Below are 72,089 nucleotides of genomic sequence, written 5' to 3'. Positions count from 1 at the left end.
TTCTAACAGTGGTATAAGGTAAAGTGATGCAAACGAATATGGTATGTATAATATTTTATCTGCTCATATTCATTCATGTTAAACTGCAGTTCTCTCTTTTATAGAGCATTCGTTCCCCAGTGTCCATCAATATTAATGTCTACGACAGTAGAAATCATTCAATGCTATTCTTCGTGATCATGTCGCCTGAGCCGACAACACATTTCTATCTATATATCTCTCTCTCTCTCCTTTTTACTTGTTTGCCTTCGAGAATAGTACTACTTGAAGTGTTTACTGTGCGCTTACACCATGAAGACCGTACAAAGTACAAACCCCTTTAGCTAAAGGAGACTATTATAGATGAGAGTGTGTGTACACTGCACGTGACAATGACAAAAACCGGTGCGCTAGTCCCATAGAGGAGTTTGAAGGAATTTACAAGAACAAGGATTTAGCTGGAGTCGAATTTTACGCTTTTACATTGAGCTAGTTGTCCAGTGACTGCCAACAGTCACAAGAGCGTTTATCGATATCATAATCGTGTAAACGAAATGCAAGAGTGACCTTTAGAATCTCATCGTTAGGCAGTCAGAGTCTCTGTTATTATTGTCCCCGCTTTAGCCGATGGTAAAACACTGGTGCCCCAGGACTGGTGCAAACGCGCAATTTGACTTCGATTGGTAGAAACGCACCTGATATATTGTATTGAAGAAGCTGGTTCCGGGGTTTTATCTATGAAGCACGTGTTGATCGTTAAAAACTAAGGACAGAACTCTAGCATGGCTTCATCATGGAGTGCCGGCCAGAAGGCCGCAGCCATCGCAGCCGTGTCCATCCCATCCGCATATGCCTGGCTTCGATGGAAGTACCCGACCTTATTGTCTGACGTGGAACAAATGCGCCGCATTATGAAGTTCTTTAAAACGCTTGAAAGCCTTGAAAAGGAGAGAATTTCCGTCCCTGAATTCTTCGAGAAGTATGCGAAGGAAACTCCCAACCATCCCTGCATCCTGTACCAAGAGGAATCATACAGCTATGCCGACGTGTCCCGCAAGGCAAGCATGACGGCGCGTTGGATCAGCGGTTCGGACCCCAGCTTGAAGAAAGGTGACGCGGTGTGCGTCCTGCTACACAACGGGCCGACGTTTTTGTGGACGTGGTTGGGACTGTTGAAGCTGGGTGTCATTTCGAGCCTGATGAACTACAACCTCCGTGGAGCTACACTTCTGCACTGCATACGAACGAGCGAAGCCAAGAAACTCATCTTCGGTTCAGGTTTGCTGTTTTGAAAGTAACGCGGGTAGCTCAGTCAAGTGATAATACTTGGGGCCAGTACCCATATCATAACGTTCCCCTTTCCAACAAAGTATGTCCAAATGTTACGAAAAACACTGCATCTTCACCAGGGCTGTTTAACTATAAATCATCAGCTTTGATCATTTTCGTTTGTTGGTTCGTTTGTCTTTGCTATAACTAGCACCAATTACTATAACTTGGTACTGCTATAAGTTTCACAGGAATCACATCTAGTAAAGCCTAGAGAGCATTGTGAGATGCCGAAGTTGCCGAAACATTAAACACAGACATGACACAGAGGAAAGCCAGTGTGTAAATGTTCAAACACACACTTCAGACGTGGTAGTTTCTTGTTACGTATAGCATCAATCCCCCGCTACCCCCCCCCCCCAATCATCCACGAAGACGGACTTGCTATTCACACTCCTGCGTTTTTATTGATTTGATTTTTAGATATGTCTTTAACTTGAACTTACAGAAAGAAGTTCAGGGAGTGACGAACGTGAACAGCTACCACAGAGGTTTCATTCTATAGTCTCCGGCTACAGGAAACTCCTCTGTCGCATTGTTGATTCGAAAAGTGCACAAATGTACAAGTGTACTGTACATGACTATTGTGTAGACACAAAAGCACATCCACACTCACACAGACTGAGATCATATTGATTCTCTGTCCCGTCGTAATATTTCCATACTCCGATTTGTGTCGACCACAGAGTTCCTTTCCGCCGTGTGCGACATCTTACCCGATCTCCGCGAGCTGGGCATCGACCTCTGGATGGTCAACGACACGGGCATAGAGGACCTGTCGCCGCCAAACGATGTGGTAACCATGGATATCGTCAAGGTATCCGACGATCCTTACCCTTCGGTCCGTATTGAAAGTCTCACGGACGTGGCTTCGTACATCTTTACATCTGGAACAACAGGTAAGAGGAGGAAATCAAGCATAAGAGGAGTTTGTCGTTAGGAGCTCCTTCTGTTCCTTAAGTGAAAGCTGTAAGTAAAAGATGAAACGACGCACCCATGCAAATCGTGGGAAATGTTCCTTAAGTACATGCTACCAAGGATTGAAGGTATTGATATCCGGTTAATAAGTTGAAAAGCTTTGTCGGTATTAATCGAAGTTTGCATGACAAGCTATTTTGCGACATCGTCACCCGTCAATCCCGTTTAGGAAATGTCAGCATGGCATTAAATGAGACACTCGGCGTTATCTTTGCAATATCACCTACGTCAAATTTTGTCAATAGCTGTGAGGTAAGACATGTTTCCGTTGTCTGTACGGTATTTTTTTTTAACAAATAGATGATTGAATCACTCATTCATTCATTGGTAACCGGAAGTTTCGCTGTTGCAATAGTAAATGTTATCATCCATTGACATCACCATGGATACAGAAGCAATTTCTTTAAAGAATCCATTCAAATACAAAAGTAAACGAAGAAAACAGTATGCATCAAAATGTCAGTGCTGAGCGCAAAGTCAGAGCGGAGTTTGATGACCACCATATACTGTGCTTGACATTTGAGTCAGTAATGACAGTAAAAAAAAAATGGTTTGACCAAGGTGCGAACGAGTTGGATGTCTCTATACACTTTCCTGTAACTGAAGGAATATAGAACGGAGGTCGAGACTGTTTCGCAAAAGACGCTCACGAAGATTTGAAGTGCAGTACAACTGACAGGACGCTGGATTATATCTAACAACCAAACCTGAATTTAGACATGTTGGTGTTGTTTCAATTTGAATCTCATATCCTCTAAGCTGTAGACACTTCGTTCATGCTAGGCTTAATTCAACGGCAACCTTGCTGCTGCACATGCTTTCATACAGCACATATCAAGTTTTTCAACATCATGTTTACCTAATAGTACTACTAACTACAGTTCACCAAATTCTTAATTAAGTAATGAAATGATGTATCCATTAATTTTTGTATTCAGTTATCTGTTATCATTAGTATTGTAATAAATGTAATTCAATTTCATGTTTATTGTTACCATTATTTTCATCATCATCATCATCATCATTATATTGGCGTTGAATCCCAACGTCACACAATAATCGATTATCATAATGTTATTAAACCTACTGAGTTAACAAATCATGTGTTTGATTCAACCCCTCCCTCTCAATACCAGGGATGCCAAAACCGGCAGTCATACCTCACTCGAAACTTGTGGGTGGGGGAGTCTTTTACCATTTGTACAGCCAGCTTTCAGCCGAGGATGTGTACTACATTTCACTACCATTGTATCACTCCGCTGCGCTCCTCATCGCTGTATGTGGCAGCTGGATAAAAGGTAACTTAATTTTCATGTCAACCTTTATTGAAAAAAAAAAAAAAACAGAAAATTGTATTTTCTCCTCCATCAGGCAGTCCATACTTTGCAGTATTACAGTGATGTCTTTTTGAAGGAAGAACCATTATGTCCAAAAACAGTCTATGTACAAACATTCATAGTGAAGATTTCGTATTTAACGAGTTGTCAACGTCTTTACAGTTCGAGTTGTTAAAGTCTTTACAGTTCATCGCATCTAAGCTACTCGTGTACTTTCCTTATCTAACGATGTAGGATGTAGGATCTACTAAATGTATTGGAAATGTTATAACATGGAGCTACAAGTGTAACTCCATGGTTATAATTGTGATCCAAAGGGTTAACGAAGATCGTCACCTATCATGAGGAGCGTTTTATACCTTCTGCTCCAAACAAAGTTTTTCATGCAATTTATAGTTTTGATCATAATTCCTCCCTCCTTTATCAAATGCACGATTCAGGTTCCACAATAGCTGTATCCCGGAAGTTTTCTGCCAGCCGATTCTGGGACGACATACGGAAGTACAGGGTTACTATCTTCCAGTACATCGGCGAAATATGCCGCTACCTGCTGGCTCAACCAGAGGTACGTTTCATATACGATAGCGGTAGATTTCCGCCTTACATTTCTAAAGACAACCCTGTTGAAATTATTCTATCATTGTACAGCGAGTTGTCGAAATTGTATAGGTTAGCAGAAAATGGGAAAGATGTCGAAGAAAATCAAAAGAACAGATCAAGACAGATCCAAAGAACACGGGTTCGATTTCCGGGTGTAACTGAGTAATGCTGTGTGAAATCATACCGTCCCCTCTAGATAAGAGGCAAAACACTCTGTTCCTCGGATAGGACATAAAGTGTAGGTCCCGTTTGTGAGAGAGTCACAGTTCATTCACGAGAAAAGATCCCACTTCTTTAATTCATCCTAAACATGGTAAAGAGCAGAGTGCCATAACCCGGTAAAGTGGTCTCTCATGGTACCATCAAAGATACTCAAACACATGAGAGGGGTGCATAACTTGGTGAAGTACAAACACGACAAAGTAGTTCCCCTCACATCCAGCTGGACCCCATGGAAGAATAGCTAAAGTGCAGATGAATATGGGCTATTCAGCCATCTTCTCAGATGGAAATGAAACAAACAAACAAACAAATTAATGAAATGAAAATGAAATGAACAAAATAATGGAAGTGGAAGAGAAGACTAATACCACTGTAGGTGGAAGAATGGAGTTGAATTAGATTTTGCGAAGACGAAAAGCCTAGGAAAAAACTCGGGAATGACAAAAAAACTCGGGAATGATAAACAATCACACGTTATCATGTGACAAGTAAATAATCGAGAACTACGTTATGTAAACTATTTTGAAAAGAATGCGTTAATATTGTTCAACCCGCAGAAAGACAACGACGGGAAGTATGAGAGACCGTTACGAGCAGCCGTCGGGAATGGTCTCCGCGTTGAGATCTGGAAAGAGTTTCAGACGAGATTTAACATCGGCCAGATTTTTGAGTTCTACGGAGCTACGGAAGCCGTATTCTCTTTCGTCAACTTCGACGGACGTTTTGGCACCGTCGGAAAATATTCATGGATAATGAGGGTAAATCCTTGCACGGAATTGAACAGACGGATAATCATAAGAATTCTAATTTTGGGGAAACATTTCTTATGAACGAAACTACTTAATTGGAAAATTGGATATTGAAAGTTCATTTTATCATTGTTCTTTAAAAAGATTTCGAGATTGCATTGTCATTGTCATGTCAGGTATACGGCAGTCACTGTTTAAACGATTACGTTGAAGTCTGAAACTGATATTGCAATAGCATTCACAAAAAAAAAAAAAACCCACACAGTTTGATAATGCGTATATACGGGTCTTCTAAAGTCTTCCAACATGTTGATGCCACAAGGAAAATATCAAATATACCATAGCAAAATCATTCTGGTGCTGAGGCAAATTTGAAGTTTAAAGAAAGAAAATCCGACTGGTACTGAAATGTTCTCCTTTTACTGACACACACACAAAAAATATGATGAGTTGATATAGGCCTAAGTATAAATTTAAATGCTAAAGCCTCGGAGAACTAGTGAGACACGATTGTACTTTGCAGAAAATCTAATTATTAGCTTTGATGATAATTGATAATTGCAAATAAGGGACTCAATTTCAATAAACTTTAAAAAGTAACTAAGGTTGCTATTCGTTTTGTTTCATTTACTGGTATTTATACTATTTACACAGTACTGTTACTTTGATAACACTGCTCTCCTGCAATTCTCATAGCACAACGATATCCATCGAGGTTTTCTGAAATAACCATATAAATCAGATTAAATGATCCGTTTGTCCTCCTGCATGTAGGCCTACGTTATCTTGACTTCGGATCAAATAAATAATCAATTCATCTCGACAGAAAGTGTGTTTGGTATACTAGTGTTTGCTTATTACCTCTTCTAAGTGAAAGATTGTTCTTTTTCATGTTTTTCTATTCTTATATTTTATTTGACAATGTTATGTATTAGATAACGTCGACGTGATAACATGTTGCCTTCCGTAGTAATGACCCTCTGCACTGACACATGTGTTTTTATATTAACTATAGAGATACTTCGACAACATTGAAATCGTTGAGTATGACTTTGCCAGCGGGGAACCAAAGCGAGACAAACATGGAATGTGTATTCGTGTACCCACAGGTATGTCCTAATCCACGTAGCATCTTAACAAGGCATTGAGGCCAAGCGTTCGTTTAAACAACCCAAGGATGGGCTGGTTTAAAGACAGACAAGACGACCCTTCTCATTCGTTCGTTTCTTTATACAATGCTCAGCCTTAAATCTAATAGGTCAATGCTACAAGACACTGGAGGAGAGAGCTTCCTTTTTTGTGTGTATCAAAAGACCCCTAAATATGAATAGACAGTTGATTGAGATCATAATAACAGACTAAAGAGGAAAACTATAACCAGTCTGAAGGTACTAAATTGCCTATGTCGCATACTAATTCCAAACGGAAACAACCAATTCTTGATCTTGCTGCCAATCGGGAATGATACCCAAGTGTGGATTGAGTGAATGCAGCCATCTATAATAGAACGCATCAGTTCGAGGGAAATCAAGCAATCCGTTCGAAAGTTATGAATATATCACGTTTTGTGGATGTGGATGAGAAAACGACAAAAAGTTCGTGACGTCACCGTGGGAGAACGATCAGAAGAAAATTTAAAGTGAATTAAACGTATTTTCATCTTTCTAGCATAATGAAAGAGCACTTGACTTATCACTTTCAGAAGGCAGAGGGAATTATTATTTCCCTTAACATTTTTTTTTTTTTTTGTCAGTGACTTTAACTTAAGTTGGGACAAATGTACTTTTCATAAAATAATGAAACTGGGAGGAACTATCCACATAATTTCTTTATCCTTGTCCGGCAATGACGTCACGAACTGTTGTAGCAGGGATGGCGGCTCGAAAGTTTTAAAGATTCATAACTTTTGAATTAATCATCAGTTTTTCTGATGTGTGCTACTAATGTTGCTGCATTCATTCGACCCACATGTCATTATTATTGTGTATATCATTCCCCTTTACCTGAAGAAAAAAAAATATTGTATTATACGTAGTAGTTTGAACTGCAGTAGAGAAGATTTTAGTCTAAACTCCTTCCTTCCGCCCTATTCGAACAAAACTGTCAGATGAGAACTATTTCGTGGCGGAAGCCACGAAGAGGGACCTTGTGTCAAACGGAAAACAGATACAATCCGTTTGAGAACTTAGTCGCTCTGATAACCGACCTGTTCAGATTCCGAGCAGGAATTTAAAGACAAGCCGCCATAATCCAAAGAAGCGCATTGTTAACTTTCCCGTCCGCATTCATTGGAATAAAACTTCTCTATACAATAATTTATTAAGTCTATGTACTAATGGATCGTGGTCCCCCCAATTATTTTACATAACGAATAAAGGGGAGCCTGGACTGCTGCTCATGAAGATGCTTGGCAAGATACAGTTCGCCGGCTACAAGGGAAAGCGTGAGATGTCCGAGAAAAAGATCATAAGGAACGTAAAGGTGCCAGATGACATGTATTTCAACTCTGGTGACGTCATGCGAATCGACAGTGAAGGTTACGTCTACTTCCTCGACAGAGTAGGAGACACTTTCAGGTGAGAAAATATAAGGAGCTTAGATTTTCGCGACGCAGACGTTCAGAGGAAAAAAAAAGAAAAAAAAACTTTTGCGCCTGCGCAAAATCGCTTATCAAAATCGATCTTACGAGTATATCTCGCTTCGTCCGAGTTTTTATTACATTTTCGGGGCTATTTTTGCGTCCGCTCAATTCACGACGCAGAGAGCTATTTGTTGCACTGATCAAATTATGGGGCGCCATTTTACTTTTTATAGGTTGCGTCCTTGCATATTAAATATGCAGCTTCTTCACGACGCAGGGAGATAGGAGAACAGCCAACGCAATCGTCGTCTTAACGTCCGCTTCGCGAATCTAAAGCTCCCTAATGGAATGGACGGAACCCTCTCTTTAGCTACGGGTGGTAGTTACTGGGTAAGGGTATTGGACCCTGCGTTATAACATAATGTGGGTGTGAATGAATGAGACTTAACTGGTATTCTGGGCGAGTTGTCACAGCGTTATCCTTTACATTAACACCAGTACTCAATTAATGTGTTACAAGCTCAAGGGATAATGTCTGTGTGGTGTCTCCATTCTTTTGGTACACGCAGATCGTTGTCCCTCTTTAGTCGGTCTGCGTGTTGGCCTTGAATATCCTCCATCCAGTATACCTACCACAAAGAAAACTTGAAGACTTGAAGATTGAAGATATTAATGCGCGCTGGTCATGTTGACTCTTCTCTGTTCCTTCAAAATATGTTTGTTCATTTTTCTATGGACACTTTCTTAATATGACTTGTGCTTTCGGTCAGTATCATTATGTACTTTGTAGAAAAGGTATCGTCTACGCACCGTGTGTCAAATTTTGATTTAAGCTGCTGTCCGATTTTACTCCTCGAAGCAGACACACTTGTAAATGCCATTAATCACTGAATGGTGAAAGGGGAATTCGGCATCGTTAAAGTTTATCTGATGAAATTGTAAAATTTCATAAGGTTAACCGTAAAAGTTTGATCAAAATCGAATAGAACTTTAAGAAGTTTTGAAATGGGAAAATTTTGCTCTTTTCACAAAACTCTTCTTAAACAGTCAATATAAATATGCAATTGAATAAGCTGATGATGTCATCGCCTCAAAACTTGTCATTTAATTTGTACACAACATCTTGAAATTTCCAGTTTTTGTTTGTTTGTTTGTTTATTTGTTTGTTGTTTTAGTTCAAGCGCAATTATTCTCCAGTCTCAAATCGTAATTATATGTGACTGATCATTATTCTAATATTCAGGAAGGTGTAACATTAAGTTTTACACTTTTGTTGCAGATCGATTGAAAACTGTGAGGTGATCACATCGTCAACTCGCCTGTTTGCATATTCATAATTATCAACTATTCGAAAATTGTTTTGCAGATATTGATAAAGCTTCACAATTTAAAAAAACAAAACAAAACAAAACAAAACAAAACAAAAAAGATCCATAATCTAACCTTTTATCCGATATTGATAACATTTTCTCTGTTGTGCTTACAAAACTTAATTCTTTCTTTTCCAACTATCTTCAGCTGGTCAGGAATCATCCTTTGATTAAATATCTCAACCTTCAAGTTCTTCTTCCTTTTTTTTCATAACTGATCCCTGCTGTAATGTCGAATGGCACGTTTATTGTTTAAAAAAATCATTTTCCATTGTGTTTCTGTCTTTATGTCCTAGATGGAAGGGAGAAAACGTGTCCACCTTTGAGGTGTCGCACGTCCTCAGTTGTTTTCCTGACATTGAGGAAGCTAACGTGTATGGCGTACATGTGCCAGGTATGTAAGATGGAAATAGGTATACAATCAACACACGAATCAACACCACGTTGAATCCACAAACTTGCGATGAACATGATGAAGGTACGAGTTTATTACGCTTTAAAGGGGATGGCTAATAACTGATCAGTGGGAATCAGTGGACATGCTGGGGGATGATTGTTCCAATCCTTGTGGGATTCATTTAAGAGTACATTATATATCTATTGTTGTGTGAAAATTATTTGCTTCAGAATGGTCTCATATTCAAGTAATGTGCAGTTTAATCGCCCCGTCACTGTACAGGCATGCTAACCTGGAAACATTAAACTGCACATTACTTTGAATATGAGACCATTCTGAAGCAAATAATTTTCACACAACAATAGATACATAATGTACTCTTAAATGAATCCCACAAGGATTGGAACAATCACCCCCAACATTCCCACTGAATCCCACTGATCAGTTACCAGCCATCCCATTTAAGTAGGGAGGCATGTTTGAAGTGGTTGGTTGAGCGTTGGAAATAATCTTTAGTGTCTCGAGCGCCGTAAGTGAGGTTTGGAGCTTGAACTTGCAATTGCATGAACATGCACACTATCATAACTCAAACCGAGAACACTCTTTCATTGCATGAGAAGATTGACGAGGGCATACAACGCATTACCGAGCCAGCATAATGGGAACCTATTTTGTTTTTGAAGACCATTTTTTTTTTAAAAATCCCTTCTTCATGTTTGTGACTAATGGGTACCTGACATCATGACGTGTAATTATCGTAGGGGGCAGTATGTAATGTCTGATATATGGTCTGCTGCAAAAACGAATCTGTCGTACTTTCGATATCTGCTTGTACAACAGGACACGATGGCAGAGCCGGTATGGCGGCGATTGTCGTTCGAGAGGGCGCCACCATGGACTACCGGGATCTCTATCATCACGTGACTTCCTCGTTGCCGACCTACGCGCAGCCCAAGTTCCTGCGCATGGTGGGCGCGACGGATCTGACGTCCACATTCAAACACAAGAAGACGGATCTGGTCAAGCGAGGATTCAACCCCGACTTCGAAGAGGTATTCATCGTCGAACCTTCCCAGGAGACCTACGTGCCCATCACACAGCGACACATTCAGGCACTGACCAGTGGCCAGTCAAAACTGTGAAGCGCGCCAGCTACACGTGTATAACAGGGACACTGAAAAGTTGCCGATTTCATAATAATACTGAAATGTACTTGAAATTCTCCTGACCTCTTTTGCTATTTCAGATAGATATGTTATCATTATCAAAAACTGTAATATTGTAATATAGCATTATGTTTTGTGTGGAAAATTGCTGCTACTTTGGGTATAATTAATGCCTATACGTCAATGATGGAATCCACTGAATACATCAACCCGAGCAAGTTGATGTAATTGCACAACTTGTTCAAGTTCAAATAGGGTCTTGTTATCCAACAACGAACCCGGATTTTTGCTCCGTTGCTTTGGCCCTAGCTGACAGGAATAGCATAATTATTATTCCCCGTGAAACTCATTCTCCGCTTGACACAAGTGAACAATGGAAAGCTATAACAGTTTCTACTCCACAAAAGAGTTTCTTAAGCTTAACTTTCTATATCCTCCTTGGATACGCATTTTGTGCTCAAATTTACATTTGCTTTTACTACACATGAACACGTTTATATATGTTTATATGTATATGTTTATATAAATATGCTTCGCCAGAGGACTGTTACCATTTTGGATTGATCCTCTTGTTAATCGAAAGTCCAAAATAATACAATGTTTGGTTTATACCTTTGCAGGCCCGTAGCCAGGATTTTTCAAGGGGGGGTGCGGTCACTAAAAAAACGGACCTTCGGTACCAATACCAATGATGACACACACACACACACACACATACACACACACACAATTATATATATATATATATTCTTTGGACGACCGAACTACAAAAGTTGTATAAGAATTTGCGCGCGAAGCGCGCCGCAAATTGTGAATTTTGACTGTTTTAATGACGTTTTAAAGTCTCGAGGAAATTTGTATTTTTGTATGTTGCATGCAATCGCGTTACGGTATTTCATCTAGGAAATAGTAAAAACTCATTTTGCCAGGAAGTTGCAAAGTTTAATTGTGTTCGAGACTCTGCGCGCGTAGCGCGCCGCAAAATTGAGAATTTAGTGATTTTCCTGGTGTTGTTTTAACTTTTATTTTTTCTATTGTATACCCGCGTTAGCAGGCCTGAAGCCTGGTATGCGAGTTTGTCAAAAACGAAAATAAATAAGAAAATTTTTAAAACAAAATGAATTGTAAATGTGAACCATTTATATTTTGCCTCCTTGTGGTAGGATATTTCCAGCATTTCCGAACTTTCAAATAATCATTTTAGATTTAATAATATTAAAGGTATAGTAGATCCGATTCTCAAACATCTCCAACATCAGTCAAATGTCATATTAACCATCATGCTAAGAAGGTTTTCTTTGTGAAATTTGGAGGTCAGTGAAATTCAAAAATTAAACATCCGTTAGCCATTGGAAGAAGTTGAGTGCAAATTCAGACCTCAGGCTTAGTGCTCAGATGTTTTCCTATTTGATTTGATCTGTCTTACTGTGCACACTAAGATACATACTGGAATTGTTATTTCTTATTTATTAAATTATAGTAGCATATTTGGTTACTAGCTGTCTCTAGGCATTTTCGAATTTGGGCTGCAAAGAGATCCACTAGATAAGTAAATAATGATGAAATAAACAAACAAAAAAGAATGAGTTTCTTTTGTAATACTATCTGACAAACTTTTTACTTTACCATTTTACTTCATAGCTCAGCACTTTCCATTCTCTCTCATACCCTCTAACCCATTACATTTAAATGAAATACAACTAAAATGAGTTTGCGTGCCTGCATAATACTCTTTGGAAATTATAAGTGAAAATGTTCTTAGGTTTTGGCTCACTTTAAAATGAGAACCAATAGAACTGTCACAACATGAGAAAATGTATAAGTAATAATCAACACTACATTTCCGAATTTGGCCTGCAAAGAAATCCGCTACCTGTAAGTTAGAAAAGAGATTAGTAAATAATGATAAAATAAACAACAAAAAAGAATGAGTTTCTACCGCCGTATCCAGAACAGAGCCTGAAACAGTGCAGGCTCAAGAAATCGTTTGTACTATATAATACGTCTTGAAGTACTGTGTGATATTGTTGACTCAGACTTCTACAAAGCTGTAAGTGAGAATTGTAATCCAATCCGACTCATTACCTGAGATATTTATGAAAATATAGCAATAAAGAATGTAAATTAAATAACGATGCGTCACAATGCAGTCTAACGCTCTCACAATGCTATCATACATAGGGTTTTTCAAGGACTGTTTTTACTCCGGAGCTCTTGCAATATTCAGGCTTTTGTAATACTATCTGACAAACTTTTTACTTTACCATTTTACTTCATAGCTCAGCACTTTCCATTCTCTCTCATACCCTCTTACCCATTACATTTAAATGAAATACAACTAAAATGAGTTTGCGTGCCTGCATAATACTCTTTGGAAATTATAAGTGAGAATGTTCTTAGGTTTTGGCTCACTTTAAAATGAGAACCAATAGAACTGTCACAACATGAGAAAATGTATAAGTAATAATCAACACTACATTTCCGAATTTGGCCTGCAAAGAAATCCGCTACCTGTAAGTTAGAAAAGAGATTAGTAAATAATGATAAAATAAACAACAAAAAAGAATGAGTTTCTACCGCCGTATCCAGAACAGAGCCTGAAACGGTGCAGGCTCAAGAAATCGTTTGTACAAATACGTCTTGAAGTACTGTGTGAATTGTGATACTGTTGACTCAGACTTCTACAAAGCTGTAAGTGAGAATTTTAACCCGATCCGGCTCATTACCTGTGTTTTTTATGAAAAATATGAATAAAGAATGTAAATTATAAATAACGACGCGTCACAATGCAGTCTAACGCTCTCACAATGTTATCATACATAGGGTTTTTCCCTGACTGTTTTTATTCCGGAGCTCTTGCAATATTCAGGCTTTTGTAATACTATCCGACAAACTTTTTACTTAACCATTTTATTTCATAGCTCAGCATTCTCTCTCATACCCTCTTACCCATTACATTTAAATGAAATACAACTAAATTGAGTTTGTGTGCCTCCATAATACTCTTTGGAAATTATAAGTGAGAATGTTCTTAGGTTTTGGCTCACTTCAAAATGAGAACCAATCGAACTGTCACAACATGAGAAAATGTATAACTAATAATTTGTTGGAACCGTAAGCAAATGCCAGCTGAAGGCGAGTAGGCAAGTGTGTTTAAAAGCATTAGATTATGCACGGAGATCGTGCAGTTACTTGATAGATGATCTTTTCTCGAATATTGGTACTCAAAGGACTAGAAAAAGCAGCTATTATAATTCGTTAGGCATGCATAATGGCCCAATGAGTGTTACAAGAGAACTGGAGTAAGACAGGTCTTTCATTTTGTTTTGTCTCTCCTGATCGTTCGTAAGAAATGCTAATTCATGACCACCTTTTCACAATTTGATTGGAGCATGCATTCATAATGGAAAATAGTTGACATAATAATCTATCCCCAGGCATTATCATGCCAACATGTACTTATATATACATGTACTATATCTTTGTGCGACGTAGATATAAAATGTCTCAGGTTTTCGATTATAGTAATTTCGAGGAAATTTCTTTAATTTTTATCATATATGTAAACTTGAGGCTATTAGATTTTCATCCACTTACCTCTGTTCCTGTGAAAAAAAATGCAAGTGTCAACCTCAATGTCATCCACGAATCGCACGTACTCGGGCGGCCAGTGGAAAAAAAAAAACACACCGGTCACACGCGCCAAGGGCCATGTAGTCAGGTCGCTTAGTGAAATCACCGTTACACGGCGGATAAAAGCACCAAATTTGGAGAGATGACCCCTCAGGGCCTACTCATTGATATTTGAGTAGGAGCCCTCTGCAAAATTTTCATTTTCATGGTATAAATGCTGAATTTCATTTTGCAGAAAATTTCGCGGGAATGAAACTTTCGTAAATTTCGAGAGGAGCTAATATCGCAAAATCAAAATGCGCGAGATTCTAAACAATGCATTTGATGCCAGTGGCAATTTGCGGAAGTTTCATGCTGCGAAAAAGACCGTCGGCTCCAAGTCACGAACATTTCATGTCAGGAAAATAACACCTTTTTTATGTATCTGAGAGAGTAAAGTAACGAAAACGAGGTTCACATTTGTGGTACTTTTTTCATTTTCATGGAACTGGAAAACATGAACCCTATCTTGAATTCCATGATCAACAAAGCATTTGAAACATGGAGGTTGGTGAATTAATTACCGATTTATGAAGAGAAAATGCTGTTGAGTTGTCACATTGTAGTGTAGGTCCCTATTCCCAGTTTAGTTACTTTATAAAAGGGGCTTAGAACGTTTTCTAATGGTAAGGGGAGGGGGAGATCACTGACCCTTGAACACTCCCGTCAACGGTCGGCAGCCCCTTCGATCCTTCCCTCCCTCCCCCCCCCCCCCTAAAAAAGAAAAAAAAAAAACATTAGAAAACGATCTGCAGCCCCTTTAATATCGGGTCTATGCTTTATGTACATAACTCTGAACTGGCAAATGTACATTACACTGTGACACCTCGACAGCATTATTCTCTTCATAAATCGGTAATTAATCAACCACCTCTATGTTTCAGATGCTTTGTTGATCATGGAATTCAAGATTGGGTTCATGTTTTCCAGCTCCATTAAAAATGAAAAAATTACCACAAATGTGAACCTCGTTTTCGTTACTTTACTCTCTCAGATACATAAATGCGGTGTTATTTTCCCGACATGAAATGTTCGTGACTTGGAGCCGACGGTCTTTTTCGCAGCATGAAACTTCCGCAAATTGCCACTGGTATCAAATGCATTGTTTAGAATCGCGCGCATTTTGATTTTGCGATATCAGCCCCTCGCGAAATTTGCGAAAGTTTCATTTCCGCGAAATTTTCTGCAAAATGAAATTCAGCATTTATACCATGAAAATAAAAATTTTGCAGAGGGCTCCTACTCAAATGTCAATGAGTAGGTCCTGAGGAGTCATCTCTCCAAATTTGGTGCTTTTATCCGCCGTGTAACGGTAATCTCAAAATTTGACGTTAAGCGACCTGACTAATGGCATGCAGTGCCAATATAATAATAGCTCGCACATATTGATACATAACATTTGTGTTTGTGTGCATGGGGACGATCCGATGGTTCATACAACAAAAGGGTTTCGTACAATTATTTTTAACATTGTTAAACGTACTCTTCCACATTTACGTAGCATATAATGTGTCCTTATATTTATTTGGATTGTTATCTTGAGAATTGCTAAAAACAGTTATTATGAAAAAGTGGACCTTTCAGAATTTGGGGGGGGGGGGGGTGCGTACGCACCCGACGCACCCCCCCTGGCTACGGGCCTGCCTTTGGGAGGTTTGATTAGCAGGCACTCGGCAGTGATGAGTGAGCTTGTATTCTCAATCATAATTATTAGTCCTATGCTGGTCACAATGTTATTCTACTTCACTAGAACACATATATATAAATTTGTATTCTACTAATGCATACTTAGTACTATTTGTTGGTACAATGTATCATATTACAGAATGTCAAAAGGAGTACACAGCAAGGCATTCATAATGCCGTAAAATTATCATTTTATTGGTAAATTTCACACAATGTAAATTGCTCGTTCGTTGATTACTTTTGTCAAAGTGCGTATATTCAGCTACATTCCTGCATAGATAATTTCATTACAAAATTCATGATAAGCATGAACATAGATTATGGACATACTTAGTATATGTCTTGTGGCTCTGCATATTTCATTGTTTCAATATGAAGTGAAATTTAAACACGATATTCGCATCGGTTGTTATACTATGCCAAGAAATAGTTGCTGATTATGATAAGAAGTTCAAACGAGATACTTGTTGCATGCTAGTTAATTAGGATGCTTGTGTTTTGTTTTTGTTTTTATTGCTGATTTAGAGTTCTCACAACACGTGGGGAAAGTCATGTGATCTGGAGAAAAACATGTGGAGAAAATCTATGTGGAGATAAACCATAATGCTGGGAGAATTAGAGAGCGTATGCAAGGAATAGAGGCGATTTCAACTCAAAAAAAAAAAAAAAAAAAAAAATTACCCCAAGCTCGTATCATCACTTCAGATCAGTGTTAGGGTGCGTTCGAGCGCTCTCCTAAAGCGAACTGTACCGTACCGTACCCGCGCCAGAGGAGCGCTCGAACGCTCCTAAAGTGTACCGTAACGTAAAGTGGACCACTTCCCGATGTGCTCCAAAAGCGTACCAAAAGCGTACCAAAAGTTCGTTGTCAAAGCAGGCGCGTATCATGCGCATACGTACCACAATGCAAATACATCATTCTCTTTGTTCGGGACAGGTGTAAGTAGTTCAAGCGCCAGGTGCATGACATTCTTGCTACAAAAATGTGTGACCTTTTCTAAAAACAACTCGTGAGGTACGCTTTCTCTACAGAGCGCTCGAACGGTTCAAATCTGTATGATGCAGGTACAAAAAACTCTACATATCCCTCCGCATACATTTCATTATTTGTACTAGGAAATGGGATAGACTCTCGAAGTATTTTAAAGTGTTATTTCATCAGGCGATGAAGCAATACAATTTGTATCTGAAATGATTATCTGTATCTCATTATACTTAAGCTAGAGCCTTCAATTCAGGCAGATTAGCTGCATGCTAAGCTCGAAGTTCCTAATATTTGCACTCAGTGGTAAAAGATAAATCGAAAAATGGTTGATACTAAAAAAATGCCTACACCTGCAGAAATCACAACGAGCATTACCCCTTGTTATCATATTCTGTGTAACTGAAATAGAATTATATAGATATTTGCCGGGTTTCGATGATCATAATTTTAGTCCCAGCTCTTGTTATGATATATATTATGTTCCAACGCTTGTACTCTGCGATACTTTATTCTATATACTGCTTCACTTGTATATACTGCATCTGACAAGGTTTGGTCTGTTTGCACAGAGAATGAAAACATCCTTCTCCAAAGGAGTACAAAGAGTCGCAAATTTGCTGATTAAAGGGAATAAACAAATACAGTTCTATTCCCGCTGTTTCTTCGACGATTTCTCTTGAATATTAACCCTTTTCCCCTTTTCGACATCATTGTGTTTCGCTGATTTATTTGACATTTTGCTATTTTGTGAGGCACGGGAATGAATTTTATTGTTTGTGATTTTCCTGTATGAGTTATCTTTTATTTTTAAGGGGCCTTTTTAGGTCTTCTTTAATAATGTGTTTTATTTTGTTATTATTTTGCGCTTCTAACCTGTTAAAACTTTATTGTTTCTGTTATATTTCTATCGCTCAATTCCTTACGTACCAAGGGACACTTCTGTAGTGAATTTATTGTATTTGAAATATGTGATAGATAAATGCATACAGCAGAGTTAGATGTCTCCAAAGGGCATGTTTGCACTATGGCACTCTGTTCCTTTTGCTATCCGAGCGTCGATTTATGGGGAGCGTCGATTTATGGGGAGGTGTCGAGGTGTTCCGTATGTTGATATAATCATATACATGGATATAAAGTACACTTTAAACGGTGGGACGTGGCGAAGATAGATACTTTGACTGCATGACTACTCACTTTAGGAGTTTGTGTGCACGGCAGTTTGATTTCCCGCACATGATCATGGCACTCTGAAGGGCACTCTGCCGAAATCTTCTTCCTACCGGAAAACGTCCTAATCATAGACATTGTGCCTTTACAGGTATAACCAACCACACACAGTCACGTCAATCTGACAAAACAGTAATACAGCTTGCACAATCTTCACGATCTGTAGTGTACATGCTAAAAATCCTATTACACTATCAGCCCCGTATTAACCATTACGAAATAAATCAAATCAAATCAAATCAAATCGGGCAGACGTGTAGACTTTGCCACTTCACACATCTGGTCATTCTCTACTTATTGTATAATATTGTCTAATAATTGGTGGTCATGAAGATATCACTGACTTAACCTTTATGACGTATTGTGACATCATTCTGTAATTCTGGTCCCCGGCTGCGTTACAAGCCTAGTGAACGTTACGCTTTTAATTCAATTCAATTCAATCCAGTTTGTCCTTCATTTCCATCCAACAAAAGTTGAAACAAAATACAAAGCATACATTACACAAATCATTGCTTTATATTAAAAAAAGAAACACATAATTCAAGGATCATATCTCATCTATCATATATAAATACATGTACATGTATATCATAATATGCAATTACCTGGAATAAGATATATAGAATTGCACACTTTGCGAGGTTGACAAAAAAAAAAGTAAATAGGTTTCATCCACTATTTTGAACTCTTAATCGACACTAAAATACAATTGGCAAATAACAATGTTTATTTGTCAGCCAGGCTACTTGCAGGTTATACATCTTGTGCTAACTTAGATTTATTTTCATTAAAAAATAACGAATTTAACCCAACAAAACAAACAAAATGGACTGTAGCTCACATCGACATTGTACTTTGAACTTTTGAGTGTTTGTCTGGTGAGTCGAGCAAAGGGGAAATAACTTTTTTTTTTGGCTCTTTTTTTTTATTATTATCCGGTGAGTTTCGAAACCAACGGGTCATACAATATACTGCATGCGTTTGGGTGAGTGTGTGTGTGTGTGTGTGTGTGTGTGTGTGTGTGTGTGCGTGTGTATTCAGCGGTGTCCTCTGTCTTTTAGCGATTCGACAAAGAGTTCCGCAGAAAAATCCCAAAACATACGGTACTGGATGTTCTGGGATAAAGCAAAGCGACAAGAGAATCGTACAATAGACCCGCAACATGTCTGCTGCATGGAATTCCACACAGGGGGCGGCAGCCATTGCAGCCGTGTCCATTCCAGCGGGATACGCCTGGTTTCGCTGGAAGTACCCTACCCTAATTGGCGACCTGCAACAATTGGGCAGCATTCTCTTCCTTTATAGGAGTATTGTCGAGATGGAGCGATCCCGGACTTCCATGGCAGACATCTTCGAAAAGACTGCCCAGGAACGTCCCAATCATCCATGCATCCTGTTCGAGGAAGATTCGTACAGCTATGCCGACGTGTCCCGCAAGGCAAGCATGACGGCGCGGTGGATCAGCGGTTCGGACCCCAGCTTGAAGAAAGGTGACGCGGTGTGCGTCCTGCTACACAACGGGCCGACGTTTTTGTGGACGTGGTTGGGACTGTTGAAACTGGGCGTCATTTCGAGCCTGATAAATTACAACCTCCGTGGAGCTACACTTCTGCACTGCATACGAACGAGTGAAGCCAAGAAACTCATCTTTGGTTCAGGTTTGCTGTTTAGATGATGCCCTATAGTATATCTCGACTTTTTTGACTGCAAAATTTGCCAAATATACCACCCAAAGTGTGCACCATATTACTGAATTTAATTTCTAAAAATGCCAAGCCCCCTCCAAAACCTTTCCCCTACATGCTACTATAGGCTCACGTGCGCGTCCCCCCTCCCCCCCCCCAAAAAAAAACACAAACAAACCACCACACATTATTTTTACTCCCCCCCCCCCCGAAAAAGAACAATTCCTGTGAAAGGCCATGCTCCATCCCAAACTCTATACCTCTACTTTTTAGAACGATCCTCCATTTCCAATTCCCCTCCCCCCCCCAAAAAAAAAAATCAATCAAAATCCAAATTAATTAATTGATGTCCGTATTAAAGGAAACCAACACCCTAATGTAAATGTGCATCGAGTGAAAGTAGCAATATTATCAAAATAACCAAGTGATGAAAGTTTGAGGAAAATCAGACAATTGATTCAAAACCTATGAATTTATAAGGTTTCGGTACTGTCATTCTCTGGATGGGGAGACTACTATACTTTATGACGTCATTATGGACAACGTTAAGAAAATACAAAGAAAATTCAACATATTTTCACTTTTCTACCGTAATGGATGAGCACTTTATTTACCTCTAATACAGAAAACATGGGGAATAACATTACTCTTTTGATACCAGTAACAAGTATATGGAATATGTTTTTTTTTTTTCATCAAAGAATATGAATTCTTCCTATATTTTCCTCATGCTGTTGTCCATAATGACTTCATGAATAGTAGCCTTCTTATCTAGCGATAACAGCACCGAAAGATTAAAAATCATTAACTTTTTAATCGTTTGTTTTTCGTTCTCAATCTTTTACAGTTGTAACTACTAAAATTGCTACTTTCACGTTAATTAATTTATCTCTTTTCTTTTTTTTTTTAAATTGAAGCTTGGTTTCTTATGAATCTACGGGAGGTAATTGTTTGTTTTTTCCCCATCAGGAATTTACAGGGCAATGTTCTTGAAACTGTACCTCTGTTGTTTTCAAATCCGTTTCCTATAAAATGTGGAAATACCGTAGTTACTACAACAAACTTTTTAATACAAATGTATTACAATTATTTCTCGATCAAATCTTGGGATCATGCTGAAATTTTCAATTGGAAAATTTGAATTGCGAATGAATTCAAGCCATTACTCAGCTCTGCATCTCAAGTCTACCGGAAGATGGTTATGTAGGTCTTCATTGCAACACTATAGTGGTTCAATTACCAAATATTGTCACTTTTTGGGGAGGCGGGGAGATTTCTTTCTCTTTATTTTGTTAGTACTTAATAAATTAATTTAATTACATCAATAAAATTGTTGTTAGTAATAAACGAAATAAATGAAATAAAGATATTATGCTGCAATTAATGAAAAATGTAAGACGAAAAACAAGAATGTTGAAATGTGTTCATCTTCTTTCATCTCAGTGTGTCATAAACACAAGCACACACATGCGTCCCACACACACTCCCTGCATTTTTATCTCAGAAACAATATTGGTTCGAACGCGCTGAATTTTTGTAGGCATACAAACGTGTTATAATAAGCCCGTCATATCATAAACAAACGGCCAGTTGATACCAGGCTATCTTGGATATGAAAATTACGGTCAAAGTTGACATTTTTAAAAACTTGAAGGTGAAGATGGCCTTTAAAACATTCAGTGTCATGTTTCATTTTATTCATATCAAATCATGTTGTTAAATCTACAGTTTTTCACCCTTATATAACACTGAGACACACCCATACAAAAACTCAAGAAATTTTCTTCTTTCTTGTTGTATCCCAGGAGTTTTTATTGTTTGTCCAAATTTATACTCAATTTAGGGCGCATATAACACTTCACCTGACAACACATAAAAAAAAGAACAACAAACCGTCGAGTCAAGACAGCTTCAAGGCGACTAAATGTGTATAATTTATGTCGCACCCTATGCAATGAGAGTCAAAACTGGTGCATTAAAGGCTCCCATTATGTTTATTCTTATAACAACATGTCTTTTGTAGATATATTGTTGGGATTTGTGATTCTCCAGGTTCAAAGATGACGATCATCAGCGGACAAATTTTTGATACTGCTTATCAACTAACTCGTCTCGGTGACGAGATCAAGACTGGTTGAAAGTTGAAACTTCAATTACACTCTGCGGAACCAAAGGAAAACTTGAAATTTTGATACAGGTATACTGACCGAAAGATGCAAGAAACCTATTTTAGCACAAGTTTGTCTCTTGGAAGCAGAATTCTACATTTCAGGTAATTGAAAATGGATTGATAATTAATTAAATTTAATTAAAATTGATAATCAAAATGAATGCTCCTTTTTCAAGTGTCTTTATCAGGGAACAAGTGTTTTCCTGTTTGTTTGGTGTTTGTTTGTTTGTTTGTTGTTGTTGTGTTGTTGTTGTTGTGTTTTTTTTTTTTGGGGGGGTGGAGGACAGGGGTGTTGTATTTGATGTACTATTTCCCTGCGGCTTGATAAGTAAGTACACGTAGTGTCTTCAATTCGCAATGAAAATCCAATTGACATTCTCTCTTATCAATACCCACTCTCTGTACAGAGTTTCTACCTATTGTTTGCGACATCCTGCCCAACCTCCGCGAGTTGGACATCGACCTCTTGATGGTCAACGATACTGGCGAAAGCATCGAGTCACCGCCGAACGATGTGGTTACCATGGACATCGACACGGTGAACGAGGAGTACTACCCGTCAGTCCCCATTAGCACTCTGGACGATGTCGCTTCTTATATATTTACGTCGGGCACAACAGGTGAGATATAGTTAGATAGATACACGAAAACATTGGTGATTATTAGATATGATTGTATATATACATATATGTGTATATTTATATCTTTTGATGTCACCTTAGGGAGACATTATACTATGGTTATTATTATTTCAATAGTATACAAAGGAGAAACCTTCAGGATACAAATTTGTGTCTCCTCAAAGGTCTTGTTTACCATTGGGAGCAGTGATTTGAAAAATGTTAGAGAAATCATATTTGATGTATATGTGTAGGTCAGTTGTATCACAAAACATCCTACCATGTAAAAATTTTTCAATAAAGCCTGAAATATAAGGAGATATCACTATTTTTCTCAATAAACCATAACTGTAGACAGTTTAGTCTAGAAACAGTTTTATTATAACTATTGTTCGCATTTGCATATTTAACAATACTTGACATTAATTTTTCTGATTCAAATTTTTACTTTGGTTGTTTCTATCCCTAAGTCACATTTCAGAACTATTCTAAAGCACTAATGCTGGGTTTTTGTTTCATGTGCAAATGGCAAATAAGGCCTTTAACGTTTTCTATACTATAATCCCACTTAATCCATGCTTTGCTAGTGACAATGTAATACACATTTTTTTTCATGCCTCACTTACGATGAGTTATATCAATAAAAGCAATATAAAAGCATCTTGGGAATGTGGACGTCACGTTTCTGTCTAGTGAGCGGCTTATCTTTCATGAAATTATAGTTGTTAAAAACTGTCTTTATGTACAGCCAGCAGCAACGGTCGCCGTCACTGACTGTACTACATGCAACGACAACACGAAAAAAAGAAAGATAAAAAATAAGATAAAATTACAAATAAGTGACTCCCCCTAATCACAATGACCGACCTTTGTAACGAAAAGGTTCTAAGCAAAGCAATTTGGCATAGGTATTCCTAGACTTGTTGAAAAAAACAAAATGATCTGTTCAGTCACGCATTAATGAGCACACATTCAAGACAAAAAATGGTCTCTTTTCAATTGTCACAAAAGTCAATGTGGGGTGTCTGAGAAACATTCTCTTTCTGGTGTGTGTGTTGTTGTGCACAGATGACTATTTATAGCACAAAATTCCACATTCAAATCACTCTACCCGTATGTGATGTACCTGCTAATGCGGGTCTGAAGTCTCTTTGAAGAAACAGTTCTGTCATAAGAAAAGAGTATATGTATATATACAATATATATATATATATATATATATAATTTATATACATTCACGTTGGCTCTCCCACTCTTTAGCTCAGTGCCATAACCAATGATGTCAGCTCCTTATAAGAGTCTTATGTAAAGAGCGTCGGCCTATACTAAACATTAACTGTTTGATTGATATCCAAAAACAGGGTGAAAAAAAAGAGATTCTAATAAAAGGCGTGGCCTGTCGCTTTTTGTTATTATCATTTTTTTGATATCTCAGCCATTTGAAAACCAATTTTCATCAAATAAACGTTGAATCCTTCTTAAAATTACATGCTCTTTCCTATTTCATAAGAGGTTTCTCATTATCTCACTTAGGAATGTTCAAAACATGAATCCCCACCTCAACCAGTACTGTACAGTCCCTTTAACAACAGTTGCCTGGGGGGGGGGGGGGGGGGTGTCCAGGATACATTGTTATCCCCCCCCCCCCCCCCCCGTCTACGCCCCTCTTCTTCCCAATCTGTACGGTATGTGTTCAGAAGATAGTATGTACTGCCCTCGATCTCCTGCAGGTTTTCTTCAGACTTTCCTTTCTTCCTCTGCCCTTCTTTCTCTCATCTCTTATTCTCTGTGCACTTAGGATGGATGTGTGAGTGAGTGTGTGTGTGTGTGTGTGTTTGCCAACAAATTAAGCCAAGGTATGTCTTTGCGTTTGTTAACTGATGAATTATGTACAAATACGTGTTATTTCAATTTGGACTAATCTTGTGTATGCATTGGTCCATGTCACCAGAAGTTTTGGTTGATTGTATGTATTTTACCTTGTTTATTTGAGGGCTCCAGCTGCAAGCACATAATTGCTTCTTAGGAGTCCTGGCATGTAATTGTTTCTTTGTAATGACATGTAAGTTGTATATTGTTTTATATTTTGCCAAAATGAATGAATGAATGAAAGAATGAATGAATGAATGAATGAATGAATGAATGAATGAATGAATGAATGAATGAATGAATGAATGGAGACTTGGAAAAAAAAAAACCCTCCCTTAAAGATGCTAAGAAACACATAGAAAATGACCTCAAAGAGCTATTTCCACTATAGCGAAATGGTGACGATTTTCATTCTGAAAAAAAAAAGAAAGAAACTACACATACAAACTTATTAATGTTCCATGATCCAGTCAACCCTTTGTTGACGTGCTTGTTTCTGTCGTAATTTTGGGTATAGGCCTAAATTCAGCAAACTTGGACCATTTGGGAAAAAGCGAAATTCACAGTTTCCCCATTAGATTCAGGTTCGTCACCAACACACTAAAGCAATCTATAGCTATTGAAGAGCGTATCTGGTTGTATAATAATATGACTATACGTGTATTGCCTCCTGAAGTTCCACTCACAGCCCATAACAGCAGTGCCAATACTACTCGCGAACTCATAATGTTTAATAAAAACATCAAACAACCCAAACCAACAAAGCTGGAAGCACAAATCAGCAACCTTTGATAATCATAATTCATCTCATGAATGTAGGCCTACTTGAATGTCATCTGATTTATGATAATCATCAATTCTATCACTACTCAACGGGTAATTATAACCACATCAGAGGGGAAGAGATTTGTATTCGTTTGTCTGTGTGTTTGTTAACTTGCTGATATACTGTTTGTCTTTTGTGTATACTAGGGATGCCTAAACCGGCGGTAGTCACACATAAGAAAACTGTCGGCGGTGGGCTGATTTTGAAGAAGACTTACAACGCCAAACTTCACCCTGACGACGTGTATTACGCACCGCTTCCTCTATATCACTCCTCAGCACTCCTTATAGTGGTGTGTGGAAGCTTTACTGCAGGTGATTTCAGCTGTACATATGCGTACACACGTACGCACACAATGTCATGTATCATGTATGTTTATATATCATATATATATATATGTGTGTGTGTGTGTGTGTGTGTGTGTACCTATATGTGTGTACATGTATATGTACCTACATACATTTATTTACTTATTTATTTATTTATTTATTTATCTATCTATTCATTTATTCATTCATTCATGTCTTCTTTAAAAGCGGAGTAGTTCCATTCAGAGCCATACATGCCTGCCTTACAAGGGAGCCCTGCGTCAGATACAAAAGCTACAAAGTATGATTCGTACTTACAAACAATAATATTAAGTAACATTAGTTATACATAGAAACGGGATAGAAATCAACAAAAAAGATACAACATTATACATGTAATGGTCAAACACAGTAGCTGCGAAAACAGAAATACATATATATATATATATATCTGTTTACGAATGAGAACAAGATAATTTCATTTCCTGGTTGATGAAGTGCATTTTGGTTTTAGCGTAGATTTAGAAACCACGCACAATACATACATTTCTTGAAAGCGAATGAATATCAGTGAAAAATGGGAAAAAGTTATGCATGTGCAGATTTTTTAAAATAAATTTGTGTCTTTACTATTTTGACAATACAAATTGTGATGTCATGGAAAAAAAAAACATACCCATAACCTACTGCAGAGATGAACTTTACTTTCTCACTCCTTGGGCGGGATTAATACTTGTATAGGGAGCAACCCTTACATGTCAGTTGCTTCCTATGAGCGTACCCTCCTGTGCCTGTCTATTCGAGAGCCTTCTGTCTCCTATGTTTTCAGTCATAATCCATATGAAACCTATGCTGCCTCATTTCTTTTTAGCTCATACCACCTTTTAAGTTTGGTTTAAAAGTTAAAAAGTGGAGTTTTTCCGTCACAATTATAAACTGTTCGATTTTGATTTGACTGTTTGTTTGGTGTTTCTTTCTTTTTTTAGGCTGTACCATTGCTATAGCGCGAAAGTTTTCTGCGAGCCGATTCTGGGATGACATACGGAAGTACAAAGTTACTATCTTCCAGTACATCGGTGAACTATGCCGCTACCTGCTGGCTCAACCACCGGTACGTTTTCGACAACACCGCGGTGTCTGATACCATTGTTACATTTTTGCCTTTCGTAGAAGTGATTTGCTCTCGATCTGTTGCTCTTCCTCACATATATTACAGCGATAAGATTTCGTTTGATACATGCGTACCTGTGTATTTTGCTTGCTTTTTTATCATCTGTCTGTTTGGAGGCATTTTTAACAATGTATCGTCTTTCGCATTATTAAACCGTCTTTTCAGTGAGTGACGTGAATATTTCAACATCTATCTATCTAGCTGATTATATAATATGTTCCCTCTAGTTATGAATATGAAAGTAAACTGCCATTCCACAATCAAATTGACTTAAAAAATGTAGCAATATCAAACAAGCAAAGGGGACATTTCATTCAAATAGAACATAAGATGCCAAATGTGTCATATGTTTTAAAAAAAGAGAGTGATGTAGGTCACATCCACTCAGGCAAGTTGTATGAGGAGTTTTACATGAACCAGTACACAAACATATATGTTTTTATCAATACATGTACCATAAATACGTCGAAATCTAATAAAAATTCTCCCTTATGGGTTGTAAGAGTTTACTACGTTGATCCAAGTCAACTTATGCATGAATTAGCTATGATTTTAGAAATGTTTGATTTTAGAAATGTTTGATTCAAGAAAGAGGAAGGCTACGAAGTAAAAATGGAGAGAACGAAGAAACTTGGAAGAACTCAAGAGGACAATGAAAATAAAAAAGGAACGGAGATGTTCAGAAGTGACAGAATTAAGGGCGAAACAATTAAGAACTAGAGATTGTAATTTGTCATCACTGACAAATTAAGGTGATCCGATTTTTTTTTAAATCAATGATTCAAGTCCTGATCGCAAAAGGCATGACCATGCAGGTTTCATCTGTGTTCAGAGACATTGGCCGTGTGATGTTTGGATTCTCATTTAGAAAAGGGAGTCATATCTGCCATCTTTGGTACCAAATCTGTATACACTATAACGAAGATACAGCAACAAGTACATATGACCTTGGACCCCACTTTGCACAACCTAGATGGCATCTGAGCAAAAAGTGGTTATTTTGTGAAATGATTCTTGTAACATGATCTTTGCGTGTGCAAAATATGGGAAAGATAAGACATGTATTCACCAAGATACAGGATGAAACATTTGTGACCTTTGACCCTAATTTACATACCCAAGATGTTGTCCGATCAAGTAGTTGTTATTTTATGAAATATGTACGTGACATGAACTAAACATGTGCAAAATATGGGGGTGATAGGGGATGTTTTTCTTGAGTATTGCAAAGAAAGTTGCAGAAACATAGAAATATCTCAATACATCGAAGATAAGCTTTAATTTCAACCAAGTATTTTAACATGACCCCGACATCATATGAAAAAACAGAGGGCACGTAACGATATCGCAAAGACTCAGTTACAACATATTAAAATATGAGAAAAATTCACCGAAGGGTAAGTGAGCTAGTGCTCGATAAAAACAATCATGTCAATTTTCACATCTAGAAAAATTCCCTCCCATAGAGATAACACGTCATAACGAAGAAACAGAAAGAAGTACATATGACCTTTTGACCCCACTTTGCACAGACAAGATGGCATCTGAGCAAAAAGTGGTTATTTTGTGAAATGATTCTTGTAGCATGATCTTTGCGTGTGCGAAATATGGGAGAGATAGGACATGTGTTCACTTAGATACAGGATGAACCATTTATGACCTTTGACCCTAATTTACATACCGAAGATTGTGTCCGATCAAGTAATTGTTATTTTATGAAATGATGTACGTAACATGAACTAAACATGTGCGAAATATTGGGTAGATAGGGCTTGTTTTTCTTGAGTTATTGCAAAGAAAGTTGCAAAAGGAAATTAATATGAAAATACATCGAAGATAAGCTTTAATTTCAACCAAGTTTTTGGACGTGATCCCGACACCGCATGAAAAAACAAAGGGCACACTAAAGATAGCCCAAAGTCTCAGCTACAACATATCGAAATCTGGGAGAAATTCACCGAAGCATAAGTGAGCTAGTGCTCGATAAAGATAGTCATGTCAATTTTCATTTCCAGAAAAACTGCACTCCCATAGAGATAACACGTAAACTGGTCAAATTTGACAGGATTACTTTCAATCCATTTTTACGAGGTGACGCCGTCCTCCAGTCTAAATGTTTTTATTACATAAGTGAAAGAACATTTAATAAGCTACAACATACTGAAATCTGGGTGAAAATTGGCTAAGGATAAGTGAGATACGCTCGAATGAACTTGAAATTTGATGACGTCATTTGGAAAATTTCCTTTTTTTACTTTATTAAGAAATTTGATATCTTTTAATCATTTTTCCAGCATCGCCAACCCATGAAATGACATGTACAACTCATCAGCTTTCAAAATATGTAAAGAAAATGTGGGGTCACCGTCCATCCTGACGATTAAAATCGGATTTAAAATTGGCCGTTTTTTGGCATAGTTGCACTGTATATCGCCATTGACGCGCTCGCGGAATTTCAACTTTGACGGGCCCGTATGACGTCATATTGAGTCGGATTGACTTGAAACTTGGTAGAAATATTCCTTGACATTTCAGACATTCGATCCGTGCGATAAAACCGGAAATTTCCATTGCATATGAGCTGTGCGTGCGTATATGCGCGTCCGTCGATTTTTTTGAAATGCTGTAAATGACCTGAAACGTGTGCAAAACAATTCTGAGGTTGATTAGAGCATGTTTAAATTTCAACGCGCGCGTACGCGCTCGTTTAGTATGAACGTGACTAAGTTTAATGAAATATATCAATAGACCTTGACTTGAACTATGTGATATCTTAATTTCATTCAAAAATTCCATTCCATTAATGAGATATTGATGTAAACGTGATTTCAGATAATGACGTCATAATGACGTCACGGTTAACTGATCACATTGATACACTAGGGGCCCGTTGCATAAAACTCCAACCGGACTTTTTTCCGGTTGAAATCACAAAATTCCGGTTGGAAGCTCCCAACCAGAGTTTTTATGCAACGGATTTTACATTCTTAGGTTAGCAACCTTAAAAAAATCAGGTTGGGTAAATCCCAACCTGAATTTTCTAAGGTTGCTAAAAAAGTTTTATGCAACGGGACCCAGATCTGTCGTCCTTAGGATTATATGGTATAAGTTTGGAAGTGATAGGTAGGGGACTTTGTGAGTTAACCGCTACACAAGATTTGAGGAGAAAGAAATAAAGAAGAAGAAGAAGAAGAAAGAATCCGTACAGATACAATAGGTGATCCGAGAGGATACTCGGATCACCTAATGACACTTTCGACAGTATGCTTTTCCTACTCGGGTCATTCCACGAGACCGACACCAACGAGTTACACGGCCAACGACTTTTATAAAGGTCCGTGAGTCATACAACCCAATAGTCATACAGCCCATGAATTCGACACTAGGCAAACTAGGACCACAAGTTCGACATTGAGCAAAAAAAGGCCCACGAGTTCAACACTGAGCAAAAAAGGCCCACGAGTTCAACACTGGCTAGGTAAAATTAGACCAACGAGTTCGACTTTGAATCACGATCTCGTGGGCCTAGTTTGTGTAGTGTCGAACTCGTGGGCTTTGTTTGCTTAGTGTCGAACTCGTGAGACTTGTTTGCTTTTGTGTCGGACTCATAGACCTTATTTGCTTAGTGTCGAACTCATGGGCTGTATGGCTCGTGGACTGTATAAACCGTGGGCTATGTGCTTCGCTGGTGTCGAACTCTTGACGTGCACCTTTCCTACTCACAGAAAGAGAACGACGGAGTTTACAAAGTACCATTACGGGCAGCCGTCGGGAACGGACTACGCGTTGAGATCTGGAAAGAATTTCAGACGAGATTCAATATCGGCCGGATCATCGAGTTCTATGGAGCTACGGAAGCTATTAACTCTTTCATCAACGTGGAGGGACGCGTGGGTTCGGTCGGCAAATATCCATGGACAGTACGGGTATGAGCCTCACATGAGAATATGTCAATCGCCTGGACTTCATGTTTCATTAGGAAGCATGGTTGACGAGTTCAGACTTGATTACCAAATTACAAAAGTCCCAAAGTGATTTCCATTGTGCCCTCAGAAACACCAAAGAGGTAATAGAAGTGCAATGCAGAACCATTCTGAAGTTGGAACATAGGATATAGTCAAACTAGCAGGATAGTAGAGATTACTTCAAAGTGGAATGCAAGTAATAAGTAAGTTCTGGAATTTGGATTTTCTCCACAAGATACTAAAGTGTATTACAGTGTATGTACACATAAGGTAATGAACACATGGCCTAGTCAGTCCCCCATTGACTCATGCACACAACATTTTTACTCGATTGTTTTTCTCGCCACGGAATCGAAACCTGTATCCTTCGAATCAATTTTTGGTTGTGTTGCAAACGGTTTGCGATGCAATTTTCTTTTCTTGTTGAGGGGGGGGGGGGGGGAGGGAGGCAAAGTTGCAGACTTAACACATTACCTATCGGTAATTTATGTACACAAACTGATGGGAGAGAAAGGTTAGTTGATGATACCATCATCTCTGCTTATTGACATGTGTTCATAAGAGATGAATACAAGTAGCACTATTCAGCAAAAACATGTGATTTCAAAGTTTTAAAACTTTCATATTTTATGTCACCTTTTAATGCAATGCTTACCATTCTGTCTATGATGTTAACTTCCATTTACGTTCGAAAAGATGACATAGATCACGATAACAATAATTCCATTAACAGTTTGATGAAAAGAAGGCTGTGATAGCGCAATTTCTGTTGTTATAGCTTATATCATCATTACACCTGTACCATCCATCATGGTTATATATTACCGATATGATTACCATTATCATAATCAATTCCATATGGTCTCGGATTTTGACAGTAAGGACTAACTTAATGATAAATTCATTTGGGCTCTTGATATCTAGTGGCATCATACACTGTCATTCGTCGTATTCTATTGTTTCTCGTGTTGTACATTATTTTGTGTAAAACTTGCCCTGTACAGTGGTTGAGTAAAAATGTACGTGTGACTACAATTTCATCCCTTAGTTTGATAATTATCATTATTCAAACGTGAAATCATTTCCAAAAGACTGCGATTCTACTTAACTATCGTCACACAATCAAGTGTATATATCAGGTAATCATAATTATCTTTCTATTTTATTTCATTCTGTTTGTTTTGTTTTTGCTTCGCCAGAAATTTTTGGACAACATCGAGGTAGTAGCTTACGACTTTGCCACCGGCCAACCGAGGCGAGACGGCAGCGGCATGTGCATTCGTCTACCCGCAGGTACCTCAAGAGCCCATCTGGAAACCATCCGCAGGCAGTAGTCATCTGTATCCAATAACATTGATATATCTTGGTAAAACACAAACAAAATCCCTGCCCTTATATGCAAGCAATTCAGAGGAGTAAAGTTGAAATGAAAAGAAAGACAAAAATCATTGTAAAACGTGTTTAACAAAGAATTTATTCTGCTTAAATACAGTCGTGAAGTTGTTTTTACACAACACAGAATGTGGAGCTGTTTGTTTCTTTTTCTTTCTGTTACACGGTATGCCTATGTCGTGCTATGACATGTAATGAAATGCAAAGGACAATATCTTCAAGTAGATTAGAGTTTTTTCTGTGATCTGTTCGTGATTGCAACTCTCATTAAGGTATCGGCAACTCCACGCGCCATCTTCCACTTCCTACGCTTCTCTGCTTTTTTTTTTTTGTGCTCGTTTGTTGTGGCTTTTTCATCTGCGTCTTTTCAATCCTACTTCTGTTTTTTCTTCCTATTCTTCATTTCCTTCCTCTACGTCGTCTTCTCCTTCTTCTACTTCTTTTTTTTTTTTTTTTTTTTACCTTAATCATCATCGTCTTAATCGTCATCCGTTTCTTCGGCAGAATTATTATATTATTCCATGACTATATACTTCTCTTTCATGACTTTTCGCAGTACCATTAACAGAAGAGGGAACACTCTACATGTACCAGCATTCATTGATTTAAAGTCAGTGTTATAATCCTGTATGAACACGTAGCATACCTAACAGCATATTCAAATGTTAAAGTTAATGTACTTTCTTCAACGAAGGGGAGCCCGGGCTGCTGTTGATGAAGATGATGGACAGGAGACAGTTCGCTGGCTATAAGGGCAAGAGTGAGCTGACGGAGAAGAAGATCGCAAGGAACGTAAAGGTGCCAGATGACATGTATTTCAACTCTGGTGACGTCATGAGGATCGACAGTGAAGGTTACGTGTACTTTATCGATCGAGTGGGAGACACCTACAGGTTAGTGTCAGAACCACCGCCTCGAAAATGCGTCTTGTTGTTGTTTTTGACAGAATTATACATGTAAATGGAAGAATGGAAGTGACGATGTATAAAAATCAGCTGAAGGAATTGAACTTTTTTGTTCGAGTGAAATGCCACAAGATGTTAAAAAAAAAAACCCGGAAAAACCATGAAACAGGAAATAGGACAGAACCGATCGGACATAAAAAAGATAAAGAAACAGTTTTCAGTGTTTTCATGAAACAGTGCTGTCGGTCCCACTCGCACAAATTAGATGATGTGATATAGTGTGGAGTCCTCCCACGAGACCGACACCCACGAGTCATCCAGCCCACGAGTTCAACACTGTAAACAGGTTCATATGAGTCATACAGCTCACGAGTCATACAGCCCATGAATTCGACACTAGGCAAATAAAGCCCATGAGTTCAACACTAGGTAAAAAAAGCCCACGAGTTCGACAGATACAACACGGGGCTTAATGTGTCGGTCTCGTGGGCCTTGTTAGCTTAGTGTCGAACTCATGGGCTGTGTGACTCGTGAGCTGTATAACTCGTGGGCTGTATAACTCATGGGCTGTATGACTCGTGGGCTGTATGACTCGTGGGTGTCGGTCTCGTGACGTGCACCCGATAATGTCTGCGCCTCACATGTCTCCATAACCTGCACACTTGTCTTTGTATGTCTCCGCCACGAAGTGTCGCCGGAAGCATTATGTCCTGAAGGCGTTTTCATGAAACTTTGTGTATACATGCATGTATGCACCACCATGTTTCACAAGGTAAATATTTTCTAGGGAAAGTTTTTAATCCATACAGTCAAAGGTCAAAGATCAAGTGAAAATGCTAAAATTGCACTATTGATAGAATAACCTAGAAACTATTTAAGGTTGCAACTATATAACATGATAACCAGTTCACAAAACGAACAGCTTAATATAGGTATTGTCAAAATGTGTTTCTCCAACATTCGTCGATGTTCATAATGGCACTCTATATTCATTCCAATGGTTAAAATTTCGTCCATGGATTAACAGAAGCGCAAAATGGGCACACCCTGCACATCCTCGTGTCAGCATGTGTTTATCACTGGATGTCTATGGACGAACACAATGAGTCATGTGCATGATTACGCAATTGAAATTTGCATAATCCATGGCGTAGATTTAAGCTACTTTTTGTGAACTCCGGCCATTAAGTTGCTATAACATTGATGTGGTATGTATTAATGCTTTATTCAACTCGATGTCTTTTTAGAGGGTTTACTTTTTCTCTTCTGTTGTTGTTATTTTGAGTCTATGTCACCTCCACAAACTATTATGTAAGCTTAGCTTCCAATTTTTATATTTATTTTCTTTTTCAATTCCGTCCTTTTCATTACGTCATAAATGTTAACGTTGTGTTTGAATGTTTAATAATAATAATAATAATAATAATAATAATAATAATAATAATGTCTTATTTATCCAGGGTAGCCTCTTCAGTGTTGCCACTGCTCTACCAGAGGGCCCTGCTATTATTATTACCCTAGCGTTGCCAGGTACCCATTTATACACCTGGGTCGAGAGGGACATTGTGGGTGAAAACATAACGTAAGACGTAAGCACTGGGCAGGATTCGAACTCGCGGTCCTCCGTTCGGGAGTCGGGAGTCTTATCCACTATGCCACAGCGCCCCCAATGTTTAAATGTTAACTTTGTGTTTGAATATCTTGCAGGACTTTTGTGATTTCACCTGGTATTGCTTTTACTGGCTGTAATGACACGATGAATATCTTTTCACATTTTATATGTAGGTGACGAGATGAATATGTACATGTATAGGCCTGCGTGCTGTAAAATTTTCGCAATCGAGTACGATCTATATTATGCTTCTGGCATTTACATTTCTGATCATTTATTATGCTCCCATGACTAATTCATGTTGTTCTTTCATCATGTGTTTGTTTCTTCATATCCTAGATGGAAGGGAGAAAATGTGTCCACTTTTGAGGTATCGCACGTCCTCAGTTGTTTTCCCGCCATCGAGGAAGCTAACGTGTATGGCGTACATGTGCCCGGTGAGCGAAGTAACTCAATGTCGATGATATGTATACCATAAGTAGAAAACAATACAGGGGCGGATCCAGGAATTCCGTGAAGGGGAGACGCAAACAGTATTTCTGGTGCTACTTCTTGGTTTCATCTCATTTTTTCTTTTTATTTCTTTTGTTTTTACAACAAATAAAGAGGGTTTATGCGCGCGCCCGATGCGTCCCTCTCTGGATCCGCCACTGCAATAGACGATAGGTTAGAGTCAAATATTTTCCCCACTCTCTGTTAACACGGTTAAAAAGGGGACTTTCCTCAATGGCAGTCATACACAGCGTATATCGTTTTATTTCGGGGGCTAGTTAAGTGTTTGGGAACTAATGTTCACTAAGATAATCAAACATAATCACTTTTTACGATGATGTGACGTCCGTAGGTTTAAATAAAAGACACTCAATACAAAGGAATGTATTGAGTACCTTTTAGCTAAACCTAACCCTGACCCTAATCCTGAACCTAATCCTAACACTAACCAAAACTCTAACTCTATATAAACCTAACCCTAACCGCAATCTTTATTCTAACCTTGTCACTGACCAGTACTTAGCTGGAGGGGGGGGGGGGGGTAATCGCCCTGATACGGAATGGAACAAAGATGGGAACAACACTATCCGTATCAGCAAGTCAGAGAGACTGTATTGTTTAAATGATGCTTGGAGGTGATCTGTCTCATTTATCCTTGCCATGGATAGTCTTCAGATTTGTTTGAACAAATTAACCTTATTTCAACCTCTCAAATGGCATGGAACCTTCTCATAACAAATCCCAGTAACATTCGGTTGTTGCCTCTTTCTACTTCTTTCATGTTTGGCAGGACATGAAGGAAAGGCCGGTATGGCGGCGATTGTCGCTCGCAAGGGCGCCACCATCGACTACGGGGATCTCTATCGTCACGTGAGCACTTCGTTGCCGACCTACGCCAGGCCCAAGTTCCTACGGCTGGTGGCCGAGACAGATCTGACGTCCACATTCAAGCAAAAGAAGTCGGATCTGGTCAAGCGAGGATTCAACCCCGACTTCGAAGAGGTATTCATCGTCGAACCTTCCCAGGAGACCTACGTGCCCATCACACAGCGACATATTCAGGCACTGACCAGTGGTTATGCCAAGCTCTGAAACGCCATGCTCACTATTACCTCCAACCTCCCTGCCATCACTGATGTCATGGTCACTATCATGCCAGCGGCTGATATCTTGATCCTATGCACAAAGAAAATAACGATAATCAGTATTCCGTCAGACTTAATACGATATAAGTATAAAGTCGTTATAGAAAACTTGATGATGCTATGGTGATGACGGCATACAACATATTATTACGATGTGGTGGTTTAGTACCTGAAGTTTTTAAGTACATGTATGCTACAGTAGTTCAATAACTGTTCTCTATGCTTAATCACGGGTACATTGTGGTTTTGATGTACATTTTGATACTTAGTAAGACTTACTCTGAAAAAAAACCCCCTCAAACACAACAATATAAAACCTGTTTTTAACCCGTTCCATAATGAATTCTAAAATGCCCATGGACTTAATATGCTGGCCACCAGGTTCCCGTACGGATCGGGTTAATGTGCCTGTTGTTTTTATCTCAACAAATCATTGTCAAAGCTACATGGCACCTTTCTTATGTATATACATTATTTTACATATCCCGCGCCTTGAACGACTTTACATATTATATTCATTGTTTTGCCTGATTTTTAAATTCTGCGCTGTTGAAGAATTTTAGTTACCTTTGCACAAGAGAGCTTGTGAAAGACTTGGTAATACTTCCCAAGCTTTTGTATTGGTCTGCTGAAACAAAGTCTGACTTTATATGAAAATTTTAGTTCTAACCCTGCCTTTTGACGAATTTGATAATGAGCGAACGTCAACTGTAACAACTGTGTAGAGAAGACACAATTTCAGCATTACTCAAAACACCGGTTTTAACATGTTTGACATAGCAAGTGCCGCAGCTTCCGGGCGTTTTCGAAAGGTGCGAAGAGTAGCATCAACCATTTTTTTTTTCAGCTCACTTGACAATGCTTTTTTAATGTCAGACTTATTGACTGTTGACAACTCCCATTTTATGCCTACGTTCTGAAATAATGTCACGTAAATAGAACTGAACTGAACTGAAATTTCATATACATATATTATGTGTATACTCATCGAACTTCAATCATTAAGAAAAAAGAAGAAAGAAAAAAGTTAACATTAATTTTACATCAGAAACAAATCGTAACAAGACTATTTAAAAGCCTTACAAGAGGAACTGAAGACAGCAAGATTACCATAATTGTAACGATGCCATAAGATCTACTATTATAACCTGAGTAAATTGTTTCCAAAAGCGCCATGCCTGTGTCAAAATATGAAACAGTTCACCTTCGCTTTCAGAAGCGAAAATAAAACAACTCTGTCAAAAAGCTTTAATTGTAAGAATATATATTGTAAATAAGATTATGTTTTAGAGGAAGTATGGAAATCATATATTTTTTAAGTTCTTAGTGTGATTTTATTGTGTTTTTAAAAAATCAACAATATACAGTTTATTGCATACATGAATGTCCATTTTCACGATGTTAGCATAGAGAGAACTTTGTTGAAATGTAACCAACAGCTGGAATGTTTCTCTTTACCTCTACCCGTATCTATAGGACACCATGTCGCCTAACTAAAGTACATGCATCTCTCAAACTGGATTACTTCAGTTTTCTATCGTATATACCTCAAGCTTGTTTTGACTTACATCTCGCATCGGCAAAATTCTACCTGTTTGCACCCGAGCATGCCAGAATTTTCTAGAAGTAAGACTCCACACCGTGTTTAAACCGACATTCTGAAGTAAGATAAGAAAGTTCTGGAATCTTGAAGTTTCACTTATTTTCATCGAGCAGTGAGTTGGGGTTCATCTGCACAGGCGAATAGAGGCGATGTCAGCACTTACAACTCTTTCCTTGGATTGTACACCACATATTAAAATCATGTTTTAAATCAAAGAAGAAACTTTGTGGACATTTTGTCTATTTGGAGACTCGTGAGGTGATTACATCAACTCTGCCAAGTTGAATGATTATATTGTGAATGCGACTAGATATCACTGGTTTGGGAGAATAAAGGGAACTTCATTTGAGATTCAATCACTCGTATTTCACTTTATGTCCGAGTTTGATGACATCTTTACTGTATTGTTTTTCTGACATTTCACTATGTCATCAATGACAGACATGCAACTTAAGGCATCATAATTATACCAAAGACGGAGAAAAGAAATCAGTAATCTAGGGATGCAGTACCCATGATACAAGTAACAAACTTGAGACATTTCAATTTAGATGAAGTGTAATGAACGGAACTAATAATTGTCTTTACATTGAAAATATGAATTACTACATGCATTATGAAGCAAGTCTTTCTTTCAATAAGTGTATAAAAAGTTCCAAAACTTTACATGTTTAAGATTGTGTATCTTGGAAATCATACCTCATCATATTTTGTTGAATTGTTCTAATGTCTTTCGTCATGCAAGAAAAATGTGTTGGTCATGCTTGATAAAACGATGTGTAAAATGATTATGATTATACAGTGTAGTATATGGATTGAAATGTTTTTATTCTAATTTTGAAGAAACAATCAATGAACTCAATAAAGTTATGAAATCAGAAGTTTTCCAAATACATGTTTGCCGGAGCCTCATAATGAGTGAAATTGTTTCAGCTAACCAGGCAAGAAATGAGAAAACTTTGGAAGATCAAATGAACAAGCTTAATGTCTGACACGCTGCAAGTCTAATGCATACAGTACTGGGAAGTGCAACGAGTGTCATTTAAATCTGATGAGAAAATTGTCAACCAGAGGGGAAAGAGGCAACTCTCATATTCTTGCATATTTCTTTATGACTGTTTTGAATAAAAGATGATGAAAAAAACATTTATGCATGATTTTCATTTTTTTGTTTCAACGTTTTATCTATTTGTGTGTGTGTGTGTGTGTGTGTGTGTGTGTTTGTGTGTTTTGCTAGTTCAGCATTCTGCTAAAGGGAAAGAGGGCCTCTTTTTGGTCGCCCATACCGGGCACAGTAAGGGAACAAAGACAGAAACATTGTGTGCGTTTGTGTGTGTGTGTGTGTGTGTGTGTGTGTGTGTGTGTGTGTCTTGGGGGTATTTTTGTGATTGATTGGGTCAAAGATCAATTCCCCTCTCCCCCCATTACATCCCCTTTGATAGGCCTATTATAATTAATATAAAAAGTCATTGGTTTTCATTGTTTTTGTTATTTTTCGATTTTTTTTTTTTTTTTTTTTTTTTTTAACAGACCCCCTTTCGGGGCCCTGCTATTCAGAAATGAAATGTGTTCCTTCGTTGAGGATTTATCAAAGTTGCGTCTTCGCAATAGAAAAAAGATAAGAAAAAAAAATCACTTCCACGGCAAAATACAAAATAAATAAAATAAAATGAAAACATAATTTATCGTCAATTTACTTTAAATTGAATAATGTGGGCAATAGCAGAAACAGGGCTCACTTAACCCTGGCATTACTGATAAATAAAATGATAATGAAATGATTGGTGCAAGATTCAACTCATTTTGTATTTTCGGCGATGGGAGATATAAGAATGCAGGCAATGACATTGTGAGAACCGAGCTCTTGCCCCCTCCCGTCAAATTATCGCTATACATATCAATGTACCAGTACAGATCGTATATGCTTGTATGTTTTCATGTCTGTGGGTATTTGTTTGCAAGAGCGTGTGTATGTGTGTGTGTGTGTGTGTGTGTGTGTGTGTGTGTGTGTCTTTGTGACTTTTGTGACTGAATGGAGAAGAATAATGTGCAGGCTGAGAAAGCGAAGCGATTGGTAATGGTACAAAGGTCATGTTTTGCGGCGTGTAAATGGAATACATGTATATTGTGATTAAGCGCCGTAACTGGTGAACTTGAGATAACATAATCTGACACCCCCTCTCCCGCCTTGTGCAAGTAACTATATTTCCAGTGACCTCGTAAAGATCTTTAAACTCTGGGCTCAACTTTTAGTGATGCAACAGATAAGATTTTGCTGGTACCCTGTAAGATTCGACTCAAGTGTGGGGAAACGGCTGTATGCACCTACCGAGCGTTCCTCGGGCGTTCCTCGCATTCACAAGCGTACCAAAGCAGGCAAGCTGCATGTCTTATGCTAACATCGACAAGTCACTGATTCAACTGCAACTCCATGCAGGCAAGTCAACATGGGAAAGCGAGGTGGTACCCGCGCCGCTTTGGCGGTGGCCCTTCCAGCCGGTCTGATGTACCTCAAACAAAAACACCCGCTGATATGGCATGATCTCTGGATGCTCAAGCGAAGTTTCGATATCGTGCAGAGACTGGAACTCCTCAACCTTTCCGGTAAGACGAACGTCGACGTGTTCGAAGAGCACGCGAGGAGCAATCCGGAAAAGGCATGCGTGCTCTACCAGGACGAGCGCTACAGCTACGGCGAGGTCAACGAGCGGGCCGACGACCTAGCGAGATGGATCGGCAGCAGGCGTCGAGTCGGTCGAGGCGACGTGGTGGCCGTGTTGATGCACAACGAGGCGGCTTTCACCTGGATGTGGTTAGCCCTGGCAAAGTTAGGGGTCATATCGAGCCTTCTGAACACGAATCTGAAACCTGCAGCTCTACTTGAGTGCATACGACTAAGTGGAGCCAAGTCTCTGCTGTGTGGTTCTGGTAAATCATTGTGATCACTCTTTCATCTTTGATTGTGACTATCGAGTATATAGCGCTCTGTCGTAACGTGAGCATCTCACACTATCTGGACTAGCACAAGGTCACCGTTAGGGGGATTCATAAGGACACAAATTAGCGGATAGTAAATCTCGACATGTGGAGCGCGATCGTCATCCTGCTAATTTGTTTGTATCAATGCGGCTAATGTATTCAAATTCGAATCGATATTTACTTTTCCAAGAGCTATTTCATTGAGCTGGTCATTTTCAATGCCTCTTATACTAGGAACCGTTTGCGTGCATTGATTCTTAATTGCTATGTATTGTAGGCAAGGCTTTCATAGGGCAAGCTTTAAGGTAGTATAAGGAACGGAATTTTAATTGTAATGAGTGTAATCATATCGCTTTTTTCACGCACATCACAAGCGTCGGATTACGAAACAACGATGTACTAGTATAGTTAATGTATATTTCGCATAAGAGTTCAGGAAAGTTTGATTCAAAGAGAAATGTGAATAATAAAAAAACAAACAATGTAAAACGGTTGAAATCTAAGCGTAGCCGGATGATTATACGACAAAAAAAAATGTAACTACTATACGCATGTCACTAACGTCCGAAGCTGTTGAGAAAAATATTAGTAGCATATAGGCCTAAGTAAAAAAAACAACAACAAACAAACAACAAACAAACATCACGACAACAACAAAGGGTAATAACTTTAAAAAGCTGACTTTGATAGCATCTTGTTTTCATGAGAAAATACGATTTCAGTAAAACTTAGATTTTTTTATTCGCTTTTTGTCGTAAACGTCACAACTCTCCTATGCTTCAGATCACATTATTTTCTGTAGAATGTTGTAATGATTTTGTTTCATTATGTGTCTTAAAATTTTAATTTGAAGATTGCATTTTTGTGAGAAATCTTTCATTTTTTCATTTATGATAATTAAAAATACTACTAATTGTGATGACAAATGTTGATGCTAAAGGTTATTTTTGATAAGCCATGATAAGCACTGATTATACTTATCCACGCGCCAACAAAAGCAAACAACAGTATAGTAGCAAAAACAACAAAGACAACATCAACAACAACAGATTGACCAGTGTCTCGTTTTATTCTTTACCCGTTGTTAAGGAGATAATAGTAAATGATGATATCTATCATTTTTTATTCTACAGAATTTCTTCCGGCTGTGCGACGAATTCTGCCAAATTTGCGGGAGATAGGAATAGAGGTCTGGTTGCTAGGTGATGCCAACCCGGAGGATGGGCTCCCAGTGGATGTTTTCGTTGTGGATACCAAGGAAACCAGAGCATTGCCCATTCCCCGAGTCAAGGCGAGGCAAGAGGAGACGGCTTCTTATATTTTCACTTCGGGAACTACAGGTAATGACTGCAAGTTTAACGCTGTCGTTATCAAACGGCAGCACTTTTGCCTAAAAAGACGTCAACTATTTGATAGTGTGATATATTGTGAGAGTTGAACCTTGGTCTTACAGGTGTGTACCGGAAAAAGACAGTACGCAATTTATGGCTGACTGCAACGCTATGAGGTAGTGTGCAAATCAACTTCAAACATAAAGTTCATTGTAAAGGAACCATACAAACAGAATAGATTACGGTGAGACAAGGGAAATATATCAGGAGTAGATCCTTTCAAAGGTCAATCCCATAACATTTACGATCGCATGAATTTAATCACACAGATAAAAAGACACAAGAACAACGCAGACGAGAGTCAAGACAAAGCTGACAAAAAAAGCACGTGTTGATCTTCTAATTTCCGTTTAGATTGGCATCACATTTGTTTCCCTCCTAAAATGGATTTTTCTTTTCTTCTTTTTTTTTGGGGGGGGGATAATTTTTTTTTCTTCTGATTCATGTACTCTAGATGTGATCAAAATTAATTTAACAGTTCCATCTAATTTTCTCCAATATAAGATATGCAGTCAGTGCATTAAAGGGGTGTAACTTTATTACTTTAATGATAACAATTCTTGCAACGAAATCCCCTCTCCCCCGCCCCTCCCCCTCGCCCCGGACTTGATGTATGAATCTGGTTCTCTGAATTCTGGTTAACAGGTCTTCCGAAGCCGATCCACATCACGTTTTGGCGCATCATCTCTGCGTCGCACTTGTCGGCTCCTTACTCTCCGTACACGGCGGACGATGTGGTGTACACAGCTCTACCACTCTACCACTCGGCCGCACTACTCGTCGGCATGCTCACCATTTTTCTTGCAGGTAATTTCTCCCTTTCGCGAAAACGTGAACTTTCACATTTCCATACCGATCTCAGTTCCGATTTAGATGAAGGCTCCATTGCTTTGTTTGTCTGATATTAGACTTGCTTATCAAAGCCAGCTTGAATATCATGTCGTATTGTCCCTGAACACTCCATTCTGCTGATAATTTGTTTTGGTGGGTGGGTTTTTATATTAACTCTTAAGTTAGCCTGGCGTCCTGATCATGTTGTTCTGATTGTTCTTGATGTATATACATATGCAATGACTCTCGAGCGTGACACATGAGAGAGGTAGAGAATGATATGGAAGAAAACGCTGGTATCACGGTTTCGTCTGAATGGTTTTTAAGTATAGAAACGCATTTTCTCTTCAAATTCAGGAGGGACGCTAGCAATAGCCAGAAAGTTTTCTGCATCTCGGTTTTGGGACGACATCCGAAAGCACGAAGCAACCATCTTTCAGTATATCGGGGAGCTCTGCAGATACCTACTAGCCCAACCTGAGGTAGGCCTCCTTGTAGCGTGAAATGACACTCATTGCTCATGTTCACCGTGGAGAGGGGAGTGGAAATTACATAACGATAAAATATGGTACAACTTGAAGCAATATTGGGTATAACACGCAAGAAAATTAGGGCAGTTTACAGCTTCTTACGTTTTAACGGAAGAGGGACTGGCCGCGTACGAGCGCTCAAAGGCGAACCAATCCAATACATACTGTACCGTACTCATGCCAGATTTAGAGAGTTCAGCGCTCTCATGCTATAATATACCCCCTCCCCCGGTTAGGTTCTAAGCGTTCAATACGGTCTTTCTTCTTTATCATGTCAATCACTGCTGATGGAATTACAGAATTATGTTATGACACGTATCACTCAAAGCTTAAAAAACAAAGTTTATGCACTATACAAGTAATGCTGCATGAGTCCTATCATTGATTTTAGATGAGAAATTATGGTATGCCTATGTAGGGATGCCATTGATTAGGAATTAATGAGATGATTAAGCACTCCTTCCACTTCTAACTGTCCCCTTTGAATGCGTGTCGATCACGTGTGATCGTCATAAAATAATTATCATTCACTTATAAGCTCACGTTCAAAGTGTACTCTTGGTTGGAGGAGACCTATAATTACATGTTTCGCTGGAGTCGTACGTTTGGCCCGTGAAATTTCAAATAATTAACCTCATAGGACGAGAAGGAAGAAGTGTTTTTCTTTTGCCCTTTTCTCTTTAATTGAGATATCACTTTCGTCCAGGTATAAATCACATTCTCATGTAAACAGACACACTTGCTCTATATCCCTTTGTTTTGTGTCGGAGGCTTCATTGGTTTTACTGCTGGTAAATCTCACAGGCTTGTATAAAGCTGTAAGAGCTCTATGTTTTTATGCATATTACAAAAGATGACGGTTTTTAAATTTGTCATCATTGTCTGTCTATTTGTCTGTTTATGCTTATAAAACACTGCTATAACATCTAATATATTTGCTTCACTTGTCACACGCAATGTCATTGATTGCAGTTGTGCAGTTTTTCTTTTGCCACCTCTCGTTTTTCTCTCCCCTTTTCGCTCAGTTTGGTTTTGTTATACTGCAGATGGGAATGATTACAATAACATAACCCAACTTGAAGTAGGAATGAGAACTGAATAAATTAACTCTAGGCCAGGTGTATAGCGTCTCGCTCGTCTCTTTGAAATTTCAGGTTGTCATTGTTCGACCAACGGAGTTGAAGACAGGCTTTATGTTGCTATATATAGAGGTATCTCGCGCCACATGAAAGGAATGCATGCGCTGTTTAGTATTAAGTAATGAACTTTTTCATGTCCCTCCCTGCCAATTATAGTGTGTTTGAACTGAGGGGTTCTGTGTCATTCTGCTATGAAAAAGTCAAGTTTTATTTTCGCCATGGCTGTTTCTCTATGCGTAGCCATGGGTGATGGGTGTTGTTGGCATCTTGGCAGTAAAGAACCAAGTATCATGCTATAATACCCCCCTTAGGTTCTAAGCGTTCAGTACTGTGATATGTCTTTCTTTTTTATTATGTCAATCACTGCTGATGGAATTACAGAATTATGTTATGACACGTTTCACTCAAAGCTTCAAAAACAAAGTTTATGCACTATACAAGTAATGGTGCATGAGTCCTACCATTGATTTTAGATGAGAAATTATGGTATGCCTATTATGTAGGGGTGTCATTGATTAGGAATTAATGAGACGATTAAGCACTCCTTTCACTTCTAACTGTCCCCTTTGAATGCGTGTCGATCACGTGTGATCGTCATTAATTATCATTCACGTATAAGCTTACCTTCAAAGTGTACTCTTGGTTGGAGTAGACCTATAGTTACATGGTTAAAGGCACTGTCTCTTTCGCTGGAGCCGTACGTTTGGCCCGTGAAATTTCAAACAATTAACATCATAGGATGAGAAAGAAGAATAGTTTTTCTTTTGCCCTTTTCTCTTTAATTGAGGTAATGCCACTTTCGTCCAGGTATAAATCACATTCTCATGTAAACAGACACACTTGCTCTATATCCCTTTGTTTTGTATCGGAGGCTTCATTGGTTTTACTGCTGGTAGATCTCACAGGCTTGTATATAGCTGTAAGAGCTCTCTGAACTGATCACATCAATTATGATAAAAAGATTAGAGGGAGTCATATTGGTTATGTAAATAAGGGTCCAAGGTCATGTTTTAAAAGTCCACAGTTATAGCCCGGATGGTTATTGAAACACTTAATTGTCATGTTTAATTTGTTCGTGTCGAGGATCACTTTGTTAATGCACTGTACGTACTCAAAAAGCCTGTAAATCCACTTAGTCGCACACGCACAGAATTTCCAATTAGTTTGTGTGACAGAAAAACAAATGTGATCTGAATAATGTAGGTTCAAAAATGTTCAACTTAGTATCTCATCGTAACGTTAAGGTGCTATATCACATTCTTTTCTTTGTCGGTCACGGATGATCGACATCTGATGACCCCAAGCGTATCACCTAACTCGTCTTCCGTGTGACGAGTTTCATATCTCGTTATTATCATTATCATTATTGTTATTATTTTATCTATTTATTTATTTTTTTTTTTTAGAAGAGGTCACCCGTTTTGTAGCAACTGGGTCATGCACCTGTCGCGCTTTACTCTATTTACAGGTGTCCCAAACAAAGGGAATCAGTTCTTTGCATTATGACGTATGTGCGTGTCACGCGCATTTTCTCATACATGTATTGTCAACTTCTAAATTAGTTGCGCTTTTGGAGCACATCGGAAAGTGTTCCAGTTTACGGTACACTTTTGGATCGTTCGAACGCTCGTCTGGCGTGGATATGGTATGGTGTGATGGTACGGCACGCTCTCGGAGATCTCTCGATCTAACGCGACGTAAACTGATGACATTAGAAATCTAATCATCTAATTTGCAAATATGGTCATATTCCATCATAACATGTGAACTTAATTATTCTGTGTGCCCTGTTTATGAAATTTTGCTATTCTCCTACATTGTTGATTTTTATTCTCATCACCAAAGTCAATGCAAACTTAGCATAAAATATCAAAATACATGTATAGATTAGCGATGTTCGAAACTAGTAAATCTGCAGTCCTACTAAATCTGTAGTTGCAGTCAGTAGTCCTACTGCTGCAACTACTGCAACAACAACTAAAGTTAGTACTACAATAAATCCTTTGGACTGCAGCAAGTATAACACCTACAACTATTACTACTGCTATATACTGCATCCAAATGTGTGTGTTGAAATAGTTATTGTTTTTGTCGTGTTTTCATAATAGAAATAATGAATTAACTGATGATAGCGATAACAAAACAATTGTTCCGTTCCGCTAAGTCAATTAAACACACACCTCTTTTCGTCACCTGTCTTTTCACCTATTTTCCTTCTTATTCATCCTTCCAATACTCCTAAAATGACCGTAGAATATTAAAAGAACAAGTATACTTTACATAATTACATGTATTCATTTTTAGCGACCAGATGACGGGCATTACAGCAAGTCGATACGGATGGCAGTGGGGAACGGACTGCGACCCGACATCTGGGATCGGTTTAAGACCCGCTTTAACATCCAGCACATCGCAGAATTCTACGGGTCCACCGAGCTGTCGCACAACTTCGTCAACACGGACGGAAAGAGAGGCGTGGTTGGGAGATACGGCTGGTTTCACAAGGTATCCATGGCAACACAGTCTTTACTTAGTATAGTGTATATGGCACCGAATTTTAGAGTAGAATTCCAATCTTTGTTCAGGCGGAGTAAAGTTTTAAACAAAAGAACTGGAAAAAGTTTTCATTCATGTATGACACAAAATAAGAAAATGTATGAAACTGACAAGTTTCACATGTTTTCACGGAAAATGAATTAAGCGTCTTATATTCTATATGTGTTATTCTATTATGTGTGATTTTACTGCCTCAGAAAAGTTAAGTTGAATAGATAACCCAGCGGACTTTCACCTTAACTTGGAGTCTGGATTTAAAGCTCGCTAGAATGTACGTGTGCCCTGGAATTACCCAGTTTTGAAATACCCTCGAAATATCGTTCATCTGAATAAGACGAGTCATGGTGAAACATAACCTTGAGCCACAGGAAAGGCTACAAAGATAGCTGATCTGCGCAAGATGGTATCGTTAGCTCCCTAATATTGTTGTCATCATTCTTTGTCATTGTTCCCTGTTAAAGAGGAGGTACAGTAATGGAAGGGGGATGGCACTTCAGGACATTTCACCAGTCTGCGAGCTAGAATGAGAATAACAATATAGGCTCCTGGTGTTGAATGATTTATTTTTTTAATATATACATAGGCGACGTTTGTTTGGGGAAAAACTGGTTCAGAAATAGCCAAAATATGAATAAATGACCGAATCAATATTATTCGTGGCATGTAGATCTCGTTGAATTACGTTTGAAAAGTTACTTAACACTCTCTACGGCGATGGTGGTAGTGCATTTTTGAAACGGCCGCCGTGGGCTCTTTCGACTGTTATTCTCCGCGCAAACGAGCGATGCTTACCGCCCGGTTTGGTCAGGGAGTTTGACCTTCAATCTCCCTGGATTAGGGCCTAATGTTTCCCATTCAAAACTTACTTATTACATCTCGTATATGCCATTGTTCTAAAACGTTACATTTTATTTTGGTGCAGGCCGTGGTATAGGTTTGTAAAGTTCCGACCATCATGAGGTTTATCATAACAAAATAAACTGTAGAGATTAATGCCCTCTGTTTTTCGTTAATATTTCCTTCTTTGTTAACAATCGAACTATTCTGATGGCCCTACCGTGTGCAACACGCAAACAACCGTATATCAAATTTGTTCTTAGAGCACTTTATTATGATTATGTAATAATGATTTTCTCCTCTTAGACTTTTAGCGACAATATCGAGTTAGTGGAGTACGACTACGCTACGGGGCAACCGCTGCGAGATTCGAACGGACGATGCATACACGTGCCCGTTGGTAAGGATCCTGATATGACACATACCATAGCATATCCATTATGACCGCTTCTAGTTTGCGAGACTCAGCACAAACATAATAAATCATGACAATTTTTATCGTATTAACATCGCCTACTAACACGATGTTCAAAGCGCGACGAGATGTATTATCCGTACAGAGGTTAAATTGAATAGCAAACACAAATTATGATATAAGACGGTCTTAATTTCAACATGCAAAGAGCGTTACTTGATCAACATTCTTTGCATGTTGAAATTAATACCGTCTAATATCATATTTTGTGTTTGTTATTCAGTTACTACTGAATTGAACAATATTGTGGAACTTAATTGGGTAAATCACTTTTGAATTGTTAGCGCATGGCAAGTTGAAAATATAGGCACTAATAAAAGTTTTCTGAGGCACAAGATCATGGTTATTCTCTAAAAACCTATCTACAATGGAGCATCCCCCTCCCCTTCATCGTATTCATCACAATGTCTGGATGCAAGTAGCTTATCGTTAGCACAATTACATAGTTGCCAGAGACACTGACGACAGTTAAACGACTTTTCTGAAATATCAAAATATGGTAATCCTCAAAAACCTAATAACGCCTCTTTACAATAGGACTTTGCCTCCCCACCAACATTGCCCCCAAAACAACCAACCAACCAACCAAACAACAAACAAACAAATAGACGAAAGACTGTTACTTTACCAGCTGTTTCGATGAAATGGTAATGGTAAAACCAGCATTATCAAGCAGATTTCACTACTAGTTTTGCTGCTATTCTTTTGTACTTCATATACAAATGCTCTCCTTAAAAACAAACAAACAAACAAATTTTCCCCGATGAGGTGTGTTTTTCTTTATTGTTGATTACAGCCCAAACTAAAATTGCATAGAGCGTAACAATCAACTGAAATCCTCTCGTAAAGTTTGGATCTAGTACCACAGCTTGGTTCTCCTAACACAGGGCAACCCGGACTGCTCCTGATCCAGTTGAACCGGTTCACGATCTTCGACGGCTATGCCGGCAAACCGGACGAGACTGCAAAGAAGATCGCGCGTGACGTCAAGGTCCCCGGAGACGCGTACTTCAACACGGCGGATCTCATGCTCATCGATGCGGAAGGATACCTGCACTTCAGAGACCGTCTCGGTGACACATTCAGGTGAGTTCTTGCGCGGGAGTGTCTAGTTCTTGAGCCCTTTGGGACTGAAGCTCAAAATAAGTCTTACCACTCAACAGTCAAGTTGACTAACGAGCGCAATATCAGCAAGAGAGTGGGAAGTGATGTGTCTCTAGTAATATCATACAAAGCGGCATATAGAACGGGCAAAGAATAAAGAAGGTGCATGGTCTCTACCCCACAAATATCCTATTGATTTATACTATAATTAAAGAAAATGGGAAAAGACATGCTTTTGGTAATCATTGGTTGTAATTCAGCAACATCTCCTTAAAAAAAAAATAATCATTGCCTAGTATTGATAAATGCGATCATTAAAGGGCTCACACCTGTAAATAAAATGGAATGTCCCAGACCCCTTCACATAATTATTATTCGTACCAAAGATACCAAAATAAATGAAGAAAAAAATTAATTAAAAATCACTAATGCAGTTTGGCATAAAACTGAATAGCTGCAGATATTGAGTATGAATTCCTCTACAAACTGCATTTTAGTTTGAAGATGAAAACTTTTCTCATGGAATTTGAAGGGACTATATTTCATTGGGTGCGTGTACGGAAAACAGGTGATATTTTGAGTGAAAAGAACTCGTAGTCTGGCTTTGCGGACTCTTGGACAGAGTTTGAGCAGAAGGACCTGCCTTGGAAATTTGATGGATGACAGGGTATAGCTCACTTATCCAGGTTAGTGAAGATGAACACCTCATTTCTCACAGCTATTTTACAGAATTTTTTGAAATTTGAATTTTAACACACGTCTCTATGGGGAATTATTTACCCGTGTGAGCCGTATAGAGAATGCACGCAATGCACACAAGTCAATGGGAAGTATTCATCCCATACAAGCTCTGCTGGTTTATGTTGATCTATTCTGTCAAATCCATCCCCCCTCCCCCTACCCCCTCCTCTCCCCTTACCCCTCACACCTCTATCCCCCAACTCTGCTTAACAACAATTTGTTTTCTTATTATGCTCTTGTGGTACTAGATCTTGGTAGAAACTAGTCATCAATATCACACAACTTTGAATGATTGTGTCATTTTAATGTATTTCTTTGTTTGGGCCAGCACTGAAACAGCTCAAAATGCATGAAGTTAATCTGTTTGATAAATAAAAGTGTTTTGCAGTACCTTTTAGGCAATAAGGTGATGATGACACCCCCTTAATCAAGAATAACTACCTGCATCTATGTATTCATCTTATGAAAAACTATTTGAAACTGCAGATTTATTTTTGAAAAAACTCCAAAGGGCATCATTTTCAAAAGTGTCTCTTTGAGAAGCTTTATAACCCTTGAATGTGCCATTTCCCATGTAGGGGCAAATATCATTAAAAAAAAACACATTTATGATGTTAAAAAGGTCAAATAAGAAATATGACCTCCACTATGAATAGGCCCTATATGATTAATGCTAAAAACTATGCTCGAGCTTTAAACAATTTTGTGTGTAGATCAATCAGAAATTCAGTATTGGACTAATTAAAGCCTCAAAATCCGTCTGGCTTATTTTCTACCCTATGTTGATGAAACCTGAAGCGTTTCCCCTCAATTTTATATACTCCGTTTATTACAATTAAGATGAACTTGGAGATGAATTACACTGTAATCAAGTATGTGAGGTAGAGTTAAGTGTTGGAATAGTGTCAGGAACACGTTTACCTTTAAAAACTATATCATGTACTATACTATAAAATTATCATGAAACATGCTGTTGATGGTCACAATACACACAATCAACAAAATCATCCACGTCTTCTATGGGACCCAATTATGTTGTTCAATCTTTCACGACGCGTTTTTAGCAAATGACCGTAAACGAACTATTACCACAACCAGTAAGAGAAACGAAGATTACATTATTTGATTCTTTAGAAGATCTTGGGCACATTCTAAAACTTTGAAAAAGGGGAAAAAAGAAAAGAAAACGAAGACAGCTCGTGTTTCATTATTTGCAAATTAAAACAGCCCACCCAGCTACTCATTGTACTAACAAGTTTCAGAAGGAAGAGGTGATACTAAAACGTATCGAGTGCACTTTACGTGAATTACCTATCACGCCCCAAAAAACCTTGTTGAGGGTCATTTAACAGATCCAAGCCTGACATATTCACACACCATTAGACCGGATTTCAAAAGCACAATCTTCCAGATTTTACACTGGCCTTTTTCTCTTGAATACCGTTCTCCCATCAATCAAGAGCAGTAAGACTTAAAGTTAACTTAAAAAAGACTTCGTAGAATTTTATTTTTGATGAAATGTACCTGAAATAATATGTATTGTATAGGCCTATAGGTATGCAGTCCTCCTCTGCCTTTTTTTTTACTCTTTTCAATTATCACCTTTGTTTTATCATTTGAATTTGTCTGATTGTTGCTCCGTCGAAATTTGATAATGATTGTTTGTAGTATAGGGGGTCATTTCCAACAAGCCTTGTGTTTGCTTGTTATGATCCCTCCATTAAAAATGTATAACACACAATGTAGCAAAGCAATTGTATTCTGAATTTTGTAAGCGTTGTTATGTTTTGAAATGGAAATGAATGAATGGATGAAAGAATGAATGAATGAATGAATGAATGAATGAATGAATGAATGAATGAATGAATGAATGAATGAATGAATGAATGAAAGACATTGGAAAAAACAATGAAATGTATCCACTGGGTGGTCAGTTTATGCACTTTAGATTAAATTAATTATACTTCTGTTTCCAGTGGTCATTGAATGAGTTTATACGTTGCATGTACTGTACACTTAAAGTGCTAACACACTTTGTCAGCCTTTCAAAAAACTACAGAATAGAGCCTGCCGTACGATTACGAGTAAATTCATATTCTTTTGGTTCTATTCAAAATATTCATGATATTGTGGATAGGGAATCTCTTAAATGTCGCTAAAAAAAAGCTTGTAAGTATGATGACTAAGATATTGGATATTTTTCCCCAAACCATATGGGCAATTCCACGGTAACTCGCGTTACAAATAATGGGTACATTTATGGGATAATGTGCCAATATCTTTGTAATTGGAAGGATCCACAAGTTACTTTTTTCATCATTGATTAGGTAGACATACACCAACTAAATAAATCCAAAAAGAAAAATAAAGGACAAACATGTTGGGATTCTTGAATCATTTAATTTTGGTAACTCGCGTTACACAAAAAGGACATGGTCAATTCTATAAAGGCCTCTTTTTGGAAAGTCTCCTCATACTAGACAATCCTGATAAAAGTTTTCCTACCTTGAATTGATAGTGGGTTAGGACTCATGAATTAACACTATCAAAGTTGAGTAACAATGACCTGGTAAAATGTAGGGAGCCTTTATATCGGTAACTCGCGTTACGGTAACTCGCGTTACATTATGTCCACTAACACAGGGTGACACAAATTGATGACATACAACTGTTCTGATGGCACTGAATCTTGTGTTGAATATTTTGAGAGATGCTTAGTACATAGTAAAATGAATAAATGTTAAACAAATATTTTGCTAATCAACCTAATTGATAAAGAAGAATGTGTTTAAGACTAAAAAGAGCTTCACTCCTCAAAGAGACCCTGAATATGTTTCATTTATACCCAGATGATTTTAGGTGTATAAGTACATAATTTTCAGAGTGTAAAAATGAAAGATGTTGAAATTCTTTTAAAAACAAAACATAAAAGTATCAAACCCTATTGACAAGTTTACAAAAAAGCCTACAATCTTTCAAAAATTAAAATTCTGTCTTTTTGAAAACTCTAATTTCTTTGCAACTTATTGACAAATAGACCAGTTCGTAATTCCACTTTGCGCATGAGCAGAAAAAGTTCATTTGTACCAACAGGCATTTAGGTTTGTAAATTCACTGATATAAGCATCTGTGATGCGATGATTATTCATGTGATCCTTATCTAAATGATGCTTGCCAGCACATCCACCTGACAGCAAGAATGGTATTTTGCAATATAAAAGGAAATAAGCTGTTACTGCATTCAATACAAAACAATGAAATGGATACTTGCTAAATTATAAACTGATGGGAGTATTCTGATCCCCTGATCCAAATGCAAGTTCATTCTTTTTTTGAACATGAATTCCATAAATTGTTATGTCGGGCAAGTTTTATGCATTATGCCGCTTTGAAAAAGAGTGAAGTGCCGAACCAACTGAGAGAAAAGAAAGGTCATTTGTACCAATGTGTACATGAGCTACAGTGTAATTACGAACTGGCTTATTACCCTACATCAACTTAAATAAGCACTCAATTGATCAGTGTTTTAGTAGTAGCCATGACAAAAAAAGTCATGGGCGTGCATACTCGAGCAGTATTCGAACTAAGACCTCCTGATCTCCGGACGGGCATCATCTCGGAACTAGACCACCGAACTTCCGCCCGACAAGAAGTGTTGGTTCTAATCCTTATATCATGCAGCGGGTACTGCATAATTATTCAAATTCATGAAATTCTTTCGTTGAGATGTTATTATTGCAACTAATTGACAAATTGCCCTACATCAACATAATAAAAACTGAATTGATCAGTGTTTTATTAGTAGCCATGATAAAAAATCATGGGCACACATACTTGAGCAGGCCGGATTCGAACCCACAACCTCCTGATCTCCGGACAGGCGTCATTTTCACTAGACCACCGAATAAGTATTAGAACCAACACTTGCTGCTTTATAGCATTCTGTAATAAAAATTCTGTAATACTAATGCAGGAATTTCAGAAGATAAATTTTAGGTTAACCTCGTTCACTGCTGGATGTACATGTACATGTACACATGCAGTGAAAGCCTGGCTAGACTCCTCAATGTGGCATGTGATCAGTGGCCTGGTATTATACAATCACATGGTATTATACAATCACAGTTTATTAGGCTACTCTCCTTTGTTTCAGTCCAGCATAGTATGTATAACACTAGATTTGATTGTTTTCACCATGATATAGCTCAATTAAGTGTTAAAATTTGCTTACGTTGGTGGAAACTTGTGTTTATAGTCGGTAACTCGCGTTACATACTGGTAACTCGCGTTACATGGTAACTCGCGTTACACTTTTCATTGACATTTTTTAATGTGATGACAGTGTTTATTCAAGTCAACATCCTGTGTACAGTATCAGGGTGTGATGAATTTAGAAAATTATGATTCCCAACAAATTACCTCCACTGTTTCCTTCAGAATGAAAAATATTTTTTGTTTCGGTAACTCGCGTTACATGGCTCAAGGGCTGAACTTTCAGGTGGTGATAAAAAATTTTTGAAGGTGGCATAGAAATTTTCTCATGGGAGACTGAAGTAGAACCAATATGCTTCTTTAAAATGATTTAACTGAAGTGCTAGCAGGATTTTTCTTTAAAAAAAATGTATATCAAGTTAAGCATGCATTTTAGCAATTTGGATGACTGAAAACTTGTCTTGAACATTTGTAGCTGTTTCTCGGGAAATATTTGACCGATTGATATAATTCTTTGAGTTTCTTCAACTTCAATATATGGGTAATACATAATGAGTAATTCTTTTGCAATATAATAAACTTGAAATTTTAGTGCCATGTCCACATTCCCATGGAATTGCCCATATGTCTGATAATATTTCTAGAGGAATTTTGAATTATTCACTTCGTTCAAATCAGAATTTGAATCTACCTAAGCCAAATTCTAATGATTTGCAAAAGGACTTTTTATTTCTACAGGGGAATATCAATGTACAAGTGTAGGCCTATAATCAATAACTGCCCAATGAATTCGTAATGCATTGACTTTTCAAATTTTGTTATCTAGTTATCTAGATAAAGCATTGTAGTTGAAAAGAAAAAAGAAATCAGGTATAATGAAGTACCAAACGTAAAACCCCCCCTTTTTTTTTGGGGGGGGGGGGTGGGGGTCATGCTTCTTTTTAAAGTTTATTTTTTCTTCTTCTTTCCTTTTCTCTGCTCTTCTTTTTTCTTTACTTATCTCGGATTATTGTAGACTCTCACTATACCTGTATAAATGATTTTTCATCATTTATGCACCTTTTTATTACCTTTTTATTTAGGATCGCTGTGCTTTATTTTGTTTTTGGACATCATTTCAAAACCGATTTTCATCAAATAGACTTTGAATTGCTCCTAGAATTGTATGCTTATAACCATTTCATACAGTGAAGTATCTCGCAAAAAGATAAAAGCTGAATTCTCACCTCAACCAATACTATACCTTAAACTTATGACCGTGTGTGACCTGATCATTAACGACAAAGGGAACACCTGGATCAAAATCTTCCATATCATGCAATATCCTGAAGACTTGAATCATATCTGAACGTTCACTTGCATATGACTCGAGGGATAGAATTCCCATTGAAGACTTGGCATTGTGCTCGATTAAACGTGGCATGGGTTGATGTCTCATATCATGTTCCCTGTCGTGTTCGATTTGCTAAGTTATGTAGTGAGGAATAATAATTCCCCGAAGAAATGTTGCCAGAATAGACTCTCGAAACTGCGCGCAAAGATATCAAGATAAAAAGATAGATAGACAGAGAGAGAGAGAGAGAGAGAGAGAGAGAGAGAAGGGGTATAGAAGGACGGTGGGGGGGGGGGGGAGCGAGAATGAGAAAGGGAGGAAGGAAAGAACTAAATCAGGATTTTAACAAATATCAACGGGAAGGGAGAAAGGGCTAAGGAAACTTGCCGAAATTTTCACGTCAACACACCAGTTTTGCACACGGTGCCAAAATACAGAAAACGTTGATACATAGTCGTGATCTGGGATGATGAAGTTATTATTTAAACACCTTATTTTCCAAGTTGTGGGAGTATAAAGTTTACCATTTCCATGGATTGTTGTTGACACTTTCTCGAACTTTTCAAGAGTAGGCCTACCGCCCTCTTATTTGCTTTTGTTTTTTTTTTAATTGTATTGTTGTATCCACCCATCAGAGTGAGGTAGCAATCATCAGTGATATAATTGTATAGCAAGGCAGTAGGCCTAATGCGTTACTCACCGTTCATTGATTGAAGATTGACGGACACCTGAAACTGTTTTTTTTTTTTTAAATACATAACAAATTATGCATAATTATGTGTGTGTGTGGGGGGGGGGGGGCTGGGTACAACAGGTCTGCAACGTTTTGTGTGATATTGCACATTATGCACTAAATACCAGCGAGTTAGTTTATGAATTTAAGGAAGCGACAATATCCTGCATGGAAAAAGAATAGGAAACTAGATAGATGGCCTTAATTTTTCTCTGTCTGGGAAAACCACGCAGTGTTTTGTTTTGTTTTGTGTTTCCAAGTTCAACTTCCGCATCATTCCCTTCCATGCATTGGTGCACGCGGTATATAGGCCTACAAGGAAGACTCGGAAGTTTCTCTCGCAATATCAACCATGTTGGCCATGAAATGCGCAACCATACGCGGAAGCACAAAGGCACAATATTGTATAGCTTCATGTCAGTCTAGTTGTTTATAAGTTTGCACTATGAAGGGTTCAAATATGATGATGCTCATGATTATTGCTCAGGAGGATTATGGTGTTGGAAAACTAAAAGGTGTCATCATTACTGTCAATACGAAAGTGGAGAATTTGTAATTATTCGCCTTTTATATATTGACCAAACTCGACAGGAATCATCAATTGGGGATGGGATCATAGTATAATCGAATTTTGATGGTGGTGGTGGTGATGGTGGTAGTGGTAGTGGGGGGGGGGGCGGTTCTCTTGGACGAGGCACAAAAATACGATGTACCATCAATTTAGCTCATTGCAAAATATTGAAACTTTTCATCTTCATCTTGAATATCTGCAGGTGTCTGGATTTTAACCAAACATGACAGGAGTAATCAATTGGGGGGAATCACAATTTGTAAAGTTGGTGGTGGTGCCCTATAGGAGAGCCAGTAGGGTGAGACACAATTCCAGTCATAATATACTCCAAACTATTGTAATGGAATTACATTCCTGAATTTCTGAAATATGTGAGCCTGCTGCCTGTGTCCTCATCCTTGTGCAGTGGAATTTGTTTTGGGTTTTTCAGAGTATTAGTTTCTCTGCTCAAGGACCACAATAAATTCCACAAATCTATACACTAAATGGAGCTTTTGATTTATGTACTTATTATGATGATGTAAAATTATATATAAAATCATCTGGACTTACCCTTTAATTGAATCGTTTACTTATCACATTTATGTCACTTTAACCATTACATGAAAACATGTTTAACTTTCACAGCTCTCACACACTTACTCCCTCCTATCCACTTGACCGACTGATTGAAGTTTTGGTTTACCCTCCGTATAAAGGCTCACATAAAGTTTGACGAATTTTAATGACAAAGTAACTGGATTTAATCCGAGCATTGCTAACTTGCTAAGAGGCAGAGATTAATGTCAGTGACAATTGTCACATTTGGATGCTTCATTCTTAGCTATAATTTGACAAACAACGAAAATGGATGACAATTTGGCGAAATCTAAACAAGGATTTTAAACGCAGTAAGCATCTCTCGACGAAACTGAATTCAAAACTGATGAAATCAAATAAAGATGCGACGAAAATAGGCGAAGTGTATACGTGCGAGGTTCACGTGAGCGCCATATCAGCAGGTCTTTTTTAATTGTGTGTATTTGTGCGAGTGTGTGTGGGTTTGCTTTTTTGTTTCATTTTTAAAAAGAATTCTATATCCGAGCCTCTACGGGGAATTGATAACACATGCGGAAGGAATATGTCTTACTTTCTGCGGTCTGAGGTGAATGGGTCGTTGCCCCTAGTTACGGGCATTACGTGCGTCTCCTTTATTTGTGTCGTGAAGTGGGTCGACTTCACGGGGTATATGGACGGTTGAGGTCCACGGGGTTCACACCAATGAGGATGTCGGGAGACTTCAGTTAAAGGAACTCGGGCCTTTAATGTTTCTAAATGACTCAGAGAATCAAAACAAAAAATCCAAAAGAAAAAACCCCTGCAAAGCAGAGAAAAAACAAAACGATAATCAACACATATACTGAACCACGCAATACAGCTACTAGCATTGTTATATACACGATACTAATACAATAACAACGAGCATACGTTGATATAAATCAAGCTAACACATTTCTTCACTTCGAAACTCGAAATTACCTGACCAGAAACTAACTGTGGATTAGCTTTTGTTCTAAATAAAATTCTCTCGTTTTCTATATTGTCCGAAATACGTAAACCAAACAAAATCTGCAAATTATACCTTTGGCATGTGTCTGTTCATCACGATGCAACAAATTGTTTTCATATTCTAAATTGCTGATCACAATGATAATCTTTCAACTAATTTCTCTTGTCTCAACATGCGTCAAAAAGCCAATAAATTGATACAATAAGTATTTATTAACTGATACGTCAAGATCCGATACCATCTATCAATGTTGCATGAAATATTTAAAGCGCTTGACTATGCAAATGAATCTACTATAGCTTACTATGACACGGACTATTTACGCATGTATCTCATATACCGATAATCTTCTAACTCATACGCTTCTCAACTGGCGATCCAAAATCCTATGGTGTGCAAGCGGAATAATAATTATACTACGCACAAGCATTATAATAATATATACAAGGGATGATCATACGATCAAACCAGCCATGAACGGTGATGTTACCGTTACCCATTGCCAAATCCCCCCCCCCCTTGGGTTCTTGTCACCTTTAGTAACCATAAATCACTTACATCAAATAATTATATTCTCTTTAATCTGAACAACAATCATGCACAATCTATCTTCCCGTCATGCGAGCTGCCCAATCTTTAGTTGATGGTGCATTGTACTATTTAAACCAATCCAAAACTCGTGCATGACTAATCAATGTTTCCAAGGAGGAATCACATCTCCCTTCAATTGCGTAAACAACTTATTTAATTTAATCTAATTTAATCCTTTTCATAACACAAAACATCTATTGCATTATTCATACCTGAATCCAACACAGGAATCTCTGTTGTGTTACGAGTTCCCGCTTTTCGGAATACGTCGTACAAACCCGCTGCAATATACAACGATAACACAAATCAGTCATCTTACAATACAATACGATGCATCAAAATTATAACTACTACATTAAATGTAAATGTGAACAAGCCGTCAAAGCAGCGAAACAAACGTGCCCCTCACTGTACGGAGAGTGTCCTTTGTTTCTCTTTGTTCCTCTAAAACTCTTCAACTACGGCTCGCCGAGGCATTTTTATCGGCAAAATGAACGAGCTACGATTTGTTGACTAAATACCGACCAAAATCTGTACTTTTGCCTGTCTAAGGTCGCTCGCTTGAGCGAGGCAAATCCCTTGTGGATAACTGGACATAAAACATGAATCAACTCTTGTGACCGTTGCCACGCGACCTAACTTTTTCTCTTCTTACTTCGACATACCATCTCCGATAAGGCTGGTGCAAATTTCTCTTTCCCTTTCTCCCTCCATCTCTCTTCTCCTCTCGCTCGCTCCCTCCTTCTCTTCTTTCTTCCTCTCCCATTGACCGAAGCGACTCGATAAAGTACACAGAGCATGAGTCGTAACCAAGATGGTAGTCGCTCACTCCTAGCACCCATCATCGTTAACGGAAACTTTCTAACACCATTATTACTTCGGAATGCGACATTACAAACACAATATCAACGCATACGGTCGACAACTTAAAACGACTTCATTCTAATTAATTTCTGTCTTCCATACAGTATGTAGAATTTACACAAAGAAGGAAAGCGGTATCATCTACGAGACTAATGTCCAGCGAAAACGCAACTATTTCACGGTGGACCACTATCACCTAACAACGTCATAATTCTCCCTAAAGAAAATTCTCTAAAACAACGTGCGGAGATACAATTCGTTATTGGACGTTCCTCTATCCATTTATAAATTGAAATGTTAAATTTACTTACGATTTTCTCCAAAATCGGGATGATTGTCCAAAACTTTGACTTTTCCTCCGACGCAAAACGTGTTCTCTTCCTCTGACCGTTCTTAGAGCGAATGAAACTCACGCGGTCTCTCCGAGCTGACCAGAGGAAGATATCTGACCCAATCACTCTTTTCTTCCAAATTATTATTCTTACTCTAAAATAATCTTGGTTTTCCACAAAGCGAAATAAACATAAATATACTTTTCGAGAATCACAATACCAGAAACTACTTATATCTGAAATTATCATAGCCGATGTTTTTATTCTATAATTTTCTCCAGGAGAGTTACTTGCTTGCTCGCGGATGACCACATGATGTCATCGCAAGTCAAGCGGTTTTCTACGAAATACACCCCGATTAAAGCTATTCTCCGGCTTTTTGAGGCAAAAACAGCAATACGAATGATTTAAACTGATATTCAAACCCCTTTTTAATCCCGTTTATGCGCTGTAGGGAAGTGTTCGATTTCAAGCATCTTAATCATCCATAATGGTTACCATATCATCGAATTTATTTGCACAAACTAAAAAAATTAATCTCGTCAATTTTCCATTTTCCGACATCTTCCCCGCTTATGGTTGTTTACACCCTCGTAAACAACTCATAATGACCGACTTTTTGAATGTTAACGCCCGCGTGTTAACTAACTTGGGAGGCCCGTTATCACGGATCGTGGCAACCTAGCTGGGTTTGGATGCACCCCTTTGTTGCTTCTTGTGGACCTCCGTGGTTCTTCATCAGCGGCAACTGGTGTGTCATCTATCTCTGGCACACGGTGGACAATGCGAAGTTCGTCGAGCTCTGAGTCGCTGGATTCATTTCCTGACTCCACCTGGTATCCGAACTCTGTGTGGTCCTGGACTTCCTCGTGTTCTTCGTCGTGTTCAAATCCTGCTTCGACGCTTTCACGGGGATCTACCGTCAGAAGTCGCCGGTTCACCCATTTAGTTTCTCCCCCGCGTGCAGGCCGTATCTCGTACACGTCCTCCTCCTTGTTCTTGCCCACCACTACGTACGGAGAGTGGAAGAACTTATCAGCGAGCTTATGTCGTCCCTTGAAATCGAATCGACGCAGCAAGACTCTCTGGCCGATAGGTATCGTCGGGGTCGACGTCCTTGACTGATGGCGCCTCTCCTCTTCTTCAGCTACTTTCCGAAGACGGTTCGACACGACGGCGTGTGCCCTCTTCAGTAACTCGGCTTGGGTCTGGGAGTAATCTTCGCTCCAGTCTCTGTCCGTGTTTAAGATCAGTTGATCCAGGGGAAGGACTGCCTCCCTTCCAAACATCAAGAGGTAGGGAGTGACTCCCGTTACTCGATGGGGCGTGGTATTATACATGAAGACAACATGGGTTACCATTTCAGGCCATCGCCTCCTATCCCTTGGGTCTAGAGACCTTAACAGGGAGCAAAGCGTCTGGTTGAAGCGCTCAACCTGTCCATTCCCGGACGGATGGTACGGTGTTGTCCTAGATTTCTTCACCCCGTACAGCTGGCAGATCTCTTTAACCAGCGCACTCTCAAAATTCCTCCCTTGATCCGAGTGGATCCTAAGGGGAACTCCGTAGCGGGCAAACCAGTGTTCTCGAAGGGCAGCGGCCACCACCTTCGCGGTCTGGTTCCTGCAAGGCACCGCAATCGAGAACTTGCTGTATACATCAGTAAGAACTAGGAGATCCTCGTAGCCTCCCTTCCCAGGATCGATCTTCAGGAAGTCGATTGCGAGGACCTCCAAGGGCTGGAATGCGAGGAGATGCCTCAAAGGGGGTCGCACCGTTGGCGTGGGCGTTTTCGAGGTCACACAACGAAAACACCCCTTCACATGCTCCTTCGCCTGGTGGTGCATGCCTGGCCAAAAACATCGCTTTTGAAGGAGGCTGGTTGTTCTTCCAACTCCCTGATGACCCCACTTGTCATGGGCCTCCTCAAGCATCATCTTCTGCAGCTGCGACGGAACCAGCAGCTGCCGCTCTTTTCCTGAGATGGTGTCTGTGACTTCTCGGTACAGGACCCCCTTGTGTAGAGTTATCCGCGGCCACTCCCTCAGCCAACTCTTCAGTCCTGGGATATCCTTCCTGTAGTCACCTCCGGGTTGCCATGCATTCTGAAACATCTCCTTCACCTCTCTCAATGCAGAATCTGCCTGTTGGGCATCCACCAACTCTGCATGAGTGAAGGACGGCAGTACGCTTGGCCAGATTCCTTGGCATGTGGGAGCTGACGTAACCCCATTCCTCACACCCACCTCTCCCCCCACAGCAAGGCACCCACCTACTTCTCGTATGGCCACTTTGACGTCTTCCGTTGTCATGTCCTTGGTCACTAGTTCCTGTTCAACTTTGGCTCTGTTGTCCTCTGGCCGCCTACTCAGAGCATCTGCACACTTGTTGTTCCTACCAGGACGATATTTGATCTCTAAATTATATGGAGCAAGTTGGGAGACCCACCTCATCTCTGTTGCCCCAAGTTTCGCCGTTTTCAGGTGAGCTAGCGGGTTATGATCGGTGTAAACAGTACACTGGGATCCAAGTATGTACGGACCAAATTTCTCTGTCACCGCCCACTTGAGCCCTAGCAACTCAACCTTGAAACTAGACAGATCCGGGTAATTCTTCTCTGCCCCACGCAGGGTGCGGCTTGCATACGCAATAGGGTGCAACTTTCCGTCCTCATCAGCCTGGAGAAGGCATGCCCCTAGACCGCCATAGGACGCATCCACCTCTATGACAAAGGGGCGATCGAACTGTGGATAGGCTAAAACAGGCGTCTGAGTGAGGGCAGTCTTCAATGTGTCAAAAGCCTCTTGTTGCTGCACACCCCACTGGAACTTCTTCCCCGCTGCACCCGTCTTACCTCCGGCAACCTTATGCAGCGGTGCAGCCATATGAGAAAACCGCGGCACAAAGCGCCGGTAGTAGGACGCAAGACCAAGAAAGGAGGACACCTCCCCCGAAGTCTGTGGAATTGGCCATGTCTTAATTCTCTCCACCTTCTCCTCGTCAACTGATACACCCTTCGCAGAAACAACGTGCCCTAGGTAGTTAACTCTGTCCTTGAAAAACTGGCACTTCTTGCCCTTCACCTTCAATCCATGATCTCTCAGGCGTTGAAGGACACTGTTCAGCCGTTCAAGGTGCTCCTCGAAAGTGGACGAAAACACCAGAATGTCGTCCAGGTAGAGGATAATCTGAGAGAGGTTGAGATCCCCCAGAATAAACTCCATGGTCCGCTGGAAGGTGCTTGGACTGTTGGTCAAACCTTGTGGCATTCTGGTAAACTCGAACAGTCCCCAGGGCACCCTGAAGGCCGTCTTCTCCACGGAGCCAGCATCCATCTTTACCTGGAAATATCCGTGTGACAGGTCTAGTGAAGAGAAAAACCGAGCACCCCCCATTGCCTCCAGAGTCTCCTCAATCCTGGGAAGTGGGAAGGAGTCCTTGATGGTCCGGTCATTGAGCTGCCGGTAGTCCACACACAGCCTCAATGAGCCATCTTTCTTTTTCACGAGAACGATGGGGCTGGCGAAGGAACTCTTAGAGTGCTGGATTATGCCTTGATCCAGCATTTCTTGCAGCATTCGCTTAACCTCCGGCATCAGATGGGGTGGAATTCTTCGATATGGAAGGCGGATGGGAGGCCCTTCCGTGAGGTCAATCATGTGCGGAATGACGTCGCATTCTCCTACATCAAAACTCCCGGTAGAAAACACCGACTTGTGCTTCTGAAGCAGTGCTTCTGCAGCCTCCCTCTCTGCCACACCCAATCCCTCTAGCATCACCCCAGTTGGAAGTAAATTTTCATCTTTACTTCCTTCCTGAGGGAGATCCTCTGAGGATACCTGGGTCTTCTCCTCTTGGTACACTAGAGAGTCTACCGTGTCTGTAATGACCTCCTCCACAGACACTACAATCCTTTGGCTTCCCTTCAAGGACAACATCACTTCTGCCCTGGGATGGACTGCAATTGCCTTTGCTACAGGTGTTTCAGGGCGGATAACCTGTAACAGCTCTGTTCTGTTCGCCACATACAGGTTGAGCTTCCCTCCCGCTGTATTGTGACAGCCATCATAGGCTGCCACTGCCTGGTCTCCCTCTGTACAGATGGGGACTGCCGTCACCAGTAAGGTCTCATCCATAGGTGTCGTGCGGCAGGCGATGCGACGAACCGTAAATGGTGGGATCACTTCCTCCTGCTCCGGCATGACTGGGATTGGCCGCCTAGTTTCCTCGTTCCCCTCCCAATCCCCTCCCTGTAGAGTACTGAAGACCAGGCCCAGCTCTCCTCCTGCTTGATCACCCAGCGGGAGAAGTTGCTCGCGAAGTGGGCGCAGGATGTTACATCCCAGAAGTATCGGGAACTCTTCCTGCCTGGTACTCTTCACTGCCTGCTGGTCATCCACCACCAAGAAAGCTGCTTGAATAGTGGCTGACCCTAAGCTCAGTGGGGCTTCTATGCAACCCTTAATAGGAAGCTCCAATCCACTCGCCCCAACCACACTGAGAAAGGTTCCCACCTCTCCCACTTCCCCAAGGTTATTGCGGAGCTTCCCTTCATATACAGAGGCCGGGATGAGGGAGGTTTCTGCACCAGTGTCCAAGACGCAACCCATCTCCAGTCCTGCCAACTTGATGATCGCTGTCGGACTTTTCGAGAGCAACCTGCTCCTCCAGCTTCCAACAGCATCCCCGTGCACTGCACCACTGGCGCTCCGTACCTGTGCACCAGGTACTCCTTGCAGCCCTGCTGGTGCCCCGGTGCTCTCTGGTTGAGGACTGGGTTGTGAGGAGGGTGCCGGTCGTCCAAGGTTTTGAGGACAGTCCCTTTTGAGATGACCCTCTCCCTTGCACTTAAAGCAACGGCGTTCCTTATGGCACGAAGGGGCCAGGTGACCCTTCTCCCCACAGTTGAAGCAGGTCATCTCCTTGGGGTCCCGCCTTCCGTCTTTAGTCGACTGCTGACCAGTGAGTCCCTGTAGACAGCTGCGAAGTGCTGCAAATTCTTTTCGAAGCTCGCTCACCTCCGACCGCAGCCCTTGCACTTCTTTTTCTCCAGCCTGTAGAGCATGGACGGAGCCCTGTGCCTCGCTCAGCTCATTTACCCCTGTTCTGCTGCGGCGTGGAGCATGTTCCTGGTCCTGAAAGAACTGGAGGACTTCTTCCCTCATGTCCAAAAAGCTCTTGGACTTGTGAGCCATCTCAATCCTCCTAAGTTCCCTTTGAACCCATTTCTCTCTTGCGCCACGCACAAAGCGGTCTTTCAGGGTCTGGTCCCGCAGTCGCCTCAAAGCCTCCTTGTCTTCCGGGTTACTGGCTGCATCTTCCATGGATGTATACAGTCGAAGAAGAGCGCGACTATAATCTGCCAGCGTCTCCCCTTCTGCTTGCATCCGACTATGCAGGTTGGCACTCAACAGTGGTACTGACGGGGTAGTTCCAAACAGCGAACGGAGTACCTCGATTATTTGATCACAGTCCTCCCTGACCGACTCATCCCTGCAAAGGAGCTCATCCCTTGCTGGCCCAGCTAGGTGCTCCATGAGTGCCGTTGCTTTGGCACTCCCTGTTAACTTATAACGACGGGCATAACAATTAAAATCTTCCACCCACTCACCTACACTTGGATCTCCCGGCCCACGAGGTGTCCCCTTAAATTTGCTCAATTTAACAGCAGGCGGTGCATGCTGTACACTTAGGCCTTGTAGTGTGGTGGTCAGCGCCCTCAGCATGTCAGCCATCGCTGCCGTTCCCTGATCGTCTGTTGCCATATTAAACACCTTCTACACAAGATAAAATATAACAACACAACAAAACAAACACACTTTATGTATACAATACGCTTTAGAATATGTAAAACTTCCTTTTACACTTCCAAGGCTAACTCGTTGGATATACTCCGTCCAACATTAAACCACCTTTGTTCTACTCTTGAACAATGTTCTCTATTAGCTCCCTCCGGAACTCTCCCTGCTACGATGCTCCTGTAGCCTCTTGTGATTCACTCTCAGACAGGAACTTGCACTCCTCGCAGTCCAGTCTCGGCCCTGGCGAAGTCCTTCAAGCCCCAGCCCTGGCGAAGTCCTTCCAGCCCTCGATGACCTTGGAGTTCAGGGGTTTCAGGATGCCCGATGGTGTCCGTCCGACTGAAGAATCATCCCACCGCTGCCACCAGAAATTCTGTCGTGAAGTGGGTCGACTTCACGGGGTATATGGACGGTTGAGGTCCACGGGGTTCACACCAATGAGGATGTCGGGAGACTTCAGTTAAAGGAACTCGGGCCTTTAATGTTTCTAAATGACTCAGAGAATCAAAACAAAAAATCCAAAAGAAAAAACCCCTGCAAAGCAGAGAAAAAACAAAACGATAATCAACACATATACTGAACCACGCAATACAGCTACTAGCATTGTTATATACACGATACTAATACAATAACAACGAGCATACGTTGATATAAATCAAGCTAACACATTTCTTCACTTCGAAACTCGAAATTACCTGACCAGAAACTAACTGTGGATTAGCTTTTGTTCTAAATAAAATTCTCTCGTTTTCTATATTGTCCGAAATACGTAAACCAAACAAAATCTGCAAATTATACCTTTGGCATGTGTCTGTTCATCACGATGCAACAAATTGTTTTCATATTCTAAATTGCTGATCACAATGATAATCTTTCAACTAATTTCTCTTGTCTCAACATGCGTCAAAAAGCCAATAAATTGATACAATAAGTATTTATTAACTGATACGTCAAGATCCGATACCATCTATCAATGTTGCATGAAATATTTAAAGCGCTTGACTATGCAAATGAATCTACTATAGCTTACTATGACACGGACTATTTACGCATGTATCTCATATACCGATAATCTTCTAACTCATACGCTTCTCAACTGGCGATCCAAAATCCTATGGTGTGCAAGCGGAATAATAATTATACTACGCACAAGCATTATAATAATATATACAAGGGATGATCATACGATCAAACCAGCCATGAACGGTGATGTTACCGTTACCCATTGCCAAATCCCCCCCCCCCCTTGGGTTCTTGTCACCTTTAGTAACCATAAATCACTTACATCAAATAATTATATTCTCTTTAATCTGAACAACAATCATGCACAATCTATCTTCCCGTCATGCGAGCTGCCCAATCTTTAGTTGATGGTGCATTGTACTATTTAAACCAATCCAAAACTCGTGCATGACTAATCAATGTTTCCAAGGAGGAATCACATCTCCCTTCAATTGCGTAAACAACTTATTTAATTTAATCTAATTTAATCCTTTTCATAACACAAAACATCTATTGCATTATTCATACCTGAATCCAACACAGGAATCTCTGTTGTGTTACGAGTTCCCGCTTTTCGGAATACGTCGTACAAACCCGCTGCAATATACAACGATAACACAAATCAGTCATCTTACAATACAATACGATGCATCAAAATTATAACTACTACATTAAATGTAAATGTGAACAAGCCGTCAAAGCAGCGAAACAAACGTGCCCCTCACTGTACGGAGAGTGTCCTTTGTTTCTCTTTGTTCCTCTAAAACTCTTCAACTACGGCTCGCCGAGGCATTTTTATCGGCAAAATGAACGAGCTACGATTTGTTGACTAAATACCGACCAAAATCTGTACTTTTGCCTGTCTAAGGTCGCTCGCTTGAGCGAGGCAAATCCCTTGTGGATAACTGGACATAAAACATGAATCAACTCTTGTGACCGTTGCCACGCGACCTAACTTTTTCTCTTCTTACTTCGACATACCATCTCCGATAAGGCTGGTGCAAATTTCTCTTTCCCTTTCTCCCTCCATCTCTCTTCTCCTCTCGCTCGCTCCCTCCTTCTCTTCTTTCTTCCTCTCCCATTGACCGAAGCGACTCGATAAAGTACACAGAGCATGAGTCGTAACCAAGATGGTAGTCGCTCACTCCTAGCACCCATCATCGTTAACGGAAACTTTCTAACACCATTATTACTTCGGAATGCGACATTACAAACACAATATCAACGCATACGGTCGACAACTTAAAACGACTTCATTCTAATTAATTTCTGTCTTCCATACAGTATGTAGAATTTACACAAAGAAGGAAAGCGGTATCATCTACGAGACTAATGTCCAGCGAAAACGCAACTATTTCACGGTGGACCACTATCACCTAACAACGTCATAATTCTCCCTAAAGAAAATTCTCTAAAACAACGTGCGGAGATACAATTCGTTATTGGACGTTCCTCTATCCATTTATAAATTGAAATGTTAAATTTACTTACGATTTTCTCCAAAATCGGGATGATTGTCCAAAACTTTGACTTTTCCTCCGACGCAAAACGTGTTCTCTTCCTCTGACCGTTCTTAGAGCGAATGAAACTCACGCGGTCTCTCCGAGCTGACCAGAGGAAGATATCTGACCCAATCACTCTTTTCTTCCAAATTATTATTCTTACTCTAAAATAATCTTGGTTTTCCACAAAGCGAAATAAACATAAATATACTTTTCGAGAATCACAATACCAGAAACTACTTATATCTGAAATTATCATAGCCGATGTTTTTATTCTATAATTTTCTCCAGGAGAGTTACTTGCTTGCTCGCGGATGACCACATGATGTCATCGCAAGTCAAGCGGTTTTCTACGAAATACACCCCGATTAAAGCTATTCTCCGGCTTTTTGAGGCAAAAACAGCAATACGAATGATTTAAACTGATATTCAAACCCCTTTTTAATCCCGTTTATGCGCTGTAGGGAAGTGTTCGATTTCAAGCATCTTAATCATCCATAATGGTTACCATATCATCGAATTTATTTGCACAAACTAAAAAAATTAATCTCGTCAATTTTCCATTTTCCGACATTTGGAACTTATTGTTAGACCGTGGAGCTGCTTCATGGTTAGCTTACATTCTGGACTGCTGTATTTATATTTTCCGTCGTACAGTATTGAAGCGGATCCCGAAATTGTGCAAAGAGAGAGAGAGAGAGAAAAAAAAGAGACTAAAAACAGATTCTCGGGATCGCACCGCTTGACGAATGCAGAGGCAGCATTACGTGTCGCGCTAATATTGTCCGACAAAGAAATTTGAGAAAATAGTGCAGAATCTTGACTACTACCTTGCGTGCTTAAGGCATGATTTACCATTTGCAGATTAAAAAAAAAAAGCATTAGTGCTACAAAATAGTTCTAAAATGTGAGTTAGGGATGGAAACAACCAATGTAAAAATTTGAATCATTATAATTAATATTAAGGATTGCTAAATATACAAAATGTGAACAATAGTTATAATAAGAATGTTTCTGGACTAAACCGTCTACAGTTGTGGTTTAATGAGAAAAATAGTGATATCTCCTTATATTTTAGGTTTTATTGTGTAAGCTTTGGAAGTTAATCAACCCAATTTTATTCACTGTTTCCATGCACGTTCTGTCTTATTTTGCACTCTACCCCTCTCTCCGTCTTCTCTTCTTTCTTGGTCTCTCTCTCTCTCTCTCTCTCTCTCTCTCATTTTGTTTCTCTGGACATGGTCTTGATATACACAGTAAAACAAGGGAGGGTATTGTTTTAACACACTGGTATGGCCCTGATGGCTCCTCGAGGGACATATGGGGATTTCGCCAGCCACCAGGCAGGGGGAGTATACTTTCCAAAGCCAGATTGTGTATCTAGTGCCGGGATAAGTTTGTAATGTACAAAATTGGATATAGTTTGGGATTGTAGTTGTTAAGGGGTTAACCTTGCTTGGGTTATGTCCAGAGTCGGAGATCCACGTGGCAACTGAAATAAGCTGATATTATGGGATAGGGAAGGTTCGGTGCATTTTGTACTGGTGTTGGGCTGGGGAATTCAGTTTTTTGATACAAGTGTTCAGGGAGGAAAGACTGACAAAAGGAGTTGTTCTTTTGGAGACCAACTTGGGGCTCTTTGTGCCCGGGAGGAGGAGGAGGGCAACATGGACTGATTCAAGTAAGATACTCGTATAGGGATATAGGGATGTGGCTGTAGTTGAATGTAGGATTTAACAAAATTAATTTATAAATCAAAGTGCACTATAACAGAATGTTAATTAGGTTTTAATAAAGTAAATTGATAATAATAAACTTGCAGGTGTAATAATTGTGTCTTTTGTTAATTTTACTCCCTGTCAGTAGCTCTGATTGCAGAATGGATGTGAACACTTGATGATGAGGATGATGATGATGATGATGATGATGGAAATAATGACGATGCAGTGGATATAATGCCCCTGCCCCCAGCTAACTACTAACTAATCTTCGAACTCAATCTACTTGAGGTTTAACAAACGAAACCCCACGTCTTACATTGGTGTCAGGAGTGGGATTAGTTATGCTAGTTGCTGGGGGTAATTAATCATTGAATAAGCAGTTAAGCCCAGATTATAGTTATACATACATAACTATTACATTTTGAAGGTATTAATAGAAATTTCACTGGAGGCCAGTCCATTCTTGAAGGGAATATTGTATACATACATGGAATAAGTTACAAGATTGGTATTTTCAGATTGCAGTGAGTTTGTTTTAATGTCTAGCTGTTTTTTGTGAAGCCTAGAATATATTTCATTGAGGCGGAAATGATACCTGAGTGATCGTGAGTTACGTCCATAATGGGACTCACGTGTTAGCAGGTTTTCCGTGGAGGCAGCCGGATGGCTGGGGTTAGGTGAGAAATTGTTGATGTGAATTATGTACCTGTTTTTGCTATTTCAATAGCCCTTATCCCGTTATTTCGATAGGCAAACGCCATACAGGGAATAGAATAGCTCTATTCCATTGATGAGATATTCGGGTGGGGTGGAGCAGACGCAGTGACTCGTACGAGACAGTTGGGATTATTCTTTCAGTGTAGTGACAGTTTGGAACTGAAAGCGCAGGGAGCGCCGCTACATAGAATAGAAACTGTTGTGTCTGCCCATACATAGAACTGGCACAGATGAGGTTTATGAGATTTTTTTGATGAGGAAATTTTAATTTAGGATTTGGTTGATCCTGTGGATATTTTCGAAATGAAATCATTGCAGTTTGAAAATCTGATTTGATATGGGATTTTGAATATATACGTTGCAGTTTAGCAGACTATGATTTAATGAAATATATAATTAATTGTATTTGACCCATAATACAATCATGTGTGAGAGGGTGTGTGTTCACAAAGTGGTTTATATCAAGTAGGTTAAAATCAAGGTGTTCAATGTTCATAAGAGGGCTTATTATGACGCTCAGTTTGCCCGTTTTTA

General features: G+C 39.3%; 3 protein-coding genes across 3 annotated transcripts; all 3 read left to right on the top strand.

Annotated features, from left to right (window-relative positions):
* Positions 1-761: 761 nt before the first annotated feature.
* Positions 762-10,684, top strand: LOC140231019 (long-chain fatty acid transport protein 2-like). The gene is made up of 9 exons (XM_072311172.1): positions 762-1,257; positions 1,995-2,207; positions 3,423-3,584; positions 4,064-4,188; positions 5,003-5,203; positions 6,210-6,303; positions 7,572-7,770; positions 9,442-9,539; positions 10,383-10,684. The coding sequence occupies exons 1-9, from the start codon at positions 762-764 to the stop codon at positions 10,682-10,684; spliced, it is 1,890 nt and encodes a 629-aa protein (XP_072167273.1).
* An 8,759-nt stretch (positions 10,685-19,443) lies between these two features.
* Positions 19,444-36,388, top strand: LOC140230847 (long-chain fatty acid transport protein 2-like). The gene is made up of 9 exons (XM_072310995.1): positions 19,444-19,939; positions 22,544-22,756; positions 25,598-25,765; positions 26,746-26,870; positions 30,656-30,856; positions 32,095-32,188; positions 32,982-33,180; positions 35,144-35,241; positions 36,087-36,388. Exons 1-9 carry the CDS (start codon positions 19,444-19,446, stop codon positions 36,386-36,388), a joined length of 1,896 nt encoding a protein of 631 aa, XP_072167096.1.
* Positions 36,389-40,296: 3,908 nt separating this feature from the next.
* Positions 40,297-49,872, top strand: LOC140230880 (long-chain fatty acid transport protein 2-like). Its single transcript, XM_072311025.1, has 7 exons — positions 40,297-40,972; positions 42,157-42,363; positions 43,060-43,221; positions 43,603-43,727; positions 47,219-47,419; positions 48,614-48,707; positions 49,670-49,872. Exons 1-7 carry the CDS (start codon positions 40,492-40,494, stop codon positions 49,870-49,872), a joined length of 1,473 nt encoding a protein of 490 aa, XP_072167126.1. The 5' UTR covers positions 40,297-40,491.
* The last annotated feature ends 22,217 nt before the right edge of the window (positions 49,873-72,089 follow it).

This window comes from Diadema setosum, chromosome 7, assembly GCF_964275005.1.
Source record: "Diadema setosum chromosome 7, eeDiaSeto1, whole genome shotgun sequence".
Lineage (NCBI taxonomy): Eukaryota > Metazoa > Echinodermata > Echinoidea > Diadematoida > Diadematidae > Diadema > Diadema setosum.
The sequence above is the reverse complement of the archived record's forward strand: the minus strand, read 5'-3'. Positions and strand labels throughout refer to the sequence as shown.

What these genes read in the sequence shown, in the direction of transcription:
- LOC140231019 (XM_072311172.1), top strand. Translation starts at nt 762, where the DNA reads ATGGCTTCATCATGGAGTGCCGGCCAGAAGGCCGCAGCCATCGCAGCC. An exon ending in ACCTGCTGGCTCAACCAGAG is followed by an intron (nt 4,189 to 5,002) that starts GTACGTTTCATA and finishes TTCAACCCGCAG; the next exon opens with AAAGACAACGACGGGAAGTA. An exon ending in GTGTATTCGTGTACCCACAG is followed by an intron (nt 6,304 to 7,571) that starts GTATGTCCTAAT and finishes TAACGAATAAAG; the next exon opens with GGGAGCCTGGACTGCTGCTC.
- LOC140230847 (XM_072310995.1), top strand. Translation starts at nt 19,444, where the DNA reads ATGTCTGCTGCATGGAATTCCACACAGGGGGCGGCAGCCATTGCAGCC. An exon ending in GAAACTCATCTTTGGTTCAG is followed by an intron (nt 19,940 to 22,543) that starts GTTTGCTGTTTA and finishes CTCTCTGTACAG; the next exon opens with AGTTTCTACCTATTGTTTGC. An exon ending in GTGTGGAAGCTTTACTGCAG is followed by an intron (nt 25,766 to 26,745) that starts GTGATTTCAGCT and finishes TTCTTTTTTTAG; the next exon opens with GCTGTACCATTGCTATAGCG.
- LOC140230880 (XM_072311025.1), top strand. Translation starts at nt 40,492, where the DNA reads ATGGGAAAGCGAGGTGGTACCCGCGCCGCTTTGGCGGTGGCCCTTCCA. An exon ending in GTCTCTGCTGTGTGGTTCTG is followed by an intron (nt 40,973 to 42,156) that starts GTAAATCATTGT and finishes TTTATTCTACAG; the next exon opens with AATTTCTTCCGGCTGTGCGA. An exon ending in GATACGGCTGGTTTCACAAG is followed by an intron (nt 47,420 to 48,613) that starts GTATCCATGGCA and finishes TTCTCCTCTTAG; the next exon opens with ACTTTTAGCGACAATATCGA.